The sequence below is a fragment of the Homo sapiens genome, chromosome 3, assembly GCF_000001405.40.
Source record: "Homo sapiens chromosome 3, GRCh38.p14 Primary Assembly".
Classification (NCBI taxonomy): Eukaryota; Metazoa; Chordata; class Mammalia; order Primates; family Hominidae; genus Homo; species Homo sapiens.
This window is the reverse complement of record NC_000003.12, coordinates 176,779,926-176,852,014: the sequence shown is the minus strand read 5'-3', so window position 1 is coordinate 176,852,014 and position 72,089 is coordinate 176,779,926. Positions and strand designations below refer to the sequence as shown.

At 38.1% G+C, this 72,089-nt stretch overlaps 1 long non-coding RNA gene across 1 annotated transcript, besides 2 other annotated features; it reads left to right on the top strand.

Annotated features, from left to right (window-relative positions):
- Positions 23,975-24,474: an enhancer, noted in NCBI's record as "H3K4me1 hESC enhancer chr3:176545329-176545828 (GRCh37/hg19 assembly coordinates)". NCBI's record gives its function as "activates a minimal SCP1, AML or CMV promoter by ChIP-STARR-seq in naive and primed H9 embryonic stem cells {active_cell/tissue: H9 hESC(naive and primed)}" and the evidence as "EXISTENCE:reporter gene assay evidence [ECO:0000049][PMID:30033119]".
- Positions 24,475-24,976: an enhancer, noted in NCBI's record as "H3K4me1 hESC enhancer chr3:176544827-176545328 (GRCh37/hg19 assembly coordinates)". NCBI's record gives its function as "activates a minimal SCP1, AML or CMV promoter by ChIP-STARR-seq in primed H9 embryonic stem cells {active_cell/tissue: H9 hESC(primed)}" and the evidence as "EXISTENCE:reporter gene assay evidence [ECO:0000049][PMID:30033119]".
- LINC01209 (long intergenic non-protein coding RNA 1209) lies at positions 35,014-37,860 on the top strand. The gene is made up of 2 exons (NR_110819.1): positions 35,014-35,841; positions 36,289-37,860. It is a non-coding gene; the product is annotated as a long intergenic non-protein coding RNA 1209 (long non-coding RNA).
- Positions 37,861-72,089: the final 34,229 nt, after the last annotated feature.

The window sequence follows — 72,089 nt, the reverse complement described above, 5'->3', positions numbered from 1 at the left end:
ATTCATATTCAGGTGGCCTCTGACTGCCACCCTGTCTCCCTAGAATATTACTTATTCTTTCAAACTCAAAGCTCCTTTTTTGGCACAAGTATCCAGATTACCTGTAGCTTTCTAAGTTCTGGTTGTGGCCTGATAGATAGGTTCTTTGACATTTAATTGGCAGGAGTTTGGTAACAGACCCTCAATAAACCCCAAAGAGTATTCCATTTCTTCCTTTTCTCAGTTATTCCATCTGACCAGCTATAGAATTTTCACTGAAAACCCATAGTCTTTATATATGTATAATCTTACAGTATAGTCATAATTTAACTTTAGACATCATAATCTTCACAGTTACATTAAACTTCCCTCACAAATACATTCATTTTGAAATCCATTTGGCTTGTGGAATGGTTTGAGGTATGGTGGCAAACATAAGTAGAGATGAGTAGGCATGTGAGAAGACAAAGCTAAAGACAAAGGTTTGGGAGAATTTGTGTAATGAATGGGTTGGTTAAAGAATATGTACAAAGAGAATTATGGGAATTTCAGCTCTAGGGGTGAGTGTCCTTTCCTGATATTACTCTAAATATGTTCTGATACTAGTCAAGAAACTTAAATTTATTCAACACTCAGACCAAACATTAATATTAATGGGAGAATAAAGGAAAATGGTGTTTATACTTTTTTGTACCACGGCCTTTGCTAGGTACTTTATATTATCTCATTCAATCCCCATAACAATTCTTGGAGGCAGATGAGATAAGATGCAGGTAAGAGAACAGTGTAGGAGGTTGAGTACTGAGCCAAGTTTACATATCTAGCAAGGTGTAGAGCAGCAATTCATGTTTACATATATTACCTTTTCTATAACACCACACTGCATACTCTGTTGTGTGGATAGACATGGGGGCCAGGGTGTGGTCTCAAGACATAACAAGTGGCAATGAGCCCGCAACTATCTTTTCATTGTTTTAAGTAACAAATGTTATTTGTTTCTAATAAAAAGTTTGCAAGATTAATACATTGGATTTCTAGAACCCCTGTGAGTTCAAAGCAGACAGTTCACTTTAAGAAGCCATATGACACATGCAAATTTTTCAGCCATCAAATACATTGAGCAGGTAGCTCAAGGCATTCTGTAACACACAAAAAAGCACAGATTCTTCTTCTATGATCCCTTAACTGCCCCCGGGAACCAGCGTGGTGAATTTGCTTGACCTCAGGTGTTTCAGGTGACAAGATTAAATCAATATGGGAAAAGATTTCTTGACCTCCAAGTACCGTGAGTTCAGCGGGATTTGCTTGAGAGGAGTGCAGCTCCAGGCTCAAGGCTGTGGGAAGCCTTTGGCATCTGGTGCCTCGGTTGGTGGAGGGCTGTGATAACGCAATACCCATCCAATTCTCTTATCTCCTGATTACACTGCTTTTTAGAAGATATCCCTAGGGTAAATCTCTTCAATTGATTTTGCTGTCAGGAGTCAGCTCAAGTTCACATAGGAAAGGAAGATTAGTACCTCACTGGTTAAGTGCTTTAGCAATTTGCTCTACGTGTTAAATTATGGACTTTATCAGTTCAGAGCTGCTTAATTTCCAGAGCAGGGCAAAAATGATACCATTCGGACCAACCGCTGATCTTCACATTTCAGTCATTGGAGAGTTTGGCAGTTTGAACTTGTCTGTAAGTTTAGTAAAATTCTCCAACTCCTGGGACTGTTTTCTCAGTATCTCTGGCAGTCCCTGTTTCTCAATAAATTGGTTGGTCACATTACTGTGAATCGTCATAGTCTGCCCCCATCATCTGTTCTAATTTCTTTAAATGGCTATATGGATTTGCTGAAAATGATAATAGTGTTAGTGTTGATTCTCAGTTTGTGTGGTTGTGTGACATGGCATGCAAATAAAGCAAAAACAGTCACGTTGCCGTGATGGGTGACAGAAAAAAACAGTCCAGATCAACGTCAAAGAGTTGGAAGAAATCACAGTGCCATTCCCAAAATGCCACTCTATCTATTAGAGGGGAGGCAATATTTTATTCCCTCCAGGCTTTGTTATCCTCAGTCAATCCTCATTGAAACTTCTAAAAACATAAATCCCTTTCTCTTCTTTGTAAATTATTTCACCCTCCCTTAAATCTCCTAAGAAATTCAGTTACATGATTAACTGGACTTCCATTTTGCAAATCAGTTAGTTGGAATGAATAAGATTTCTAGTGAATCTTCTTGTTGGCTGTTGGAAGAGGTTTGATGGTGACCTCCCACTGTGTTACTCTTACCTCTAAGTACTTTAAAAGAAGTAGATGAGGGTTATGAGGACAGAATAATCTCTTTTCATTTCTCTGAGCTACAGAGTAGTGGATTTCACTCCTGGACTTGTTTCTGATCTCCCTGGCTTCCAATCATTTTCTCTTTTCCTATAGAGACCTCTACTTGGCCCACAGACTTTTCTGTCTTCCCCATAGCTGCCAGTTGAATGACATCTGGAAGGGGACTTGGCATGCCTACAGAGACCAGCAATGTGTGCATGGATGTAGGAAGTATAGGGCATTCGTTTATGTCGGTGTTGAGGATTCAGAAAGAATTCTGGAAGAAGCATTTTTTAAACTCTAACCTGAAGGATGGTTACATAAGCATCACCCAGCTAGAAATAAAGGGCAGGGACAAAGATCCACAAACTGGGGAGACTAATGTGAGCAGGGAGCTCCAAGTGGGAGTATGGCTTCAGTGTAAGGTGAAGAGGGAAAGGAGGAAGAAGTGAAGTTGAGGTAGCCAGAGCCAGATTATGAAGGGCCTTAACCAGTTTTAGTTTACTTAGCTTGGGAGTTTGTATATATTTTGAAGAAGCAGGGGCATAAGTTCTTGGTTCTTCAGAACATTTTCAATTCTAATTCCAGTGACTTACATCCACATCTCAAACAGGTATTGCTCTTTGCCAAGCAAGGATCTATCCTGCCCTAGAGGGGTGGAGAATAATCCTTCATACTATCTTTCATTGAGCAAGAGTGAATCTGGAGCACATTTAGCATGAAACCTAAGATGAATCATTCTTAGGATTAGTCATCTTTGAAAAATTATATTTTTATATTTGTGGAGCCACCTACACTTACCTACTAAACCACTTGACTAGATCATTTCAAAATTTAAAATCTGACTCTGTCTCCTTCCCTAGCTAAAACCATTTAATGGCCTCTCCTTACCACTGGCTGCTGGGTCCTCCATGGTGTGGTTCCCTGACACCACTCCAGCTTCATATGCTTGCTCTTCCTTCAGGCTCGGAGCCCACACCTCGCTGTCCCCTTTCACGCCCTTGTTCCTTCTGCCCTTGAGAATTTGCACCTGGTGATCCCTGTTTTGTAATGTTGTTTCATTTCCTTCTCACTCAGCTAACTTTCATTTCCTGATCAAATCTCAGCCACATCATCACTTCCTCAGAGGATCTTTCCCCACCCCTCTCTCTGATTAGGTTGGAGTGCTCTATTACACTCACCTTAGTGCTTGTGGATAGGCCTGCATCCCAGGAGTTAGTACAGACCCTACAATCGGCTGGATCACTCCAGCACTCCACTTCTCCCTTTGGTATGTATTTCTGGAAATTACTGGGTAATGGAATAATCAACCATAAATATTTTCTCCACTGCTTCCTGGAACAGCCCTTCACTGCTCTTTTACGTTGTGGTCTGCTCTGCTCTCCTCCATTTAACACGACGACTCATAGGTCTACCTCAACATCTTCAATTACTGCTCTCATTCTCTTTTGCATTCTTCTCTTCCTTCTCTGTCTCTTCCATCTAGGTATTCCCCAGGCCCTGCCATTCTTCTTCTTTTCTTCCCATCTAACTTCTCCTAGGCTATTGCATCTACCTTCAGGACCTCTGCTGCTCCTTAGACACCAGTGAGCCTCAGATTTGTAACATCTCCCAACATCCACCTCTTACTTGGACTTCACTTGCATTTTTTCCAACAAATAACTAAACTTTTCAATTTGCTATGTTGAAGACACCTCACCTCACAGTCTATATGCCTGATGTTGATCTCAACATTTCTTCTCCCATCATCATTGCTCCTTCACCCCTATTCCCCAAGATACCTTGGAATTGTTTTGACATTTCCCTCTTTCTAATTCCCTCACTTTCACTTCTACCCTCATCTGGTCATGTGCTGTGGGGTCTACATCTTAAATGTCTCTGAAATCTATCTTCTCTCTCTATCTGTCTCCAAAAGAATATCTCCCTACTCTTCCTGCTTTAAACATCATCTCCAGTTTATTCACATCCAGTTCATCTATAATATTGTCTCCAGAGTTAGCATTTCAAAACAAACAGACATTTGATTATGCAACTCTGGTTAAAAACTTTGTTCATTGTGTATTTTCTATATGATAACATTTAAGAGCCTTGGTATTGCCATTCAACATCCAGGTCATCTCTTGGTGTCTTGCCCATCAGTCATTCACTCTGGTTAATCTGTTCTATCCCATTCTCTACACACTTGCTGGCCTCTGGTTTTACTTGTGTTGATTCTTCTGCCATAAGTTTCCTCTTTTTCCTTCTCTGCTCCAGTAACTTCTCCAATCTTCAAATGTTACCTTCGTTGCAAAATTTCCTTGGAACTCCCTAGCAAGAATTAGTGACTGCCCCCTCCTTGGCATTGCCACAGTATTTTGTATGGATATGCCTCTGTAGCACTTACAATAAACAAATAATATACATATGTGCATATATACAATTTTAGTTATTTTTATTCATTCTATGGTCCTCTCACTAAATAGAAACATCGTGAAAATAGAGGTAGTGTCTTATTTATCTTTGCATCTCTAGAGTTTAGTACAATGCTTGGATTTAGACCACATGGTAGAGATTATAAATATTTTCATAAAATTGAATTTAACAAATGACCCCGTGTGTTGGATGACTGTTTTGCTGTTTAGAACATGGGCAGAAATTGCTGAAAAAAGGGAAATACAAAGAAACAGTCAATGGGTTTTTTTTTTAAATAGTCAATGTTGAGTGAATAGCTTGCTAAAATATTAGAAGGTAATAACACGGCTGATATATATTTGAATTAATATGAACAACAGATATTTATATTAATAATCTCTCTTTTAGAAAAGAAGAAATACAGCCTCAGAGAGGTTGGATATAGAATCTAGTCCTTTGTTTTTTAGCCTTTCAAGTTGTCCACAGATAAGAGAGAAGGGGCAGAGCAGTGAATGCTGTATCATTAGGCTGAAGCAGAAGGAAACTGTCATGGTAATTGGGACAGGTGCATTGGGAGACATACCAGTTTTAGAGAAGATAAATTAATTCACAATAGCTCAGTTATGTCACAGCCTGGCAAAATGTCAGTACAAATCACTAATGGAGTCATTTCAGAAGTTACCTTGCAGTTTGAAATAAGGCATTTACTTATAATTTCAATTTATGATATTTTCTATTGAATGATGAAAATTAGTATTCAGTAATAATGCATTTTTGAGGGATAAACTCAGTATGTGCTTGGCTCATTGGCACGCTGATGGGATATTTTACTGCACTCTGTGTCAAGGGTTAGGCAATAAAAGCATTTCATTCTGAAGTTAAAATCCATTTCCGTCAAGTAGGTGGCAAATAATTATATTGGACGACCAACTCACAATTTTCCAGTTTTAGAAAATGCAGAATTGTGAATGAAATTTGAGTTAGAATCAAAGTTTAAAATAATGATGTGCATAAAATGCTACAGTTGAAAAAATACTTCACATGCATTTAATTTACCTGGAGAGAACTGGGGCCCTGAAAATCAAATGATTTGTTTAAAGCCAAGTGAATCAATGGCCAAGCCTTGGTCGAACCCAAGTGAACTGTTTACAAATTCAACACCCTTTCCAATCATAACAATCCTGACTCATTCAGAGGAATAAAAGTACACTTCTAAAATTTTCTTTTTTTTTAAACTGGAGAAAAAGTACACAAATTTATTTAACATTCTCCCAGAGAGGATCACAAAATGATTGTCCCCTAAAATGTTCTTATGTCACACAAATGGCTTTGATTTTCAGCTAGTCTGAAGGGTTTTTAAATAGTTTTTATCTAGTTATCATTCTTGGATTTAGGAGCATTTATTTAAATAGAGAGCCACATTTCTCTTTAATATTCGAGCATTCATAAAATAATCAGTTAATGTGGAGAAAAGTGTATTGTGTATTTTTTTTCCAGAAAGTGTATAGAAACATGCTTCATCAATTTAAGAAACACTTCAAACACTTTCTTGATTTTTCCAAAAGTAAACAGCATAAGATGATCCTTACAACCTGTCAGAACAAAGTATTTCCTAGTTCAAGCAGTTTAATTTGGTATATGTTTGTACTTCGTTTTAAAAAAAGTGATGTTTGATGTGGAAGAGTAGGTCCATGTCTCCTCTTACAACCTCTAGAACTTTCCTTGATGAAGTGCTGCTTATTTGAAAGTTAGCATGAGCTCTTCTACTTTGAGTGAAGGGAAGTAGGAACTGGTGAGAAAGTGAGAGGTAGAGGTCAAGGAGCAGGTGACTGGGAATCAACTCTCAAGATCTTCAACTCTCCTCACCTAATATACTCAGGATGCTGAACTGATTACAAAGGCTTTGGCATATTTAAGCTATTTTATTTTTATAACAATCATCAGAATTATTATAGAGAACATTTTGTAGTGAAAACTAAGGCTTAGAGATGTTGGCTGATTTTCCCCATTTGACACATACAGCATACTGTAGAGATGGGACCTGGCCAAGTTCCGAAGACTCCCAGCCCAGAATTCTTTCCTCCCTTTTCAGTTGTCTCATTTCTAGTGTGGGGATCTTCTCAAGGTAATAACATTTCAACTTCTCACGGTGTTTCTCTGCAGCATTTTAATCAGACACTTGGGTACTGGGACCAAAATGTCAATAATTTAGTCTTCTAAAGGAGATTTAATGTAACTCTTTTGTTTGGGTTATTCTAGGATTTTGGTAATCTTCCAATAGGATAATTTCAAAGATGTTTGTGGAAATGAAATAGTCTTTATAAAAACAATGTGTCAGACCTTTCCAATGAGAATTCGAGTTTCTTAAGAGCAGGGGTTATACTGTCTTGTTTCTTTAAATCTACTTGATTTCCAACCCCAGAATATTTACTAGCATAATATTCTACCCAAAGAGAGAGGTCTTTGGATGTTAATTCTCCAGTGATACAAATCTCCAAACTTTCACTTAGCTCCAAGACTTTATATTTCTATGGGTGTATACGATGGAAAAGACTTTATGATGTTATACTGTTATTCCATTTCAGACACTCAACTATAATTACATGCAAGAATACTGGATGGGTGCGGTGGCTCATGCCTGTAATCCCAACACTTTGGGAGGCTGAAATGGGTGGATCACCTGAGGTCAAGAGTTCGAGACCAGCCTGGCGAACATGGCGAAACCCCATCTCTACTAAAAATACAAAAATTAGCCGGGCATGGTGGCATGCACCTGCAATCCCAGCTACTCGGGAGGCTAAGGCAGGAGAATTGCTTTAACCCAGGAGGTGGAGGTTACAGTGAGCCAAGATCGTGCTACTGCACTCCAGCCTGGTAGACAGAGCAAGACCCTGTCTCCAAAAAAAAAAAAAAAAAAAAAGAAAAAAGAAAAAAAATGCAATTTCCCTTCCCACATTTTTTTCTACACTTAATCCAATCTTAATGTTATGAATAATTGAATTGCAAATGTAATTCAATACATGTAAATGACAGGTGTGTGTGTGTGTGTGTGAATATGGTTTGTGTATGTACTTGTGTCCTAATTCTACACACCAACTTCCCAACACACACAAAATAGCAACCTCAGCCACACAAACTATTGGTTCATCATCTGATGCATGCATATGAGAAAGCAGCATGACCTCCTCTCTATTTTCTTCTCCTCCTCCCTCTCCTCCCCCTCCTCCTCCTCATCCTCTTCCTCCTCCTCCTCCTTCTTCTTTTCTTCTTCTTCTTCCTCCTCTTCCTCCTCCTCCTCCTTCTTTTCTTCTTCTTCTTCCTCCTCTTCCTCTTCCTCTGCTGCTTCTTTTTTTAAAGAGAAAAAAACTATTTTAAAGATAAACATTTGAAAATTTTTACATCCACAGGAAAATGGAAAGGACAAGAAAAGCAAACCCCTTATCTGTTAACATATTGTCACGCCCACTTTTTCTCTCTCTCATTCTGTCTCCCAATCTTTTTCTCTCTCTCCAAACTTTGAGACTGTGTGAATATCTACATACCTTTCTCTCTTCATCTGTGGAAAAATCACACTCAATCTACTCTCCTCAAGTAACCTGTCTTTCATTGGTAATACCATTTACGTACATTTTTCTTTTGCTAAACAATTGAAAATAGATTACAGACATCACAGTTTACCTCTAAATACTTCAGCATGACATGCATCTTTCCAAACAGAGGTATTTGCTACAACTAAGAAAATCAACATTAATTCAATATTGTTCGTATCCAGATTGCCCCGATCATGCCCCAAATGTCCACAATAGTTTGTTATATTGTGTCATATTACATTATATCATTATTATTGTTGTTTTAGCTCCGAAATCAAAGGAGATGCATTATTTCATTCCCATTGTCTCTTTAGTCTCTCCTAAACCAGAACAGCTTTATCATCTCCTTCTATTTTTCATGACACTGAATGTTTTGAAAAGTGCAATAAAGCTGTCATGCAGAACATCTCATGGTCCATGTTTGTCTGTTTCCTGACTGGATGCAGGTCAAACATTTTCAGCAAGAATGCTGTGGAGATGTTGTTTGGCACTTCTCACTGCATTGCAGGAGGTCTTTGTATTCTTACTCTCTGGTGATTCTGAGCTCGATCCCTTGATCAGGACAGTGACCACCAGAGCTCTCCCTTTTAGATGCATGTTATCCTCTTTGTAATAAATCAGAAATCTATGGATGAGGTCACGTGACTTTCAAAATCATTTTCTTTCCCATCTGTGGAAAAATGCTATTCTTCTTTGTGATCTGTCTTCTATTAACTCTACTCTATGTAATATCCTTTTACTACATCTACCTTGTGCCATATTCTTAAATTTGCTGTCTTGGGAGTCTCTAGGACTACTCCAGTTTTGATAATTCTTACAGAACTTAGAATGATTTTATACTCATGGTTTAGGGAAAGGAGATAGATTAAAATTAGCAAGTGGAAAAGATGCATAGGGTAGAGTCCAGCAGAAACCAGCCTCAAACTTCTTGTTGTTCTCTCCTAGTGGAGTCATATGCAACTCTTAATTTTCCGAGGGACTATGTGAGATGACATGTATGATGTATGACCTACCGGGGAAGCTCACTGGAGCCTTGGTGTTCAGGGTGCCCATGACACCCTGCCCAGAGGCCAAACTATTATAGCATGACCCAAGACTCCAGGGGAACAAAAAGAGGCACTCTCCATAAATTGCATCATTAGCACAAATTGTCTGGTGTGGTCCAAGACCTCATATATACAAAGAATCTAATCAGGCAGGATATTCCAAGTGCTTATGGTTTATTTCCCAGGAACCAACTAAGGGCCACTCCTTTCTGTTGAATGTATAGGGTTTGAACACCACAGACATGCTGAGATAACCTTTTATTGCACATTTACACAACTATCTTCATTTTTTAAAAATGAATAGTTATCTCAGAAAAGGTTTCTTTCCTTATGTCTTTTGGCCTTCCCTTTTCTATTGTATTTATGAATCCTCAAAATATCACTAATTGAAACTGAAAAGCTGTGTGTGTAATATTAGTGGCACATTCATCTCTTGGAAATGGATGTAATAATTTTCTGAAAAAGAAATTGACATAAAAATGAATCAGTACCATGATTTCTAATATTCTGTTGAGAAGCTTAACAATGATTTCTAAATTTTCACCATCTGATTAAACTCATTTGTCCCCTCAAGAACCAGCATTCATAGTAAGTTAATTTTTTCTTATTTAATTTGTTTCTGTTTTGTATAATCACTATTTTCTTAATGTGATTTTTTAATTTCTTTTTTTAATGGTAATTTTGTGGCATTTCTGCTCTAGTACAACTTATGTAATGTTTTTGAGGTGACAGAAATTCAGTCACCATTTAGAACACTGATGTTCTGTACAAATACAATCAAGGCCACAACCAATCTACTGCAAGTATACTTTAGGAGAATAGTTTGCTTATAGTTTTAGGATTGTTCGTATTTTCTTGGTGTCTAAAGCAAAGTTCATCATTTTTGACCAATTTACAGATGCATATTTTTTTACATAGATATGCAAACCATTTGTTAAATAAGGCTTAGTTCTTAATCTACTTAATTTTTAGAGTGCTACAAGGTTATTTCATTCAATGATTGTTGTATTAGTCAGTGTTCTCTAGAGGGGCAGGCCTAGTAGAATAGATGTATATATGAAAGGGAATTTATTAAGGAGTATTGATGCACAGGGTCACAAGGTGAAGTCCCACAATAGGCCATCTGCAAGCTGGGGAGCAAGGAAGCCAGCCCGAGTCCCAAAATCTTAAAAGTAGGGAAGCCGACAGTGCAGCCTTCAGTCTGTGGCCGAAGGCCTGAGAACCCCTGCCTGGCAAGCCAGTAGTGTCAGTCTAAGAGTCCAAAAGCTGAAGACCCTGGAGTCCGATAGTCAAGGGCAGGAAGCATCCAGCAGGGGAGAAAGATGAAGGCTGGAAGAACGGTTTTCTGTTTAACTCTAGACTATTTTATAGATTTTTAAGTCATGTTAGTAGCCACAGTTCGTACACACAATAGACTTTACTATGGCTTGTTTAACTAGAAAAGCATTTATTGAGAGAAACGAATAGAGACCTCAAAGTTCCATTGAGAAGCCTCAAAGGTTCACTGAGAAGAGACACACTCAAGTAGGAGGAGCTATAACCAGAACCATAGTGCAGGGACAAGCAACCAACAGAGCTGCTGCCTTTGCCAGGAGGATGAAGTTGCTATTCAAGAAGTCACCACCATAGTTACTGACACCAGAACCCGCCGACTCTGCCAGGCTCTACGCCAGGAAAATAGGTGTCCTGCATCTCACCTTGCTTGCCTCATGTAAACCCATTTCAAGTCAAAGTCTGAATGAGTGCTTTTCTCTCCAAGTGACCCAGTTCCAAATCAAGGTCTTGCACCAATCCCTGATTGGTGGAAATTGAATAACACGTAGAATGCTAGCTGTAAGAGTTTGGGAAATATAATTATACAGCTTGCCTGCTTTGGCATGCTAGAAGGGGGTTGGAACAGGTGCTGAAACCGCAAACCCACCACCTGTCATAGAAGGGAGGGCTGTGAGGAGTGGCCAATGCACTTGTGTCTCTCCGTTTTCTCATGCATGAAATCAGATGCTATACTGAAAAGTTTATATATGACCAGCAGAGCACTTTACGTCTCACAGCAAATGCTGTCTTCCTTTTCTATCAGGACCTGAACAGAGCGTAGTTTCCTAAAATGTATATGACTCCTACTGTACTTTCCATTTCACTTCTACTAGTGTGGGATTTTCTGTTCTCTCTGAACAATAGTTAGAGACTTCTGGGATCATCACTAAAGCAGTTATGTTAGAGATGGGAGGAGGGGGCATAGGTGATGGAGATGCTGAAAAAAAAAATACACTGGAGGCTACAAAGTTAGGTTTAAAAAAATTATCCAAGGAGAATGAAGTGATTTATGCTGCACCACAAACCTTTGGAATTCTGAAGTCTTCAATTCTTCCTGCCAAAATTTTGCATACTTTCCTTCACTCTTTAAATGGAAATAAACGAATTATTTAGATTTTTATTCTTACATTTCTACCTCCTGGTAGGTGAAACCATGGTGGTGTTCTGCCTAATTTAGAGCTCACTAACTCCTGAACTATACCCTTCCCTTATATGTGTGAAAACACTAGAAGGAATTTCCTCTGTTTCCAACTGTGGTTAAGTCTTGATCCCTTGAGGAAAGCCCTTACTTGTTGTCTTTAATATTGAAGAGTTTTGGCAGCTTAGTTAAATTCCCTAGTTACCAATTTTACTCGGTAGTAGCTGAAATGCCCTGGAACTAAGTTGGTCATTGGGGGACAGTCCAGAGAAATGAGTATAATTTCTGTAGTACCAGGAGACCATTAGTAAATATATGTATTAAGCATTATAATGTATTCAATAAAATACCCAAGAAATTTTGGGGGCTAGAATAACATGCTTTTGTGGATTCCATTTCTGGGCCTAAAAGTTTTACATAACTAAAAATACAAATCAGCATGCCAGTTTTGGCAGATTTATCTCCAGCCGTTGTTTATATAAGAAACGTGTATCCAACTGAGTCTCACAAATAGACTTGAAGTAATTTAGTTTAGAGCACAACATTCCATTTAGCCAAAAGTGCTGCTGTGAAGGGAAGATGTTACCCATTTTCCAAGTGTTCCCCTGCTGACATTGACGCTCTTATAGCTGTGAGCCCAGCAATGCCTTTTCAGCCCAGCTGCAGACATTAGAACTGACTTCCCAAATGAGCTTGATTATTCAAGTAGAATTATGCACTCAACTATAATTCATTTTATTGTGTAACCTTTAGAAAAAAAATGTAGCATATGAATGAAGAGGCATATTACTTGAAAAAAAATTTTATACCAGAAAGACTCGGAGAGTGTGACATGCATATTAAACCATAACCTTATTCAAGGTTTTATTTATAAATATTATTGCACATATATTGCCATGTAAATGACGTAGTCAAAAGGAATTCACATGTGTTTGCATGTTTAACAACTGGGCCTGTGGGTATCCTTTGGCCTTTAAAAATTAAGACTACTTTTGAGATAAGTCAGTTATTTTTAAACATTTTCTCACCACCTATTGAACTTATCACTTCTTTAAGAAGGTAAATAAAGACTTTTGTTGTCTCCAGAGGTGGCATGCTTTATTTTGCTTTAGAGTCATTATTTGGGTAGTCTCTCATATAGGTGACTTAGATGTGCCTGGGTAATCTGGCATTTGCTTTTCTCTATGTATTGCATGGGTAACAAAAGCATTCTCAAAATATGAGCCCAGAATATCATTCAAATTTATTTCCAGTTATCCATAAGTGATTGAATATTTAAATTAGGTATTTTTGTTCATTCCGTCCCCCACCTATGAGAAAAGATAATATGTCATGTTTATTAGTAAGTGAATATTAATAAGTATCCAAACGGTGCATTTTGAACAATGGCATGTTTGGATATTTAATGGAGCTTTATAATATAGAGGTATTTGCTTGGGCAGATATAAAGACTTATTACAAAGCTATAGTGATTAAAATAGTGTGGCATTGGCAGAAATTTAAATAACTAGACCAGTGGAAGAGAATAAAGAATGCTTAAACAAATCCATGCAAATAGAGAAATGTGTAAGGCAGACATGGTGTTTTAGTCAGGGCTCTCCAGAGAAACAGAACCAATAGGATTATATATATAAATATATATATATGGAAATCTATTATGGAAGTTGGCTCACATGATTATGGAGGCCAAAGCTTTCTACAACATGCCATCTGCACACTGGAGAACCAGGAAAGCTGGTGGTGTAATTCCATTTGAGTCTGAAGGCCTGGGAACCAGGAGAGCTAATGGTGTAATGCCCTGTCTGAGGATGAAAGTCTGAGAACCCAGAAGTTCACTGGTGTAAGCCCAGGCCTGAGAACCAGGAGCTTTGATGTCCAATGCCAGGAGAAGAATAATGTCCCAGCTCAAGGAGAGAAAGAGAATTTGCCTTTCTTCCACCTGTTTGTTCTATCCAGGCTCTTGTATATCAAATTGACACATAAAATTAATCATCAGACATGGCTTTGCCAATCAGTGGCAGGTGGAGGGGAATGGAATATTCAGGAATTATGCAGGATAATTACTTGGAAAAATCAACATGAATACCCATCTCACACTACAACAAACATATATCAGGTGGACTTCACTGATATGAAAAGTATGTATGAAAAGTAAACTTCACTATTGTGAATAATGGTGTAATAGACATGAGGGAGTGTAGATATCTCTTTGACATACAGATTTTATTTTCTTTGAATATGTACTCAAAAGTGTGATTGCTAGATCACATGATAGTTCCATTTATAATATTTTTAGGAAACTCTCTACTGGTTTCCATAATGTCTAGAACAGATTACATTCCCATCAACAGTGTGCAAAGATTCTCTTTTCTCTACATCCTCACCAATACTTGTTATCTTTTGTCTTTTTGATAATAGCCATTCTAACAGGTATGAGATGATGTCTCATTATGGCTTTAATTTGCATTTCTCTCGTGACTAGATGATCATCTGTTGGCCGTTCTTATGTCTTCTTTGAGAAATGTCTATTCAGGTCCTTTGCCCACTTAAAAATCAAATTATTTGTTTTCTTGCTAGTTGTTTGAGTTCCTTATATATTTTTGAATATCAATTCCTTGTCAGATGTATGATTTGCAAATATTTTCTCCCATTCCCCAGGTTTGCTTTTTACTCTATTGATTGTTTCCTTTGCTGCGCAGAAGCTTTTGGGTTTAAAGCAATCTCATTTGTCTATTTTTGCCTATGTTGCTTGTGCTTTAGGGTTGCATCCACAAAGTCTTTGCCAAGGCCAATGTCAAGAAGCTTTCCCCTTGGTAACTTTGTGGTAGTTTTAGAGTTTCAGTTCTCATGTTTAAGTTTTTAATCCATTTTGAGGTGATTTTTGTATATTTAGTAAGAGACAAATTTCATTCTTCTGCACGTGGCTATCCAGTTTTTCCAACACTGTTGAAGAGGCCATCCTTTCCCCATTGTGTGTTCTTGGCAGCTTTGTTAAAGACCACTTGATCATAAATGTGTGTATTTATTTCTGGATTCTCTTTTCTGTTCCACTGGTCTGTATATCTGTCTTTATGTGTGTACCATGCTGTTTTGCTTACTATAGTTTTTAGCCAAAATAGAGAATTAACCTAGGTGTTCATCAGTGGATAAATAAAGAAAAAAGTGGTATATATATACATATATATATACACATTTCACAATGTATGCCCATATCAAAACATCACATTGTACACCATATGTATAATTTTTAAATTGTTAATTAAACCATAATAAAGTTGAAGAAAAAAATCATATTTAATTAATAATGACATTGGAAATGCTTATATAATAATATTAAATAAAAGTAGCAGACTAAGAAGCTGATTTCAATTTTATTAAAAATATACAAACATAGAAACAAACTGAAAGCAATATACTAAAAGGTTAATAGTTATTGCTTGTATTAGTCCATTTTCACACTGTGGATAAAGACATACCCAAGACTGGGTAATTTATAAAGCAAAAGAGGTTTAATGTACTCACAGTGTCATGTGGCTGGGGAGGCCTCACATTCATGGTGGAAGGTGAAAGGCATGTCTCACATGGCAATACGAGAGAATGAGAACCACGCGAAAGGGGTTTCCCTTATGAAACCATCAGATCTCATGAGACTTATTCACTACCACAATAACAATATGGGGGAAACTGCCCCCATGATTCAGTTATCTCCCACCAGGTCCCTCCTACAACATGTGGGAATTATGGAAGCTACAATTCAAGATGAAATTTTGGTGGGGACATAGCCAAACCATATCATTGCCTCTGTGTTATTTTCTAAATTCTTAAAAATTAGGATATATTATTTATACATTGATATATGTACATTATATATGAAGAAAAAATATGAAGGATAAAATTTAAAATTTAGTAGAAAACGTAGGAGAATGTCTTTATAACCCTGGAGAAGGAAAGAATTACTTAAGGAGACAAAAAGTACAAACCATAAAGGAAAGTATCGATAAATTTAACTTCATTAAAGCAAAGACTTTCTTTTCATTAGAAGACACCATAAAGAAAGTGACAATCCACAAACTAGGAGAAAAAATTTACAAAGAAAAATATTGAAAAGAACTGTGTATGTATTAATAGAATATACAAAGTATTATTTAAATCAGTTATGAAAGACAACACAATAAAGAAATGGACAAAAGGCATGAGCAGGCATTTCATAGAAGAAGATTCAAAATGACCTATAAATACACAAAATGATGCACAATCTCATTAGTAATCAGAGAAATGCAAATTAAGCCATAATGTGATCAGCCTTATACCCATCAGGACTTTTCAGATGAATAAAGATGCTACTGTAAGCAATAGAGTAGAAGTATGTTAAAAGCAATGTTAAATTCATAATAGCCTTTTTATTCTATATTTCATAGTCAATGTCTTTTTTAAATGTTATGATGTATTATTTAAAAAGTACAATTATTATCATTCAAATAATGTAATTTTTTTACTTTATAAAGTGGTTTTTATATTTAGCAAGACTGGGAAATGCCCTAGGTCAATTTCTAGCTCAATTTTACCTACTACATATAAGAAAAATGAATTGGTTCGAGTTCTATATCTAGTTAGTTAATGAACAAGGACTTGAACCCAGGTCTCCTTTAGTGTGGCTGATAGTTCTACTGTTGCAGAACAGAAAAACGTCTTAACTCTTTTGTGTGGTTGAAGACACTTTTTACAATCTTTTCCCAATTAGTCCTTCTAGTCTTAGCAACCATTAATTTTACACTCCATTTCTGGCTTGGCCCAGTTAATCTCTCCTTCATTGGTTGAATGCAACTTTTATTTTTCTCCTGGGTATCACTATTTCTACTTGCCCTTCAGGATCCAGTTTTGACCTTCCCTTCCTGGTGTCACCTGCTTGAAACTCCCCAACCAGAGTAATTTCTCTCACCTTCTGAACTCTTGTAGACATTTTTTTCTTTCTCTCTCTCTCTCTTTTTTTTGTTTTTGAGACAAAGTCTTGCTCTGTTGCCCAGGCTGGAGTGCAGTGGCACAATCTAAGCTCACTGCAACCTCCGTCTCCTGGGTTCAGGCAATTCTCCTACCTCAGACTCCTGAGTAGCTGGGATTACAGGCACCCGCCACCATGCCCAGCTAATTTTTGCATTTTTAGTAGAGACAGGGTTTCACCACATTGGCCAGGCTGGTCTCAAACTTCTGACCTCAGGTGATCCGCCACCTCGGCTTCCCAAAGTGCTGGGATTACAGGCATGAGCCACCGCGCGACCTCTTATAGACATTTCTAAGTCTTTCTAAAGGTAACTATTCATGTGACATTATGCATGATGTACTACTTGATTTTTTTATTTTGGAAACTGTTTATTGAGTCTTTATTATGTTTTAAGGACTTAGGATTCATTAGTACATAAGAAACACATAGTCTTCTGTTTTGGATTTGACAACCTAAAAAATTTTATTTTTTTCTGTTTGTTTCCTCTAAGTGTTTGCAAATGCCTAATGGAGAGAGACTTTATCTCTGTCCTAGAATAGTGTCTGGTGTTGAGTAGGCTCAAGAAATGTATGTCAAATTGTCTTCTCAAGAAAAGAGGCAGTTCGTTTTCTTTTACACAGCACCTGCCCTATTTTTCCTTGAAGATTCCCTGATTTTGTAAGATTAACGTGGCTTCCTTTGAGTGAAAATTCTGGGTTGTTCAGCTAAAAATGCGGCACTGACTTAGTACTTTGACATTATGTTGAATTATCCAACAATCCTAACCTTTGTTATTGCAAAGGGAAGGAATGGGAGAAAACAAAAAGATGGTTATGAATGGTGCTTTATATCAAAGAAATGCAAAGTCTGATAGGAGGAAGAGGGAAGTGGCATCTCCTGCCATGCAATGTTCCTAGAAATAAAACCATTAAGAGCAGTGCAGTCATAGTGGGAAGGTTTTATTGGAATGGCTCTTTGCATTATAGGCCACCATATTAGTGACCAGCCAAATAGTAATGTTCAGTGGCATAGATTATTGTGTTGGTAAGGAAAATATTCAGTAGATTTAGTGTTAAAATCTCTGGTAATGTAGATAAAAACTTTCTTTTGATTTATGTATATTCTGAGATTCTTATATTTTTCATGGTGCAAATATATTGGAAGTTACTCCAGAGAGTGTCATTTGTTCGTTTGTGCCTCCAAAGGTACTGGAACTTGCTTGTTGGTAATGGTTTCTGGTACCCAATACTTGAATTATTGTAAAAGTAAGCAATGTGGTGCAGAAGAGTTTCTGTTATCTTTTATGTCACAGTCACTGAAAGTAAAGTTACTGGATTTGCATGTAGTCTAATGAAGGTAACGTTAACTTAGCTAGTGAAAAGGCAGACGCCTGGTTGATACCGTTTCATGAAAAATTGAAAAGTCTTTCTGTCATTATATATTTTCTCCTCACTTATTTGCTGACATCTGGAAGATATATTTATTATTTGCTTACTTATTAAACAGAAATTCAAGTATGTCATTTAACAGTTATATAGGAAAGGCTTAAACTGTGGGTATATTCAAGGAAGGCACCATATGTTTAAAAATGGAAGAGGCAAGGAAACTTGACTCTTGAATTTTGTCCTGTGTCTTATAAATGGCTGTTTGATGGCAAAGCACTGAAACTCATACTGGTTTTATAAAAACAAATGAGATGTGTAATGATCATATCAGGTTAAATGGGGGTATCCATCACCTCTAGCATTCATCATTTCTTTGTTATGAACATTCTAATTGTACTCCCTCAGTTATTTTAAAATATACAACAAATTATTGCTGGCTGTAGTTACTGTGTGGTACTATCAAATAATAGATCTTATTAATTGTATATAATTATATTTTATACCCATGAATCATCCCCATACACCTGTATCAAAATATATCATGTACCCCATAAATATATATACCTACTATGTATTCATAAACATTAAAAAAAATTTCAAAAAGCCAATTAAGATCTTTTTTTTTTTCTTAAGAACATTTTATTTCATCGCTTATCACATAAATGTATTTGTCAGGTTATCTCTTTCCAGCCATCTTGTATCTACTATAAAGTGAAATGAAGAGTTGAATAAGTTGTCTGGCTATGTCAAACCAAAAATTTAAAAAGAATTTTACTCATTTATTAAGTATTACTCTAATTATTATTATTATTTTTTTATTATTGTACTTTAAGTTTTAGGGTACATGTGCACATTGTGCAGGTTAGTTACATATGTATACATGTGCCATACTGGTGCGCTGCACCCACTAACTCGTCATCTAGCATTAGGTATATCTCCCAATGCTATCCCTCCCCCCTCCCCCCACCCCACAACAGTCCCCAGAGTGTGATGTTCCCCTTCCTGTGTCCATGTGATCTCATTTTTCAATTCCCACCTATGAGTGAGAATATGCGGAGTTTGGTTTTTTGTTCTTGCAGTAGTTTACTGACAATGATGATTTCTAGCTTCATCCATGTCCCTACAAAGGACATGAACTCATCATTTTTTTATGGCTGCATAGTATTCCATGGTGTATATGTGCCACATTTTCTTAATCCAGTCTATCATTGTTGGACATTTGGGTTGTTTCCAAGTCTTTGCTATTGTGAATAATGCCGTAATAAACATACGTGTGCATGTGTCTTTATAGCAGCATGATTTATAGTCCTTTGGGTATATACCCAGTAATGTGATGGCTGGGTCAAATGGTATTTCTAGTTCTAGATCCCCGAGGAATCACCACACTGACTTCCACAATGGTTGAACCAGTTTACAGTCCCACCAACAGTGTAAAAGTGTTCCTATTTCTCCACATCTTCTCCAGCACCTGTTGTTTCCTGACTTTTTAATGATCGCCATTCTAACTGGTGTGAGATGGTATCTCATTGTGGTTTTGATTTGCATTTCTCTGATGGCCAGTGATGGTGAGCATTTTTTCATGTGTTATTTGGCTGCATAAATGTCTTCTTTTGAGAAGTGTCTGTTCATGTCCTTTGCCCACTTTTTGATGGGGTTGTTTGTTTTTTTCTTGTAAATTTGTTTGAGTTCATTGTAGATTCTGGATATTAGCCCTTTATCAGATGAGTAGGTTGCGAAAATTTTCTCCCATTTTGTAGGTTGCCTGTTGACTCTGATGGTAGTTTCTTTTGCTGTGCAGAAGCTCTTTAGTTTAATTAGATCCCATTTGTCAATTTTGTCTTCTGTTGCCATTGCTTTTGGTGTTTTAGACATGAAGTCCTTGCCCATGCCTATGTCCTGAATGGCATTTTTATGGTTTATGTCCTGAATGGCATCTAGGGTTTTTATGGTTTTAGGTCTAACGTTTAAGTCTTTAATCCATCTTGAATTGATTTTTGTATAAGGTGTAAGGAAGGGATCCAGTTTCAGCTTTCTACATATGGCTAGCCAGTTTTCCCAGCACCATTTATTAAATAGGGAATCCTTTCCCCATTGCTTGTTTTTCTGAGGTTTGTCAAAGATCAGATAGTTGTAGATATGCGGCATTATTTCTGAGGGCTTTGTTCTGTTCCATTGATCTATATCTCTGTTTTGGTACCAGTACCATGCTGTTTTGGTTACTGTAGCCTTGTAGTATAGTTTGAAGTCAGGTAGTGTGATGCCTCCAGCTTTGTTCTTTTGGCTTAGGATTGACTTGGCGATGCGGGCTCTTTTTTGGTTCCATATGAACTTTAAAGTAGTTTTTTCCAATTCTGTGAAGAAAGTCATTGGTAGCTTGATGGGGATGGCATTGAATCTGTAAATTACCTTGGGCAGTATGGCCATTTTCACGATATTGATTCTTCCTACCCATGAGCATGGAATGTTCTTCCATTTGTTTGTATCCTCTTTTATTTCCTTGAGCAGTGGTTTGTAGTTCTCCTTGAAGAGGTCCTTCCCATCCCTTGTAAGTTGGATTCCTAGGTATTTTATTCTCTTTGAAGCAATTGTGAATGGGAGTTCACTCATGATTTGGCTCTTTGTTTGTCTGTTATTAGTGTATAAGAATGCTTGTGATTTTTGTACATTGATTTTGTATCCTGAGACTTTGCTGAAGTTGCTTATCAGCTTAAGGAGATTTTGGGCTGAGACAATGGGGTTTTCTAGATATACAATCATGTCGTCTGCAAACAGGGACAATTTGACTTCCTCTTTTCCTAATTGAATACCCTTTATTTCCTTCTCCTGCCTAATTGCCCTGGCCAGAACTTCCAACACTATGTTGAATAGGAGTGGTGAGAGAGGGCATCCCTGTCTTGTGCCAGTTTTCAAAGGGAATGCTTCCAGTTTTTGCCCATTCAGTATGATATTGGCTGTGGGTTTGTCATAGCTAGCTCTTATTATTTTGAAATACATCCCATCAATACCTAATTTATTGAGAATTTTTAGCATGAAGGTTGTTGAATTTTGTCAAAGGCCTTTTCTGCATCTATTGAGATAATCATGTGGTTTTTGTCTTTGGCTCTGTTTATATGCTGGATTACATTTATTGATTTGCGTATATTGAACCAGCCTTGCATCCCAGGGATGAAGCTCACTTGATCATGGTGGATAAGCTTTTTGATGTGCTGCTGGATTCATTTTGCCAGTATTTTATTGAGGATTTTTGCATCGATGTTCATCAAGGATATTGGTCTAAAATTCTCTTTTTTGGTTGTGTCTCCGCCCGGCTTTGGTATCAGAATGACGCTGGCCTCATAAAATAAGTTAGGGAGGATTCCCTCTTTTTCTATTGATTGGAATAGTTTCAGAAGGAATGGTACAAGTTCCTCCTTGTCCCTCTGGTAGAATTCGGCTGTGAATCCATCTGGTTCTGGACTCTTTTTGGTTGGTAAGCTATTGATTATTGCCACAATTTCAGAGCCTGTTATTGGTCTATTCAGAGATTCAACTTCTTCCTGGTTTAGTCTTGGGAGAGTGTATGCGTCGAGGAATTTATCCATTTCTTCTAGATTTTCTAGTTTATTTGCATAGAGGTGTTTGTAGTATTCTCTTATGGTAGTTTGTATTTCTGTGGGATCAGTGGTGATATCCCCTTTATCATTCTTTATTGAGTCTATTTGATTCTTCTCTCTTTTTTTCTTTATTAGTCTTGCTAGCGGTCTATTTTGTTGATCCTTTCAAAAAACCAGCTCCTGGATTCATTAATTTTTTGAAGGGTTTTTTGTGTCTCTATTTCCTTCAGTTCTGCTCTGACTTTAGTTATTTCTTGCCTTCTGCTAGTTCTTTTTGAATGTGTTTGCTCTTGCTTTTCTAGTTCTTTTAATTGTGATGTTAGGGTGTCAATTTTGGATCTTTCCTGCTTTCTCTTGTGGGCATTTAGTGCTATAAATTTCCCTCTACACACTGCTTTGAATGCGTCCCAGAGATTCTGATATGTTGTGTCTTTGTTCTCATTGGTTTCAAAGAACATCTTTATTTCTGCCTTCATTTTGTTATGTATCCAGTAGTCATTCAGGAGCAGGTTGTTCAGTTTCCATGTAGTTGAGCAGTTTTGAGTGAGATTCTTAATCCTGAGTTCTAGTTTGATTGCACTGTGGTCTGAGAGATAGTTTGTTATAATTTCTGTTCTTTTACATTTGCTTAGGAGAGCTTTACTTCCAAGTATGTGGTCAATTTTGGAATAGGTGTGGTGTGGTGCTGAAAAAAATGTATATTCTGTTGATTTGGGGTGGAGAGTTCTGTAGATGTCTCTTAGGTCCGCTTGGTGCAGAGCTGAGTTCAATTCCTGGGTATCCTTGTTGACTTTCTGTCGCATTGATCTGTCTAATGTTGACAGTTGGGTGTTAAAGTCTCCCATTATTAATGTGTGGGAGTCTAAGTCTCTTTGTAGGTCACTCAGGACTTGCTTTATGAATCTGGGTGCTCCTGTATTGGGTGCATATATATTTAGGATAGTTAGCTCCTCTTGTTGAATTGATCCCTTTACCATTATGTAATGGCCTTCTTTGTCTCTTTTGATCTTTGTTGGTTTAAAGTCTGTTTTATCAGAGACTAGGATTGCAACCCCTGCCTTTTTTTGTTTTCCATTTGCTTGGTAGATCTTCCTCCATCCTTTTATTTTGAGCCTATGTGTGTCTCTGCACGTGAGATGGGTTTCCTGAATACAGCACACTGATGGGTCTTGACTCTTTATCCAATTTGCCAGTCTGTGTCTTTTAAATGGAGCATTTAGTCCATTTACGTTTAAAGTTAATATTGTTATGTGTGAATTTGATCCTGTCATTATGACGTTAGCTGGTTATTTTGCTCGTTAGTTGATGCAGTTTCTTCCTAGTCTCGATGGTCTTTACATTTTGGCATGATTTTGCAGCAGCTGGTACCGGTTGTTCCTTTCCATGTTTAGCGCTTCCTTCAGGAGCTCTTTTAGGGCAGGCCTGGTGGTGACAAAATCTCTCAGCATTTGCTTGTCTGTAAAGTGCTTTATTTCTCCTTCACTTATGAAGCTTAGTTTGGCTGGATATGAAATTCTGGGTTGAAAATTCTTTTCTTTAAGAATGTTGAATATTGGCCCCCACTCTCTTCTGGCTTGTAGGGTTTCTGCTGAGAGATCCACTGTTAGTCTGATGGGCTTCCCTTTGAGGGTAACCCGACCTTTCTCTCTGGCTGCCCTTAACATTTTTTCCTTCATTTCAACTTTGGTGAATCTGACAATTATGTGTCTTGGAGTTGCTCTTCTCGAGGAGTATCTTTGTGGCGTTCTCTGTATTTCCTGAATTTGAATGTTTGCCTGCCTTGCTAGGTTGGGGAAGTTCTCCTGGATAATATCCTGCAGAGTGTTTTCCAACTTGGTTCCATTCTCCCCATCACTTTCAGGTACACCAATTAGACGTAGATTTGGTCTTTTCACATAGTCCCATATTTCTTGGAGGCTTTGCTCGTTTCTTTTTATTCTTTTTTCTCTAAACTTCCCTTCTCGCTTCATTTCATTCATTTCATCTTCCATCACTGATACCCTTTCTTCCAGTTGATCACATCGGTTCCTGAGGCTTCTGCATTCTTCACGTAGTTCTCGAGCCTTGGTTTTCAGCTCCTTCAGCTCCTTTAAACACTTCTCTGTATTGGTTATGCTAGTTACACATTCTTCTAAATTTTTTTCAAAGGTTTCAACTTCTTTGCCTTTGGTTTGAATGTCCTCCCGTAGCTCAGAGTAATTTGATCGTCTGAAGCCTTCTTCTCTCAGCTCGTCAAAGTCATTCTCCATCCAGCTTTGTTCCGTTGCTGGTGAGGAACTGCATTCCTTTGGAGGAGGAGAGGCACTCTGCTTTTTAGAGTTTCCAGTTTTTCTGTTCTGTTTTTTCCCCATCTTTGTGGTTTTATCTACTTTTGGTCTTTGATGATGGTGATGTACAGATGGGTTTTTGGTGTGGATGTCCTTTCTGTTTGTTAGTTTTCCTTCTAACAGACAGGACCCTCAGCTGCAGGTCTGTTGGAATACCCTGCCGTGTGAGGTGTCAGTGTGCCCCTGCTGGGGGGTGCCTCCCAGTTAGGCTGCTCGGGGGTCAGGGGTCAGGGACCCACTTGAGGAGGCAGTCTGCCCGTTCTCAGATCTCCAGCTGTGTGCTGGGAGAACCACTGCTCTCTTCAAAGCTTTCAGACAGGGACATTTAAGTCTGCAGAGGTTACTGCTGTCTTTTGGTTTGTCTGTGCCCTGCTCCCAGAGGTGGAGCCTACAGAGGCAGGCAGGCCTCCTTGAGCTGTGGTGGGCTCCACCCAGTTGGAGCTTCCAGGCTGCTTTGTTTACCTAAGCAAGCCTGGGCAATGGCGGGCGTCCCTCCCCCAGCCTCGCTGCCGCCTTGCAGTTTGATGTCAGACTGCTGTGCTAGCAATCAGCGAGACTCCGTGGGCGTAGGACCCTCCGAGCCAGGTGCGGAATATAATCTCGTGGTGCGCCGTTTTTTAAGCCCTTTGGAAAAACACCCGTCGGAAAAATTCTCTTTTTTTAAAAAGAGAATGCATCAGAAAGATATGGCGACCTCTTTTAAAATTCAGGGGCAGAAAGTGAATTTGGCATCAGTTCGCTATGGTAGCTTCAGGGAGAACATTGATAATCATTGCAGGGGTGAGATAACTGATTTTGTTATGGCCCAGGGTCTAGAAGTTCATTTAGGACTCCAGGGAGACCATATATCCAGATTGCCTGGGTCAGACCTAGATTTTTTTAAATTTTATTTTTCTATAGGTTATTGGAGTACAGGTGGTATTTGGTTACATGAATAAATTCTTTAGTGGTGATTTGTGAGATTTTGGTGTACCCATCACCCAAGCAGTGTACACTGCACCCTATTTGTAGTCTTTTTTCCCTCGCCACCCCCGCACCCTTCCCAAGTCCCCAAAGTCCATTGTATCATTCTTATGCCTTTGCCAGACCTAGATTTTGTCTTTTATCCTTGAAGTGTTACAAATTAGCCCTTCTTTTTTACTTTCAAAGATGTCCTGGTGTAGATGATAGAAAGTCTCCAAAAGATATCTGATCCTAATTCCTGTAACCTGTAAATGTTAACTTATAGGGAAAAAAGGTCTTTGTAGATGCGATTATTAAAAATTTTGATATGGAGAGGTTATCCTGGATTCTCCCACTGGGCTCTAAAGGCAATTATATATCTCCTTGTAAGAGAGAGGCAGAGGAGGGCTTGGTACGCAGAAATGGGAGCCGTATGGCCACAAGATAAGGAATGCTGGCAGCTACCAAAAACTTTCAGAGAGGTAAGAGGCTGATTTTCTCCTAGAGCTTCCAGATGGAGGGTGGCCCTGCTGCCGCCATGATTTTTTTTTTTTGAGATGGAGTCTCGCTCTGTCGCCCAGCCTGGAGTGCAGTGGCGCGATCTCGGCTCACTGCAAGCTCCGCCTCCCGGGTTCACGCCATTTTCCTGCCTCAGCCTCCCGAGCAGCTGGGACTGCAGGCGCCTGCCACCACGCCCAGCTAATTGCTGCCGCCATGATTTTGGCCCAGTGGTCACGTCTGGAAATGTGAGAGAAAGAGTTTTTGCTGTTTTAAGTCACTAAGTTTGTGTAATTTGTTATGGCAGCCCTAGGCAACTAACACACCAAGCTTAGAAGACAAATTGTGTGGTTACTCTTCTTATAAAGGGCTAGTCCCAGAACCTGGACAGTTATCGAATTGGATGCAGCACCGTTACCATATCTTATTCCTTGCAGGCTGGCAGAGACCGTTTTTCTCTCTGGACCTCTTAAATTTTTCTCTACCTAATTTGCCAGATCTCCCTGACAAGGCTCCAAATACACATGAATCTGGAAAGTTCAGTGTCTCAATCTAATTGACCCATTTTCTCAGTCAATTCTAATTCCCTAGGAAGGCGTATGGTGCCTTCTTTGAATGTACTCACAGTTTAAACCTTTCTTACATAACTGTTAAATGGGATTGGCACAGAGCTGTCTGTAGACTAGTTCTTCATGTGTTAGTTGAGTTTTCTTTATCTAATCAGGTGTGATATGCGGTGGAGAGGCTCACATACTAGAAAAATGCTTGAGTGGCCCATTTATTTGATGGTGTGTATGAGTGGTGAGTAGCTCAAGAGAACAAAATTGGGCCTAAGAAGACCTCTCTAAAAGTGTTCACTTGTTAAAAAAGCAATTAACCCAGTAAATATTGGGCTTTCTAATGCTCATAAATATTTACTGCTGCAGTGAAGAGAAAATTTTTAGATCAAAAAGAAAGGTTTTAATTAGAAATTCCTTGGTGGTATTTTTTCCTTACATATTTCATGTCTGAAGTTTTCTGAAAATACCAATTGCCTTGATATCTTCTTTGAATGTCATACCAATCACATAATCTTCCTCTTGTAAAATTGAAAAGGATTTCTTTGAAGTTTTTATTGTTGTTTGCTTTCCATTATCTCATCATCATTCAATCTGAATCTTATCTGAATATTATAATGTACTGAGAAATATATTGAATATATAATGTATTGAGAAATATATTGACTATAATCTGTTGAGAAATATGTTGAATAAGTGAATTTCAGAAGTTCCTAAACTAAACAATATTGTTCAGAAGTTCCTGAACAATATAGCCTTTGAGACAATATTGATATTAACTTCTTTTCTTAGTAAGTGGTTAATAAATAAAACCTATTCTCGTTCAGGTCTTCCTTGCAACCTTCTCCATGTGCTGAATAAATATGCATACATGTCTCTTTTCATTACAGTTGTGAAATGTAGCCAGCAAAGTCACACATTGCATATCTTTGCATCTTATCTTCCCTTGCCTTCCTTCCCTCTTTTCTTTACTCTCACCATTTTGGGTTTCTGCTTTCCAAATAAAGTGTTAGCATTTTAATTCTTGCTTCAGAGGTCCCGGAATTTCCAGAGGAGCCAGGCCAAGAAAATACCTAATATGTTTCCTGTGATTAAGAGAAGTTACTGCCTTGGATTCTATCTTTTAACGTTAAGTTACACTTTCTTTATATATGTTTTTCTGATATATCAGAATCCAGTGGCAGATTTTTATATTGTGTATCAGTGACTGGGAAAATCAAACAAATAATCGAAATCATCTACATATAGTTAATCAGAATCTATGCCATCTGCTATCAGACCAAAAAAAAAAAAAAAAAGAAAAAGAAAGAAAGAAAATAATAACAATAGTAACAGCAAAAAAAAAAAAAAAAAAAAAAGCCTCGATTAACAGACGCTTGAATTTTAATAGAAAATAAATGGTCTTATGAGCTAAGAAGACATACATCCAAAAAGGTGTCTAGGCTGCTCTGTCTATGGAGTAGCCATTCTTTTATTCCTTTACTTTCTTTTTTTTTTTTTTTTTTTTTTTTGAGACGGAGTCTCACTCTTTCGCCCAAGCTGGACTGCAGTGGCGCTATCCCGGCTCACTGCAAGCTCCGCCTCTTGGGTTCATGCCATTCTCCTGCCTCAGCCTCCCGAGTAGCTGGGACTACAGGCGCCCACCACCACGCCCGGCTAATTTTTTGTATTTTTAGTAGAGACGGGGTTTCACCGTGTTAGCCAGGATGGTCTCGATCTCCTGACCTCGTGATCCGCCCGCCTCGGCCTCCCAAAGTGCTGGGATTACAGGCGTGAGCCACCGCGCCCGGCCTATTCCTTTACTTTCTTAATAAACTTGCTTTCACTTTGCACTTCGGACTCACCCTGAATTATTTCTTGCGAGAGATCCAAGAACCCTCTCTTGGGGTCTGGATCGGGTCCCCTTTCCTGTAACATATTTCTGGCAACCACAGAATGGCCTATAGTGCAGAAACCCTGACCTAACGGCTACCTTAGAATAAGTGTTGGGGTCCTGTAATGTATTTCTGGCGGCCACAGAAGTGACTATACTGCGGAAACCCTGACCCAAAGGCTAACTTTGGGTAAGTGTTGGGGTCCAGTAACATCTTTCTCGCAAACCACAAAAGAGACAATACTGAGGAGGCCCCCCGACCCAAAGGAAATAGACTGGAGCACTGATTGGGTGACTTTGCGTAAGTGATAGGATACCTGGGTACAGAATGGGATTGCATTAAAGGCCCAACTTAGGGGAGTTAGAGTCTCTCCTAAGACAGAGTGGGTTAGAGACCCCTCTTAATAAAAGGCAAGGACGCTTGACCGACCTCAGGTTAGAGGCCTGACTTAGGAGGGTTAGAGTCCCTTATAAGATTTAGGGGGTTAGAGGTCCCTCTCAGTAAAGTCCCTTTAAGAACAGGTTCGGCACTATGGGATGTTAATTCTCTTTGGATTAATCTGCCTTGCACTCTTCGCTGATGGCTGTGGGTGACAGGGTTAGGCATGTACAGGATTGTGGGACATGGGGAGCTTTTTCCTTTCTAAAAAGGGAAACCTGACAGCTGACTGGACTGCTGGAAAAAATCCCTTCATGACAACAGCCGCAGCCGCCTGAACTTTCCAGTGTCGCTGCAATGGGGGGGCTTCCTCTGGCCTCCCTGATCATTTCGACTTCCCCACCCTGCCACAGGCGATACTTTCGTTCTGTGCTTTTCCTTTCTCTTTCTTATCTTTTCTATTACTCAGGATGACCATCTTGCCCAGGGACGACATGTTGAAACTCCAAGTGGAAGGTTGGATTAAAGAAGGGGCCTATCTGGGGGCAAATTTAAGCCTTGCCGGTTTGATGTTGGGTGCTAAGCAGAGTGGCTAATGTCTATGTTTTATCACACATATTTTGCTCTAGCCAGAACAAAAAATAATAATTTTTCTTTATGATGAGGCTTGGCCCCCAGGGCGATGGTGCTGCAGGCAGGATCACTAGGGCCGGTCAGGGAAAGGGAACCCAGAAGCCTGGCATGCCGGCGAAAGGGTAAGAATTTCTTACCAGTCAGATTTCTGGCTTCTCTCTCTCTCTCTCTCTCTCTCTTTGCAAATGGTTGAATGAATGGTGAAAAAGAAAAAAAAAAAACCCAGTGTTTATTTCCTCTGTAAAGTTTTGATTAATGCGAAAAAGAATTCTAAGGCTAGCCTTAAGCTGGTGTATTTTGTGCTATGAATTTGTTTTTCTGTGTTGAGGGGTACTTTAGGATAAAACACGGGCTTAGAACACCTGTAAGCCCGCTTTTCAAGACCACCCAGCAAGCTGGTCAGTAACAAGCTTGGCTGCAGGTCCCTGAAACAAACAGAAAAGCTGGATGAAGTCTCCACCTTGTTTTAGGTCCTTGGGAACTTGACCTTTTAATCACATGGCAGTACTGTCTCTTCGTCTCCACCTTCCAGGGAATAGGAATTTTAGGGTTCATGTCATAGTCAGCTCTACAAATTATATTAAATAGTTAAAAGCCTTTGCAAGCTCAAAATTAACTACTCTAGACTCTTTCTCCGAAAGGAACTGAAGATTGTTCTATGCTGTAACTCAGTAGTTAGGGCTTTTGCACTTTCACAGTGGTGGTCTGGGTTTGATTCCCCACCTAGGAAGTAAGTCGTTTCTGGTTTAGTATCTGCGTGACTTTGTCTATTCTGTTCTCCTCCACGGACTGTCTTAAATTTTCCTTTCTCTAAGCACCTAAGAGGTTACCTCTGGTAAATCTCAGAAACTAGAAATATTGGCTGCTTGGCATGGCTAAAGTCGGGTAATAAGAGATCTGAAAGGATTTCTTTCTTTTTTTTTTTTTTAAAGAGCACTATGGTTAGAAGTCAACTTAATTAAAAGTGGATAAACAAGCTATAGATATATTTAAAAGGCCTTTATGTTTTTCTCTTCTTGGAACTTGTTTTTCTGGAAAAGGCTTTTTCTTCTCAGTTGACTGAATTATTTTTCTCCGTTTTTATTGTCTTGCCACTTTTTTTTTTTTTTTGAGACAGAGTCTTGCTCTGTCGCCCAGGCTGGAGTGCAGTGGTGCGATCTCGGCTCACTGCAAGCTCCGCCTTCCGTGTTCACGCCATTCTCCTGCCTCAGTCTCCCGAGTAGCTGGGACTACAGGCGCCCACCACCACGCCTGGCTAATTTTTTTGTATTTTTAGTAGAGACGGGGTTTCACCGTGTTAGCCAGGGTGGTCTCGATCTCCTGACCTCGTGATCCGCCCGCCTCGGCCTCCCAAAGTGCTGGGATTACATGTCTTGCCACTCTTAATGCACACATGAGAGGCCCTGAGATAATTTCTGGTAGCCTGGGACTCCTTGGGAAAAACAGAAGAGGCGCCACAGACCCCATTTTGGAAAAAAACTTCTGTTTTCCTTATGAAACCCCAGGAATTAAAAGCAGATAGATTCCTCTCAAAATCAAAGGCTCTGTTCTGTTTTGCATTGCATTATCTGACGGTTTTGAGTTTTGGGGGTATCAGAAATTACTTCACATTATGAGAGAGCTTTGGTGTGTAATAACTAGGTAGGAAATATATATATATATATTCATTGGCCATCCCTTGAAGATGGCTAATAGTAGTTACGGAGGGATACTTGACTCTTTGCACACTCGGATCAGAGAAGCATGCTCTTGGCCACCTGGAAGATAAGGAAACATACTCACCCCTCACTGAGAGATGAGACTCCCATTAGGGATGGGCTGATTACAAAATGGGCTGATTGACTTTGGGCTGCCTTGCAATGAAATGCAGAGTAGAAGCACTGCACTGTCTGCTCCTGAGTATTTCCCTCCTTTTGGGGATCCAGGATCCAGTATAAAATGGCACCCTTAATTTTATACTTTATTTATTTTCAAATAAAGTTCATTTGAATCCTTTCATCATGAGAACTGTGGCTATTTTCCTGGTCTGGTAATGACGTGTAGGGCTCTGTATGCTCAGTTAAAGCCTAAGATGTCAGTGTGCATGCCAAGGAAATGTAATGTTTTGAGTGGTTGACCCCAAAACACTAAATTATTATCTGGGGCTGCCAGGCAGTCTACTCAGAGATTCTGTTTTCCTTGAGCACGGCCAGTCTTTTGTGCTTGAAACTCTTATAGATTGTACTGGGTATAAATTTACTTCTACAGAAAATCATTCACATTGATCTTCTGGGGTGGGGTGGGGGAGGCTAGAATTTGAGGATAGCCTTCAGCTTTGCTTGCTGCTGAGTTTGCTTTAAATGACTTATACAAACCTGTGGAGAATGTGATATATATCATTTTATGTATGAGAAAATTTATTAGTAATGTATCATTGAATGTTTGTTTTATGCACTGCTCATTTTAAAATGACTGCTGTATCACTTTCTCCTTATAAATATTTTGCCATTATTAGTTTTTTAATATGCTTTGATTAGCTTTGGAAAATACGCCTGTAAAGTTTATTTAATCAGAACATAGTCAATAAATTGTTAAGAAGAAAGTAATATAATTGTTGATGTCATAGAATGAGTGGTAGAATAAAAATTTGACCATTTATTGTCTAATGCTCATTTTGACACAATTTATTGCATGATTTTGGAAAAGCTTTATTTAACTCTTTGGACAGTAATTTTTTTTATCTGAAAATAGGCATCATAGGACCCGATCTGTTTTCTTCACAGATTGGTGTGAAGATCAATGGGATAATGGATATGGATGATCTTTGAAATTTAAAACGTACTTGTCACATGCAATAATGTGGAAGCACAGAGTATTGGAGATGAGAGAAAACACACAGTTCTTTCATCTCAACTGCATCAGTAATTACATTAAATATAAATGGTTTAAATACTCCATTTTAAAGCTAAATTGACAGACTACATAAAAAAACAAGACCCAAATATATATGCACTCTAAAGAAGCTAAACTAAAATGTAAACACACAGAGCAATTAAAGGTAAAGGACTAAAAAAGCATGTAAATTCTAAGAAAGCCAAGATGATAATATTAATATCAAAGTAAAATTCTAAACAGGAATATTATCAGGGATAAGGAAGAACAGTTTATAATGATAAAAATTTTATTCATGAAGACATAGCAATCCTAAATAATAACAGAGCTGCAAAATATATGAAACAAAAACTTACAGAACTCAAAAACGGTGACAAAGTAAGAATTACAGTTAGTAATTTCAACACTCTTATCCCAGTAATTGATAAAATGAAAAGACTTAAACTCAATAAGATATATAAGATTTAGACAATACTGTCAGCTAACTTAATCTATTTGACATTTATATTCCACACCACAACAGAAGAATACACATTTTTAAAAAGCATATGTGGGCATTCAGATAGATTATATGTTAGGCCATTAAAACATGTCTCAATAAATTTTAAAGGATTGGAGTCATGCAATATAGGCTCTCAGATCTCAGTGGAATTGTGTTAGAAATAGTAATACATTTGTGAAATCCCCAAATATTTGGAAATTAACATACTTCTAAACAACCCATGGCTAAAGTAAAAAAATAGAGAAAATTTGAAAATATTTTGAACTGAATAAAAATAAAGCATAATATAGCAAAATTTAAAAAATGTAGCTAAAGCAGTACATAGTTACTGTTTATCGCAGGAAGTTATACATGAAAAAAATCAATGTATTCACCATATTAACATTAGTAATGAGGAAATTCACATGATCAACGTAAAAGATGCAGAAAAAAGACATTTGAAAAAATTAAACAACCATTTGATAGGTCATGGCAAATTAAGAACTGAAGAGAATTTTCTCAACCTAATAAAGGGCTGGCATCATATTTAATGGTGAAAGACTGAATGCTTTCCTCCTACCATCAGGAACAAGACAAGAACGTCTGTTCTGATCACTCTGTTCAGTATTGCACTAGAGGTCCTAGTCATATAATAAGGCAAGGCAAAGACATAAAATATCTTCATATTGGAAAGAAGGCAGTAAATCTGCCTTTACTAAATGATGACATTGCATACATAGATAATCCTAAGTGATTTACAAAACAGCAAGGTCAGAAAATACAAGGGAGGTATACTCAGATAATTATATTTCTATATGCTAGACATGATCTATTTAAAAATAAAAAACCAAAACCTTTAGCAAAAGCATTCAGAAACATGAAATTATTAGGGGAAAATTTAACAAAATATGTAAAAACATGTGTACCGTAGACCATAAAACATTGTTGAAATAATTTAAGAAAATAGGCTGAGCACAGTGGCTTACACCTGTAATCCCAGCACATGGGGAGGCCAAAGCAGGAGGATTGCTGGGTTGCTTGAGGTTGGGAGTTTGAGACCAGCCTGGGCAATGTAGCAAGACCTCGTCTCTCCAAAAAAAAAAAAAAAAAAAAAAAAAAGACAGAAAATACAAATAGATGAAGATTTGTATCTTGTCCATGGATTAAAACATTCATATTGTTAAGATGTCAATTTTCTCCAAATTGATATACAGCATAGATTCAATGCAATTCCCACTAGTATCCCAGCAAGGTGTTTTTAGCTCAATTTAGTCATGCTGCATGTATACATATTTTAAAACCATATATTGTACATGATAAATATATACAATTTTTATTTGTTAATTAAAAATAAAGTTTAAAAATAAAAATGTTTTTAGAATTGGACAAGCTGATTCTAAAATTTATACAGCAATTCAAAAGATTTATAATAGCCAAAATGATTTTGAAAAAGAACAAAGTTGTAGAACTTACCGTACCTGTTTTCAAGGATTTCTGTATTTCCACAATAATCACTGCCATATAGTATTGGCATAAGGTGAGACACAAATTAGTGGAACACAATAGAGTTGAGAAATAGACCACAAATACATGGCCAATTAATTTTCAACAAAGGTGCTAAATCAATCCAACAAGAAAGGAAAGTATGTTCAATAAATGTTGCTGGAGCAACTGGATATCAATATTACCAAAAATAAATTGTCAATTCTTGTTTCACAGTATGCACAAATGTAACTTGAAATTAATTGTAGAACTAAATGTAAAAGCCACAACTCTAAAACTAGGAAAAATATAGAAATCTTTGTGACTTTAGGATCGATTATTTAACTAGAATATAGAAAGCACAAACCATGGAAAAGTAGTCAAATTGAAATTCATCAAAATGAAAAATTTATGTAAGGACCAAATAGTAAATATTTTAGGTTTTGTGGGCCTAATCATCTTTGTTGCAACTACTTAACTTTGCCAATGCAGTGCAATAGACGCTGTAGACAATGCGTAATGAGTGGATGTGGTTGTGTTTCAATAAACCTTTATTTACAAAAACAGGCAGCACGCAGGGTTTGGCTCATGGGGCTAGTGGGCCAACACCTGCACTAGCTGGACAGAAGCTCTAGCATGAGATTCAGCAATGTTAACAAAAGGCCATGAGATTTGTGGAGGAAAAAGGAAGAACTTTATTTTCTACGAAACGCAATCTGCAGATTGGGGAGGCATGGTCTTCAATACAAGTGAAGGTGTGCTCTCCAAAGAATAAAGGAAGAGTTTGGCTTAAGCAGGAAAATTTCCTGCCCCATGTCTCAATCATATTCTTTTTTTTTTTTTTTTGAGACAGAGTCTTGCTCTGTTGCCCAGGCTGGAGTGCAGTGGTGGGATCTCGGCTCACTGCAACCTCCGCCTTCCGGGTTCACGCCATTCTCCTGCCTAAGCCTCCCGAGTAGGGGGGACTACAGGGGCCCGACACCACGTCCGGCTAATTTTTTGTATTTTTAGTAGAGACAGGGTTTCGCCATGTTGGCCAAGATGTTGGCCAAGATGGTCTTGATCTCTCGCCCTCGTCCTCTGCCGGCCTTGGCCCACCAAACTGCGGGGATTACAGGCATGAGCCTCCGCGCCCCGCCAATCATGTTCTTTTACGTAGACAAAAGAGTCAAGCTTATATTTCGTTCTGATTGGTCCAGATAGTCGAACTCTGATTGGGTGGCTTCCCAATCCCAAAACCAGAAGTCTGTCAGATGTTCCTTCCAAAAGGCTGAGCTGGAGTTGGGGGTTCTCTCATGGCTTCTCTTGGCTCCCGTCACAAGAACTATTCTAGCTTAAGGGTATAAAACAGGATGTTTGTCGCCAGGCGCGGTGGCTCACGCCTGTAATCCCAGCACTTTGGGAGGCCGAGGCGGGCGGATCATGAGGTCAGGAGATTGAGACCATCCTGGCTAACATGGTGAAACCCCGTCTCTACTAAAAATACAAAAAGAAATTAGCCGGGCGTAGTGGCGGGCGCCTGTAGTCCCAGCTACTCGGGAGGCTGAGGCAGAAGAATGGCGTGAACCCAGAAGGCAGAGCTTGCAGTGAGCGGAGATCGCGCCACTGCACTCCAGCCTGGGCCACAGAGCGAGACTCCGTCTCAACAAAAACAAAAACAAAAAACAACGGGATGTTTGTCAAAAGCTGCCTTTTCTAAGAACAGAGAGCGTGTGACTCTTCTCTCACCCCACCATGGCTACTTGTTACTGTGATCTAAATTTAATTGTCTCCATTAGCCACAGGGAGCTATTGTCTCAAGAGCTGGGGGAGCTTATTTACAGTTTTATTTCAGAGCAAGATAAATGGTGTCCCCTAAATAATAATGTGACTTAATGGTAGAGGCAGGACTAAATCCCAATTTCTTTCCAGTTTATGTTTTACTACTAAAGTTGAAAACAAGATTCTCTTTTTAGAGTGTAACTATGCTGTTATGAAATTATGAATACTCAAGAATTAGCTCATAATGTTGTCTTTTTTTATTTTTTTTTATATTTTGATTACTGCCTTTCTCTTGTTAGAAGAAGGAACGAATTAAAAGTGAGTGATTTTGTTTTCATTTTCTCCATGTGTTATTTGAAAGCTTATTCTCGTAGCATCATCCACAGGAAGATATGAAAAATGACTTTATATTCATGTGGCGTTTTATTTAAATCTGTCAAAAACAGAATTATGGCAGTTATTCATTTATATTTCGATATGATTATTGTTGAGAAAATCACCAATCTAAGTTATTACATGAAAGGAAACATGATAGGCATGCATTACAGGATCTTTTTCATAAAGCGAAGATTTCAAAGAGAGAAAACAGAAAAAGAGAATCTATGTTTGCTTTGTGTTGCCTTATTTTAAAAACCTGCCATGTTAAAACAATGTAAAAAAGCAGGAACTATAGTTTTAGGTAGGGCAAATTCTATTTATTGAGACTAGACTATACCAGATACTATGTGAGGTATTTTACTTATATATCTCATTTTATCTTCACAGCATCACTTGCGGATAGGTCTAATTGTCCTCATTATATGGAAGAAGAAACTGATATTCTAGGAAGTTTAGTAACGATATAGATATAATGCAGCTGGGAAGGGTGTGGACTTATGAAGTCAAAACTAGGTCTGTTAGACTGTAAAATCTGTGCTTTGAAGATTGTGCATCTGGGAAAGAAAATGAAAAACTCTAGGAAATTCTTAGATCCAATTAGTAATTGTGGTCACAACACTTAAGAATGAATTCAGAATATACAATTATACCCAAAACACTTGCAATGCCTTTTTTTTCATGTTATAGAGAATTACAGAGAGACTCTAGAATTCTTTATGTCTGTATTCAAGAAGAAGGAAGATAAAATAATGAAGAAACCAAGTGCAATTCTAAGACATATGTGCCCTGAACCATTCTTTATTTGAATAAAACATAGATCCAGACCATCATTAGCCCCCTGCAAAAGTTGAGATAGATGCTTTGAAGTAACACCTTCTCCCTATTTGTTTTCATTATTTTAACCTAGACTTCGGGATAGCCTTGTAGCGTTGGTAACAAGTAAACTGTTTCACTAGAGGCAGACGGATTTCTAAGATATTTTGTTAGTTTTTATTAAGTTAGAAAAGCTCATGAAATCTTTGCTGGGGCTGAGAGAATGGAATTATCTGATTATTAGTATTAGGTCAACCCTGACTTAAAGTCCCTACTGATGTCTTTGCAAAAAACTTGGAAAAAGCAGTTTTCTCTCCAGGCCTCAATATCTCTTGGGAGCTGTTATAAAATGGCATAACTCATCTGAAAAAGAAAAAAAGAAACGGAAGGAAACACCTTTCCATTTGAAAATACGGTGTGTACGTTTGTAAGTGAAGATGGTCTAAGAACAGAATTTTTAATTATGCTTCCACAGGAAGTTTGACAGCAACGTTTCTTTCTTTCTTTTTTTTTCTGGGAAGTTTAGGGCAAGGAGGACATGAAATTGATAATGCCTTGAGCCCGGCAATGGGTTTTCCCAGAAGAAATAATGCAAAGCCGTTAGATGAATGACAGTTTCTAAAGTCTTCAAAACCAACTCTTGACAGATGGAGCACTGCAGAGGCCATGTGGCACGGGAATTTCCAAATTTCCACTCTAATTTCATTTGCTTTTTAAAAAACTTTGGCAGCTGAAGTTGCAGCAGCTGACCTCTAACTGCTACCCCGGGGAAACAGGAGGCCGTGTAACGGGCTCTTTATGAACAAGGGCTGTAGATGGCGCTGGAGAACACAGGCTTCGCTAGGGGCCGTGGAGAAGGCCCTGTCCGGATGTCTACCCGCCAGCACAGAGGGGCTGCCGGCCCTTGCTTTGCATCTTTAAGGAGGCAGCCTGGTGTAGTCAGATATCCCCGCATCCGAGTCTTAGTTTTACCACTGACAGCTGTGTGACTTTGGTCAGCTTTTCAACTTCAAGCTTTTTTCCTCATCTGTAAAAATCCTAATTTGTGGTGGTGTCATGAAAATTAAGGCTAATATATATTAAAATATTTAGTACAGTACTCAGCACAGATTAGATCCCAATAAAGTCCCTAATTACGTAACCAAATGAAATTCTTGTCATATTTTTTATTTCTAGAAATTCAGTTTCCTGATTGTTTACCAGAGGCACATGGCATGGTGCTAGCACGGTGCTGGGAATTAGAAGAAGGGAAGGTGGGCTGGGCGCGGTGGCTCACGCCTGTAATCCCAGCACTTTGGGAGGCTGAGGGGCCAGATCACCTGAGGTCAGGAGTTTGAGACCAGCCTGACCAGCATGGAGAAACCCCGTCTCTACTAAAAATACAAAATTAGCCGGGCATGGTGGCTCATGCCTGTAATCCCAGCTACTCGGGAGGCTGAGGCAGGAGAATCGCTTGAACCCGGGAGGCAGAGGTTGAGGTGAGCTGAGGTCACGCCATTGCATTCCAGCCTGGGCAACAAAAGCGAAACTCCATCTAATAATAATAATAATAATAATAATAATAATAATAAATAAATTAAAAAAAGAAGATAGGAAGGGGAGTGAGACTTCAGCTCAGCTCTCAGTGCATAGTCTAGAAGAGGAAAGAGTAAATGTAGGACTTCCGGTAAAGTAAAATAAATATCAGAATGAGGGGAACCTTTCAATATTTAAAATGATGGAAGTTAATGTGTAAATAATTTAAGCTTAAGCTCATAGGAATTCTGACACTATTTCCGTGTATTTGGTGGGCAGGATGTATTCCCTCCCTTCTCATTTGAATACCTCTCATCATTTTGGGTTCTCTTAAAGTCCTACTAATAAATGACCCATGAGTGCTACAATAGTTCAGAAAATGGTGAGGCTTCTGTGGACTGGAGAAATCAAGGAAAGCTAGGACTTGACCAAGCACTGAGGGTGGGTTTTGATGTTTGAAGTGGAGAAGACTTGCATGAAGAAAGGCCAGATGCTGGGATAAGGCTGGGTGTGGCTGTAGCCTGTAGGGTAATGAGCCACCATCCAGGTAGGGTCGGGGGAAGAAGGTTAATTGGAGCAGCTGATGAGGAGGTGGACTAGGGAGATTTCGTCTGAGTTTTGGAAGTTCCTGAGAACTGGACAGAGGAATCCAGATTTGTTTCATGAGCATTCAAAAGCTATTACGATTAGCCGGTCATGATGGTGTGTGCCTGTAATCCCAGCTACTCAGGAGGCTGAGGCAGGAGAATTGCTTGAATCTGGGAGGCCGAGGTTGCAGTGAGCCAAGATTGAGCCACTGCACTACAGCCTGGGCGACAGAGCAAGACTCCGTCTTTAAAAAAAAAAAAAAAAAAAAAAAGCTATTACGGTTTTCCAAGCACAGGGCTGGCATGAAGATAGTAGATTTATACAAACTGGTTCAATAGCAATGAGCCCAGCAGATTAGCTCAAGAGTGACTCTGGAGCTGGGAATGCCAGATCAGATGCTAAAGCACATTACTGAACATCTTGAATTTAAAGAGCTCTTTAGAACATTAACTTTGATATTTTTTCTTAATTTAATCTTCATTTTGAACTATAAATCTAGCACTAATAAAGAGAACTGAACAGTTTTGCTCTCTCAGGGCATTATATGGAATCCCAGCAAATGCAATCTAATTTCTACCTAACCTGCTGCCTAATACCAATAGAGACTCCCAAGTCATATTTCTGCTCCTCTCCACTTGATCTGACACAGTGACAACAATATTTTTTAAAGCTGCTTTAGCCACCTGGGGAAGAGTGTATTTGACCTGGCACTCAAATGCTCTCAAGTATGAGAGACTGGGGAAGACAAAGGTTGCCAGAATGTCCATCTCAGTAAACACAAAGAAAGAGTCTGCACCATTTAAATGTTCACTCATGTATGACTCTGTGATTATCAAAACTAACTTGGATTATACATTTGGAGAGTTCTCTTGAAATTTACAGACTCAGAGAATTTGTAAGCTCTTTGATTGTTTTTCTTATTAAAAGTTGAGCTGATACTACCAATCTAAGTGCTAGATTGGACCACAGAGAAGTGGTTGATCCCCAGTGCTTAAGGGTAGGAAATTATAAATCCAATTATAAATGTCCAGTAATCCTGGGTGGAGCCTGGCCAGAATCTTTGTCTTCATTGCTGCTGATTTGAAACCCATTCTCTTGATCTAGTTCCATGACCAGAGGCTAAGGCAGAGCAAAGCCATAATGGCTCCTTGCAAAAAGCAACACCAATGAATTAAAAAAATTTTTTCTTTGGTTTCAATAGTGAAATAGCCTAGAAAGTCCATGTGCGATGCAGCCACAAAAGAGCTGTTGAGACAAGGAAGTCTATGTGGCAGGCCTGGGTTCACAGTGTGTCTGTGAAGCGGGGAAACCTGTGTATGGGACTTGGGGTGGGTGGTTGACTTGCCTTCAGACTTCTCTCCTTCCCTCAGCCTCCTCTTTACTCCCAACAGCTTAGTACATTTTTTTTTCTGACAAATCTTTTCTGGCTTAACCACATGCTAATTGTTGGTGATAAAAATGAGGAGAATTATAAAAAAGAAAGACAGGACTCGTGACCCATAGCTTCCTGGTACCTACGGTACAATCTACCCTCTAGTGACCTATGTCTAACCCTTTACTAAACCTTTTAACCATTTAATTTTATAGTTATAAAATAATATGTATTTGATAAAATATCTAGAAACTATAGAAAGTATATAGTGAAAGAAATAAAATATCATAATTCTGACATCCACATATACCTATTGGTGTATTTTCAGCATATGGCATGTTTGGAATTGTGCTATGTAAATTCTTCACCTGCCCTTTTACTTAACTTTTTTTGTGTGTGTGAGCATTGCTGCGTATCATTCGATTATTTTAAAAAGTAAGATTTTAATGGCTGCAAAGTAGTTCGTTGAAATACTATGAAGTTATATAAGTATCATTAGGCTTTAATAGATTATTTCATCTCTATTCTTCTAGAGAGTCAGGAATTCTTCACTGTGTTTCATCATTGAATATGTCTGCAGGAATTTATGATCATCATATCCAGTGGGGGTGACTGAAACTACCTTATGCCTGGGTAAAGACATTTTGGAGTTTTGTTTCATGGTACAATGTGACAGATAAGGAACAACAAAAAGGGCCTTCTGTTGGAGGTATGAGAAGTACCTAAGGCCAAATATGCGCATGAAACATTTCATTATCCTGCTTAGATTCTCTCTTCCCTTTTTCTGATTTATCTTTGCAATGTGACCTTATCCTCTGGCTACAGTCTGTAGTTCCAGATTTGGGTACCCGGCCCAAACTGGGCCAATTAGCATTTTGTCCTAAGACTTTGGACTAAAACTGAGAAATATCTTAAGTTACTGATAATTAAAGCTGGAAGATGTGCTGCCTGAGAGTTGTTGGTGGCTAAGTTAACGGCCATCTGGAAAGAGAAGTAAGAAGGCAATTGAGAGAGAGTGAGGGTGAGTGAGTGAGCAAGCAGGAAAGAGAGAGAAATGAAACAGGTATGCTAGAGGTAGCAATGATGAGCTGTGAGAAATGGAGAGAGAACTGCTGGCACTTTAACTGATTTGAGCTGCTCCACAGATTTTGGATTTCATGAGTACTAAGAATCCTTATTATTAAATGTTCCTTTCCTCTCTTTATTTTGGCTCAAGCTGGTTTTCTATCACTTGAAATCAAAGTCATCCTAATCCTTACCCTGATGGTAATTTAAAAACTGCCAGGCTCCAAATTCTGTTTCTGCCTGCCCTTTTCCTTGGAAAAATCCTCATCTGGATTCTTCTGTTATTTCTTGGTATAATTTATAAAAACTTCTTTTTAATTTCTCTGTTTTAGAGAAGCAGCTAAGGAAATAAACAGAAACATAGGGGAAATAAAAATGCCTTTAGAGGAGGGATGCTAGATTTGTGAAATTTTAAAATAATTAAAAATTTTTATGGTGTTTTCATGATGTTGACTATGAACTTGCCAACCTTTTACAGATGCAGAGAATGTTGTTTGCTAGTTTAGCTGAGCAAATTGCCCAAGTCTCTGAAGCACACTGAGGCCTCAGAATCATACCTCCTTGGTAAATGTGGTACTGTATTGTATAATGAAGTCCTTTAAGTATACTGCAAAGAGTATACTTAACCTATTTAAGAAACTCTGCTTTTTAAAAAATGTTCTGAAGTTGTGAGTACCTACTATGTGCAAATCAATGTCCTAGTTGAGCTGAAGGATACAAAGGAACTGAAAGCAAAAATGTATTGTGTTCTTAAACAAATTTACAAGAAAAAAACAACCCCATTGAAAAGTGGGCAAAGGACATGAACAGATACTTTTCTAAAGAAACCGTAAATGTGGCCAATAAGCATATGAGAAAAAGCTCAACATCACTGATCATTAGAGAAATGCAAATCAAAACTACAGTAAGAAACCATCTCACACCAGTCAGAATGGCCATTATTGAAAACTCAAAATAACAGTCGCTGGTAAGATTGTAGAGAAAAATAATTGCTTGTACACTGTTGGTGGGAGTGTAAATTAGTTCAACCATTGTGGAAAGCATTGTGGCAATTTCTCAAAGAGCTAAACATAGAACTACCATTTGATTCAGCAATCCCATTACTGGGTATATACCCAAAGGAATATAAATCATTCCATCATAAAGACACATGCATGTGTGTGTTCATTGCAGCACTATTCACAATAGCAAAGACATGGAATCAACGTAAATATCCATCAGTGGTAGACTGGATAAAGAAAATGTGGAACATATACACCATGGAATACTATGCAGTCATAAAAAAGAATGAGATCATGTGCTTTGCAGGAATGTGGATGGAGCTGGAGGCCATCATCCTTAGCAAACTAACGCAGGAACAGAAAACTAAATACCACACATTCTCACTTATAAGTAGGAGCCAAATGATGAGAACCACATGGACACATAGAGGGAAACAATAGACACTGGGGCCTATCAGAGGGTGGAAGGTGGTGGAAGGAGGGAGAGGATCAGGAAAAATAATTAATGGGTACTAGGCTTAATACCTGAGTGATGAAATAATCTGTACAGGCCGGGCAAGGTGGCTCACGCCTGTAATCCCAGCACTTTGGGAGGCTGAGGCCGGTGGATCACAAGGTCAGGAGATCGAGACCATCCTGGCTAACACGGTGAAACCCCGTCTCTACTAAAAAATACAAAAAATTAGCTGGGCATGGTGGCGGGCGCCTGTAGTCCCAGCTACTTGGGAAGCTGAGGCAGGAGAATGGCGTGAACCCGGGAGGTGGAGCTTGCAGTGAGCCAAGATCACGCCATTGCACTCCAGCCCGGGCGAGAGAGTGAGACTCCGTCTCAAAAAAAAAAATAAATAAATAAATAAATAATCTGTACAACAAACTCCCATGACACAAGTTTTCCTATATAACAAACCTGCCCATGTACCCCTGAACTTAAAAGTTAAAAAAAGAAAAAAGAGAAAAATTTGTTGTGCTTAGGAAAGGTATACTCTTTTGTTAATGATGTGTTTGTTCATGCATGCACCCCTGCTTGTGCTACTTTACGTTTATTTCTTATTTTTTCCTTGCAGCAACCCTTCATGGCCTATTTGTAGAATAGAAAACCTATGCTTATCTAGGTTAAGAAATGTACACAGTTGCAGCTATATACCCTGTTTCAGCTCAGCTCTGTGTGTCTTCAAAGACCATGGTTTTCACACAATTGTAGACTTTCACTACCTTGTGCTATGCCCTGTGTCTAGTTAGGAAGTAAAACATATGCACGTACAAATGTAGCCAGCACAAGAAGACAGGTACGCCATGCTCAGAACCAAGGTAAAAAAATGTGGAAAACAAATATCACAGAGATCCAGAGTAGAGTAAGTCCTCTCATGGGGGGCAGCCATGGATGCCTACATGTGCAAAGTGGGGCTTGAATTGGTCTGTAATGTAGGAAGTGGGCTTAGACACTAGAGAAAAGTGTGTGGAATTCTCTTAAGTAATAGAGGCTGCTGGAAATGTTAAGAGGAGATAGTGGCTACCAGGAATTGTGTCAATCTCACCATTAGTTATTTACTGGGCTAGCCAGGGAAAGGCCACCAGTTTTGCAGGGCTAGCAAAGCCAACTGCTGATTGACTTATTTAATCATCTGCTTGAGTACCCTGGGAGATTAGGACAGACTGGTGAAACGCACACAGACCTTTAGTTCTTATCTACAAAGTGAATTTGGCTCTTCACAGTGAATTACGTTTTCCATTTTCCTGTACACCCTATTTCAAATGGGAAAAATGAAGATATTTAAGTATAATAATTGCAATTTCATTGTCTTGGGTGTACTTCAGGACCAAAGCTCATCACATATTTTTCCTCCTTGCTTTGCCCCTAAAGACAATGTAAAGATTCAATTTCATGAGACCTTAATCAGGCCAAATACTTGGCTTTGAATACATGGTAAATTTACATTGAAAATAACAGAAGAAAATAACATAAAGAGGATTTGCTGTTTTGATTGTAGATCTCAATGGGTATATATAGCGTAGACTTCTCTTTGATAACTGTTCTAGAATGAACTGTTATATAGATAATTCAAGGTGGATCCAAACAGGGAATTTGTGCTTTGCATAGGCTCTTTTTTTCCCACTTCTGAGATCCAGAAGGCTTTAAGATAATATTTTTGATGAAATCTCCAATGTGTTAATGAGCAATGACCTAAATTTTAGGTCCCTGGTAATTGACACACATGGGGTTTATTTTATGCAATAGCACATTGAGGCTCTGTGTAAAGTAGATAATCAAACATTAAACCACTGGTGTAAAACCCACAGCATAAAGCATGAATATTCAGCTTCTTGGTTCTGCATTGCCCAAAGCCTGGCATGTAGCAGGGGCTCATGAAGTGTTAGATTCTCCTCAAGTATATATTATTTGCACCACTCATTTGCCAGTTTATTATTGGCTGCATTCTGCCCTCATTTATCCTTGTTTTCTTTTCTTGTATTGAGGCAGTATGGTATAATAGTTAACATATGCTGGCTTAGAATCCTGACTCTGACCCTTATGTGCTGTATGTGATTTACCTAATCTCTCTATACCTCATTTACCTTATTTATAAGATGAATTTAATAATAGCATTTACCTTGCAGGGTTTTTGTGTCAATTTAATAACTCCACACATGTAATGTGCAAAAGTGGCTGGTATCTAGTGGATAATCAATAATTGTTAAGTATTATTTTTTTTAATACTTTACGTAGAAAAGTGATCCTATAATCTTGTCTCTTTCACCAGTTTGTGGGTTCCTTGACCGTGGAAATTAATGCCTCATTTTACTCAGTATTCGTTACAGTTTGGGGCATAATAATTAGAATTTTTGGTATAATAATAATTTATGAAATATGCCTAATATATATGTACATTTATATATATGTATGTACTATGTCTATGTATAATATTATTTTAAATTATACATGGTAAGTTGAAAACAGATATTTGGAGATTTGTCATCTGCATGAAAAATTTGTCATTGACTATGAGCTCCTATTGGAGGAGAATGTGATAGGTCTACTTCAAACTTATCTGGTGGCATTTCAGGGCAAGTTGGCACCCAGCCTGAGGCTAACAAAATAAAGTTAGACTTGAAAGCTCTTTAATATCTATATTAGTGCTTGCTTATTTGGGGAATAAAAGAATGCCTGTGTTAGTCTGTACATGGTTCAATAGCATTGTGTTCAGAGATAGCACGAACACTATCGAAGTTTTAAACAGAGATGCATTTTATTGCTTTCTGAGCAACTGGGAATTTTCTCATAGAGAAGACGTAAGTGTGTAGTGATGTACCACTTTGGTGAATAAAATGAGACCTGCTGGTAACAGGGGGTAACTTTTATGCACATAGGACCAAATGTAGCTGGGAGATATAGCCCCGATAAAGAAAGATTAGAAGAAAATAATGCAGCTTTTGTGAAAATTGCTAGACAACATGTCACAGGAATACCACATAGAAGGATTAAACTTTTTTGGAGATAAGATGTCCACGTCTATAAAAAATGCCTGGGTTTTTCTCTACTCCACCATCTCATTTTGTCAATAAGAGTTGAGTTACAAGGCATTGGATTTTTTTTTTTTTTTTTTGAGACAGAGTTTCACTCTGTCACCCAGGCTGGAGTGTAGTGGCACAATCTTGGCTCACTGCAACCTCTGCCTCTGAATCAAGTGATTCTCTCGTGCCTCAGCCACCTGAGTAGCTTCGATTACAGGTGTGTGCCACCACACTGGGCTAATTTTTGTATTTTTGGTAGAGATGGGGTTTCGCCATGTTGGCTAGGCTGGTCTCGAACTCCTGGCCTCAAGTGATCTGACTGCCTTGGCCTCCTAAAGTGGTGGGATTACAGACATGAGCCACCATGCCCAGCCTGGGCTTGGGTCTTAATGAGATCAAGAATACATCATGGGTTAAGAAAGTATAGCAAACTGCCTGTTACTACTAAAATATTTATATAGATAACACATGTCCACTTTAAAAAAAATAGAAGGAAATTTTCTATTTTTTAAAAACTTTTATTGCAGATTTGTTTTATAGGTAAACTTGTGTCATGGGGTTTTGTTGTACCGATTAATTCTTCACCCAAGTACTAACCCTAGTACCCAATAGTTATTTTTCCTGATCCTCTCCCTCCTCCTATCCTCCCCCCTCAAGTAGGCTCTAGTGTTCATTGCTCCCCTCTTTGTGTCCATGTGTTCTCATCTTTTAGCTCCCACTTGTAAGTGAGAACATGCAATATTTGGTTTTCTATTCTTATATTAGTTTGCTATGGATAATGGCCTCCAGCTCCATCCATGTTCCCACAAAAGACATGAGCTCCTTCTTTTATATGGCTGCCTAGAATTTCATGGTGTATACGTACCACATTTTATGTATCCAATCTGTCATTGCTGGGCATTTAGGTTGATTCCATGTCTTTGCTATATTGTGAATAGTGCTACAATGAGCATACGCATGCATGTCTTTATGATAGAATGATTTCTATTCCTCTGAGTATATACCCAGTAATGGGATTGCTCAGTCAAATGGAGTTATATTTTTAGCTCTTTGAGGACACACCACAATGGTTTCCACCATGGTTGAACGAATGTACACTCCCACCAACAGTGTATAAGCATTCCCTTTTCTCTGCAACCTCACCAGCATCTGTTATGTTTTGACCTTTGAATAATGACCGTTCTGACTGGTGTGAGATGGTATATCTTTGTGGTTTTGATTTTCATTCCTCTAATGATCAGTGATTTTGACCTTTTTTCATATGCTTGTTGGCTGCATGTAGATCTTCTCTGGAAAGGTGTCTGTTCATGTCCTTTGCCCACTTTTTAATCATTGTTTTTCTCTTGTAAATTTGTTTATGTTCTTATAGATGCTGGATGTTAGACCTTTGTCAGATGAATAGTTTGTAAATATTTTCTCCCATTTTGTAGATTGTGTACTCTATTAATAGTTTCTTTTGCTGTGCAGAAGCTCTTAAGTTTAATTAGTTCCCATTTGTCAATGTTTGCTTTTGTTGTGATTGCTTCGGGCATCTTTGTCGGGAAATCTTTACCTGCTCCTATGTCCAGGATGGTATTGTCTAGTCTGTCTTCCAGGGTTATTACAGCTTTGGGTTTTACATTTAAGTCTTTAATCCTTTGTATATGGTGCAAGGAAGGGGTCCAGTTTTAATCTTCTGCATATGGCTAGCCAGTTATCACAGCGTCATTTATTGAATAAGCAGTCCTTTTTCCATTGCTTGTTTTTGTCAGCTTTGTCGAAGATCAGATTGTCATAGGTGTGTGGCCTTATTTTTGTGCTTTTTACTCTGTTCCATTAGTCTATGTGTCTGTTTTTGTACCAGTACCATGCTATTTTTGTTACTATAGCCCTGTAATATAGTTTGAAGTTGGGTAATGTGATGTCTCTGTCTTTGTTCTTTCTGCTTAGGTTTGCCTTGGCTGTTTGGAATATTTTTTTGGTTCCATTTGAATTTTAAAATAGCTTTTTTTCTTGTTTTGTGAAGAACGTCATTGGTAATTTGATAAGAATAGCATTGAATCTGTAATTTGCTTTGGGCAGTATGGCCATTTTAATTATATTGATTCTTCCTATCTATGAGCATGGAATGTTTTTTCATTTGTTTGTGTCATCTCTGATTTCTTTGAGCAGTGTTTATAATTCCCATTATAAAGATCTTTCACCTCCCTGGTTAGCTGTATTCCTGGATATTTTATTCTTTTTGTGGCTATTGTGAATGGGATTGTGTTTCTGATTTGGCTCTTGGCTTGGCTGTTGTGTAAGAATGCTAGTGATTTTTGTACATTGATTTTGCATCTTGAAACTTTGCTAATGTTATCAGCTGAAGGAGCTTTTGGGCTAAGAGTGTGGGGTTTTCTAGGTATAGAATCATGTCATCTGCAAACAGGAATAGTTAGACTTTCTCTCCTCCTATTTGGATGCCCTTTATTTCTTTCTTTTGCCTGATTGCTCTGACCAGGACTTCCAAATACTATGTTGAATAGGAGTGGTGAGAGAGGGCATCCTTATCTTGTGCCAGTTTTCAAGGGGAATGCTTTGAGCTTTTGACCATTCAGTATGATGTTGGCTTTGGGTTTATCATAGATGGCTCTTATTATTTTGAGGCATGTTCCTTCAATACCTAGTTTATTGAGAGTTTTTAACATGGAGCAATGTTGAATTTTATCAAAATCCTTTTTTGCATCTATTGAGATAATCATGTGGTTTTTGTCTTTAGTTCTGTTTATTTGATTAATCACATTTATTGATTTGTGTATGTTGAAACCCGCTTACATCCCAGGGATGAAGCATACTTGATCATGGTGGATTCACTTTTTGATGTGCTGTTGGATTTGGTTTGCAAGTATTTTGTTGAGGATTTTTGCATCAATGTTCATTGAGGATATTGGCCCAAAGTCCTCTTTTTTGTTGTGTCTCTGCCAGGCTTTGGTGTCAGGATGATGCTGGCCTCATAGAATGAGTTGGGAAGGAGTCCCTCCTCTTCAATTTTTTGGAGTTATTTTAGTAGTAATTGTACTAGTTCTTCTTTGTACATCTGGTAGAATTTGGCTGTGAATCCATCTGGTCCTGGGCTTTTTTTTAGTTGGTAGGCATTTATTATGGTTTCAATTTTGGAACTCATTATTGGTCTGTTTAGGGAATCAATTTCTTCCTGGTTCAGTCTTGGGAGAGTGTATGTGTCCAGGAATTTATCCATCTCTTCTAAATTTTCTAGCTTGTGTGTATAGAGGTATTCATAGTAGTTACTGATGGTTATTTTTATTTTTGTGGGGTCAGTGATAACATCTCCTTTGTTATTTCTAATTGTATTTATTTGAATCTTCTCTCTTTTATTAGTCTAGCTATCAGCCCATCTATCTTATTAATTGTTTCAAAAACCAACTCCTGGATTTATTGATCTTTTGAATAGCTTTTTGTGTTTCAGTTTCTTTCAGTGCATCTCTGATTTTGGTTATTTATTATCTTCTGCTAGTTTTGGGGTTGCTTTGCTCTTGTTTCTTTAATTCTTTCAATTGTGATATTAGATTGTAAATTTGAGATCTTTGTAATGTTTTGGTATGGGAATTTAGTGCTATAAATTTCCCTTCTAATACTGTCTTAGCTGTGTAAAAGATACTCTGTTATGTTGTATCTTTGTTCTCATTAGCTTCAAAAAACTTCTTGATTTCTGCCTTAATTTCATTATTTACCCAAAAGTCATTCAGAGAATGTTGTTTAATTTCCATGTAATTGCATGGTCTTGAGTGATTTTTTAAGTCTTAACATCTATTTTTATTGCAGTGTAGTCCAAGTGTATATTTGGTATGATTTCGATTCTTGTGCATTTTGCTGAGGATTGTTTTATGTCCAATTATGTGGTTGAGTTTAGAGTCTGTGTTATGTAGTGATGAGAAGAATGTATATTCTGCTCTTTCTGGGTGGAGAGTTCTGTAGAGGTCTATCAGATCTATTTGGTCCAATGTATAGTTCAGGTCCTAACTATCTTTGTTAATTTTCTGCTTTGATGATCTGTCTGATAATGTAAGTGGAATGTTGAAATCTCCCACTATTACTGTGCGGGAATCTGAGTCTCTTCATAGGTCTCTAAGAACTTGCTTTATGAATATGGATGCTCCTGTGTAGAGTACATATATATTTAGAATCATGAGGTCTTCTTGTTGAATTCAAACCTTTACCATCATGTAATGCCCTTTGTTGTCTTTTTTTGATCTTTGCTGGATTAAAGTCTATTTTGTCTGAACATAGGTTTGCAACTCTTACTTTTTTGTGATTTCCATTTGCTTGGTAGATTTTCCTCCATCCCTTTATTTTGAGCCTATGGGTGTTTTTGCATGTGAGATGGTCCCTTGAAGACAGCACACTCTTAGGTCTTGCTTTTTTATCCAGCTTGCCACTCTGTGCCTTTTAAATGGGACATTTAGCTCATTTACATTCAAGGTTAATATTGATATGGGTGGATTTGATCCTGTCATTATGTTGTTAGCTGGTTATTATGCTGGCTTGTTTGCGTGGTTGTTTCATAGTATCAGTGATCAGTGTACTTAAGTATGTTTTTATATTGACTGGTAATGGTCTTTCCTTTCCATATTTAGTGCTGCTTTCAATAACTCTTGTAAGGCAAATCTGGTGGTGACAAACTCCCTCAGAATTTGCTCATATGGAAAGAATCTTACCTTTGCTGAGGACGCTTAGTTTGTCTGGATATTAAATTCTTGGTTGAAGATTTTTTTTCTTTAAGAGTGTTGAACATAGGCCCCCACTCTCTTCTTTCTTGTATGGTTCTGCTGAAAGAGCCACTGTTAGCCTGATGAGGTTTCCTTTGTAGGTGACCTGCCCTTTCTCTATAGCTGCCTTTAACATTTTTTCTTTCACTTCTACCTTGGAAAAAATCTTAGGGATGATCTTTATGTCTTAGGGATGTTCTGTGTCTTAGAGATGATCTTCTTGTGTAGAATCTTGCAGGAGTTCTCTGTATTTTCTAAATTTGACTGCTGGCCTCTCTAGCAAGGTTGGGGAAGTTTTCATGGATGATATTCTGAACCGTTTTCCAAGTTGTTTGCTTTTTCTCTGTTCCTTTCAGAGAAGCCTATGATTTGGCCTCTTTAATAAAACCACTTTTCTTGGAGGTTTTGTTCATTTCTTTTTGTTCTTTTATCTTTACCTTTATCTAAGTGTCTTATGTCAGAGAGCCAGTCTTCAAGTTCTGATATTCTTTCCTCAGTTTGGTCTATTTTTCTTTCTTTCTCTTTCTTTCCTTCCTTCCTTCCTTCTTTTTTCTGACAAAGTCTGGCTCTGTTGTCTAGGCTAGAGTGCAGTGGCACAAACTTGGCTCACTGTAACCTCTGCTTCCCAGGCTCAAGCCATCCTCCCACATCAGCCTCCCAAGTAGCTGGGACCACAGAGGTGTGCCACCATTCCTGGCTAATTTTTGAAATTTGTGTAGAGAAACTTTGTTTCTCTTACTTTGTTGCCCAGGGTGGTCATGAACTCCTGAACTCAAGCAATCCACCTGCTTCAGCCTCCCAGAGTGCTGGAATTACAGGTGTGAGCCACCACACCTGGCCTATTCTGCTGTTAATACTTGCAATTGCATTGTGAAATTCGTGTAGTATGTTTTTCAGCTCTATGAGGTCAGCTTTTTTTTTTAATACTTGGTATTTCATCTATCAGCTTCTGTATTGTTTTTATCATGATTCTTAGTTTATTTCAATTGGGTTTTGCCCTTTTCCTGAATCTTGATGATCTTCATTCTTATATGTATTCTGAATTCTGTTTCTGGGGTCATTTCAGCCAACTTGGGCTGATTAAGAACCCTTGTTGTAGAACTAGTTCAGTCATTTGGAGGACATAAGACACTCTGGCCATATAACTTGCCAGAGTTCTTGCACTGGTTCTTTCTCATTTCTGTGTATGGATGCTCCTAGAAGGAAGTTTTCTGTCCCTCTCCTTTTTCACCCATTTCCTCCTTCATCTCTTTCCACCTCCTCTTCTAGATTTTTTTTAAGGTTTTTTTTGTGTTTACTCTTTTCAATTGTATTGGGATTTGAATTTCCACAGCAGAAAAGCACCTTGAAAATCATCCAGTTAATTTTCCTCTGATCAACAAGGAAACAGAGACTCAGAAAATCAGAATCACTTGTTCATGATTTTGTATTTAGCTTGTCTCAGAATATAGCTGATAAGTTTTATCTTTTGTCTCCTCTTTCTCATTTATTTTGGTGGGCAAGTGATCCAGAGAATCAATTAACATAACACGACTTTGAGAACACATTCAACTGGTTAGGCTGGTCTGTTTTCTTCCTGGTTTCTGTTCTTATGATTAATGCCATGTGGATTCAGTGAGCCTGTGTTCAGGAGTTCCTCTGGTTTATTCCTAACTTGGTCTCTGTCCTGCACTGTGTCCTTTGCATAGCGTCTTTGCCTGCCTGCCTGCTGGGCCTGTTTCAAGTGCTAGGAACTGCCATGGTGGCAAGAATGTGACAATCTCTTAGTTACTTCTGTTGTAGTTAAAAGGAAGAAAATAATGAAAGTTGAGGTGAAAGCATTAAAGCTTATATGTATATTTGCTTGTTAGTGCTACTACTTTCAGTTCAAATCCTCTGACTCTAAGTGCCATTTCTTATGCTTGTGCTTCATTATGTAAATGCCCAAAACTGCTTTCATAGCAGCTTCAAGCTAGCAAGTGGGTGACAGTGCTGGAGAAAAAGCAAAATTCAATTAACAGATTATGTTTCAGCCACATGTTTGTACAAATCTAATTCCTGTAAATTCAAATGTTTTACTACATTCTCAAAGGAGCACCCAGAATGTTGGAATTTCATCTCTGTTTCCTTAAAATCCAATTTCCTTCCATAAAACTTCCCAGAATATACCATATCAAAATAATTTCTTCCCTTTCCTGAACACTTTCAGAGTTTGTGGATACTCTTCCTAAGCTGCTTCACATTGAGAGAATCACTGTATGTGATCACATAATTTGTACAAACTAGACTCATTTAAGGATGGTGTTTGACTCAGCATTGTATCCCACAAACACCTAGCACAGTGATTTGCATATAGTAAATACTCAATACACATATAAAAGGTATGAATTTTATAAACCACTTGCTCAGTTATATCAAAATACCTTCTTTCTTTGTTTTCATATAACTGAAGTTAATTTCTGTGTTAAGGATCACTTAGCTCCATGGCAGAAATTTAATTGTACATAACTCAGGTTAACGTCAGTCACTTCTAGGTTTTCTTGGTCAATTCAGTTTTCTCTACTCATCTTCCTCTAAGAAGCTAGAAACTTGATGGAGCAGGTTATGTAGTGCTATCCTGTTAATGGGAAATGGACTTTGTCCTCTGTGTTTTGCATAGTTATAAAAATCCAACCACCTTGTTTGCTAAGATTGACCATGCTCCCATAGCAGTTATAGTTTTAGCCTTTCCTCTGGTCTGAATATTTGTGTCCCCTAGAATTCATATGTAGCTTCCTAATCCCTGATGTGATGGTATTAGAAGGTGGAGCATATGAGAGGTGATTAGGTTATGAAGGTAGAGCCCCTGTGAATGGTATTATGCCCTTATAAGGAATTGAAGAGACTAATTCTCCCTTTCACCTTGTGAGGAGAAGTTAGAGGACACCATCTATGAATCAGAAAATGGGTCCTTAGCAGATACCAAATCTGTGCATACCTTGATCTTGGACTTCCGAGCCTACACAAATTTTGAGAAATAAATTTGTGTCATTTGTAAAGTACCCAGTTCATGGTGTTTTGTCATAGCAGTCTGAATAGATGAGATAATTACTATATAGTAATTCTGCCCCATTGTCACCAAGTCTACTTTTCTAATATTTTTTCCCAGCAGTACAATGATGAAAATCAACGAATGTATTTTTTTCAGAAAGAAATAAGAAATCTCAATAATCATTCAGTCATGTCAAATTATAAATTATAGCCAGAATTCACTGAGACACTAAGTTGAGTCACAAAATTATACTTTTTACCTTAAAGTATATTTATAAAAAATTATAGGTAGGTTTATGTTCTCATTTGTCACACAGATGTTGGCTGTTCATCTATATGAGCTATATCTCTTTCACTTTCAGCCCTATTCTAGACTGGGTACAACCCCAGCTTTTTTTTTTTTTTTTTTTTAATCATCTTTAACAAGGAACTCAATTACACAAAACCACATACAATTTTTGGAAATTTACTGAAGATTTTTGGAGTTAAGATCAGGGATAAAATTCGCAGTTCATGTCATTTTATTCCTTGTCTCACATCTGCAGATAGACTGAGATTTTGTTGATCAAAGCTGGAATCAACAGGGGTTGACTCCAAACTGCTGATTAGGGCAAGGGCAACTCTGTGTATTTGTCATCTTTTTTGGTCCAACAGGAAAATCAGTGAAGGCTCTTCTCATGTTGGTGGCAGAAGTGAGAAGAAGGGCAAGTAGAAATATGGAATGTCTCTTAAAGTCTGGATTCGCAACAGGGACCTAGTCATTTCTGTTCACATTCTCTGGACAAAGAAAAGGCCAACATCAGAAGACCAGGAAAACGTACTGTCCGAAATCCTATTGTTAAAAAGTGAGAATAGAAAGACGGGTAAATAATTTTGAGAATATAATGCAATCTCTTAGAGAGGAATTCATTAGATTAAGTACAAAGCAAAGACTTTTAAAAGGTGCTCTTTAATTGAAATTCATACTTAATTTTTGCATTTGTTCTATATATTATACTCTACTAATTTCTACCTTGTTAGGTTCTAATTTATTGCCTCAAATATCAAGTTATAATAATGAGGTGATACCTAGTAACTGATAGATGTGAGTTTTAAAAATTCTTCCCTAGTTATCTGGAGCTTCATTTGTTTCAGGTTGCTTACATAGTCCCCATTTTTCTCTTTCAATTGCTATCTGCTCCGCACTTCCGTCAATTATAGAAATATGTATCTGTGTGTGTGTGTGTCTGTTTGTGTACATACATACATATAAACTAAAATATCCTGTTCTCTCCTTTTTCTGTTGCTTAAGGAAAACACTACTGGTACTAGATCCATGAAAGAGCCGTACAGGTTGAGTAGGAATTTTGCTTTATTTTCTTGTTTGATTTGTGGCCTGAAAGAGTGAGGAGAAATTTTGATGTTATGGGACTTTGCCTCTTAATACCAAACAAATTTTTGTCCTGCTAATAAACCCAGTAAGTCCCTGAGACCTCACAGACTATGAGATCACTTTTATCGTTTATAATTGACACAGATTTTTAAATGTATACACACACATATACATACATACACCCACACACACACCTTATTGTACAATCTGGGAAGACAGGAGTACATAGGACAGTAGTCCTATGTGCTGAATTATATATAGATCAAGTTTTTTATATTTTAAAAATCACATTGAAAAAGCAAACTTTATTGTATAAATGTGTGGGGTAAAGTGTGTAATTTTATAGCATGCATAGTGGTGAAGTTAGGACTTTTAGGATCTCACCCAAATAATGTACATTGTACCCATTAAGTCATCTTTCATCAACCACCCTCCTCTCATTTCCTTACCCTTCCATGTCTCTGTTGTCTATCATTCCACACTCTATATCCATGTGTACACACACAGTATTTAGCTCCTACTTATAAGTGAAATCATGTGGCATTTGTTGAGAAAGCAAACATTTCTTAACAGTAGCATCATCAGCTTTCTCTTTATCTCCTTCCAGAAAAATGCCTAACATTCAAAGAAATCAAGCATAAGTAATGCTGGAAACAACACAATAATTCCCATTTTAAGTGTGTCATGCCCATCTTCGAATTTGTTCAAAGATGAACATATTTAGATGTAGAGTCGATTACTCTGAGAATTGACTCCAGGTCAGTTCTTCTAGTGTGAGAGGCTCCAGAACTTAACAATTTGCCTGCATATAAATTTAGTTTATTCATTCATTAAATTTTTCAACACATACCTATTGAGCGCCTCCTTTTTTAAAAAAACATAGTTATGCACTGGGTGTTAGAATATTAAAGAAAGCATTGTGGGGCTCTTATGTCCCAGTGGAAAAGCTGACTCAAAAGTAAACACATGCATACTTACAATGAAACAATAGATCCTACTTCACAGTCTACATCCAGTATCTTGAGGCAACAACTCTAGAAGAGTTGAAGTCTTCCCTGCCTCCCTGTTTAGCATTCTATACTGCCTAGCAGGAGAAGATAAAAGAGATTTATTGCAGCTGTGGTTCAGTGAGGAGGGGCATCTGAAAGCTGGTCGTGGGATTTTTTTTTTTTTTTTTTTTGTAGTGAATTCTGAGGAGCAGTTTCATCTGGTCAGAATGTATTGAGTATAAAAGGTAAGGCAATTTATTCATTCAATAATTATTTATTTAGTGACTATGGTGAGCTAGGTATCATTAACACTCCTAAGATACACGGTGAACAGAACAAAAGCCCCTGACTTTACAGAATTTACATGCTTATGGGAGAAGACAGACTATAAGCAATACATATAAATAAGGATATAACAAAGCATGTTGGAAGATAATCTTCAAGGAATTATTTATCACACACCCCTTTGGAATTACATAATATCTCAAGGGATCATGTAAAAACTGGAATTATTTTCAATTGTCTAGTTTTGCTAGATTGCAGTTTCTTTTAATCATTGTGACACAGAGAATGGACCCTGAGGTGCTCCAGTCATATTCAGGTTACACATTTTATAATGCTTCCTATTTTATGTATCTTCTTCTCCTAACTATATCACAAGCTCCTTGATGGCAGAAATGATTTCAGTTTTTGTATCCAGAACCTGTCACAATAGATGTTAAGTAAAAACTGGTGTTATTTATAATGAGCCTGGAAGGATGAGTGGGCTTATGGGTATAATGGACACAGATGGACCAGGATGTGAAAAGGGAGGAAAAGAGATAATATGGAGTACTTGAGAGACAGCAGGAAACTTAGTGGAAGTTGAACTGTAGCTTGAAAAGCTCACGACTTTTTTTGCAGTTTAGGAAGAAGAACAAGTGAAGTAACTATTTGATAGATGGGAGAAGTTAAGAAGGAACTAGAAAACTATCTACTTAATGTCACAATGACCCCATGATTCGGTTCACCCTTCTTTCTATGAATGGGCCAGTCACATCAGTATATCTATCACTGTGCAAAGTTGATCATGAACAACCCATCTGCAAGGCTTAGAGTTTGTTTACAAGTCATGTCTTACAGAATAGGTTTTATACAAACGAGCTTGTGCCATTGAAGCCCTTGAAACAAAATCTAAGACACTGCTTGCAGCCAGTGTCACTCAGGCTCGGGTTTAGTAAAGCCCATCTCCCAGGAATTACTCTTGCCAAATAGTGGTCTCCTGAGGCCTTAATCAAATAAATTCTTCTCACTTCTGGCTCTTCAACTGTTTAACTTTGCTAGGGATTTCTTAGCGTGAGGAATGTTTAACTAATAGTAGGGGAGGTAGGAAACAATTCCTGTTTTTCTTGAGCACTCTGGGGTCCTGCAGCATGGAGACACTGTAGAAAGGGAACGAGACATTATTATTGTAATGAGTGAGGGTGTGGAGGGATACAAGTGGGTTTGCATATCGTTATGATGAAAAGATAATTAGTGAAACATCTGTAGCCTGGGCAATTCATCTAGCAGTGATTACACAGAAGCTGGCTGGAAGGCAATATGGTGAATTATACAGGATCCTGCAGGACCACTAAACAGAGACTGTAGCACTTCTGTGGGAGAAGAAGGAAGTGAGACAACTTGCTATGCAAGACAAATAGTGAAAGGAGCCTAAGAAAATGGCATTACAAAAGCATTGCTCTTCTCTTGAATGGAAGTATTAAAAATGCAAAAAGTTTGGAGCACATATTTTGCTTCATTTTAGTTTCAGTTTGAATACATTTAGGACTATTCCTCAAGCACCTGGTCCTTCCTGCCCTTCCCACTGCCCTCCCTACTGGGGAAAGAAAAAGGCTAAAACAAAGCATGGAACACATTGATTGAAAACACTTCCAACAATCAGATCAGAATAAATGAAGGCATAGCAAAGTGAAGTCATCTCTCAACATGTAATGGAACAAAATTGATAATTTGGGAACAGCAGGAAAGATTGAATTTGTGAGTAGAATAAAGAGAAGGTAGAATTCATAAGGAGAGTACACAGAACTTATTTCAAAGTAAGTATTTTCCTGGTAAAATAATTTTGGAAGATACAGCAGAGATAACCCAGACATTCCCAAGTTCTTCTGCCTTTGTGAAGTAAAGATGAAATGGGGTGAAGGGCCAGGTTGCTTTTCTCTTAAGTACCAGCTCATAGAGCCCAGGCTTTGTCTTCCATGATCACAGGAGCTCTACTCTTGCCTTAAGTATTTCTGAAAATCACTGGGGAGCACTGACATGTTCCACAAATCTACATTGGATGTGCTGGTTTCTCTCTCCAGGGTCTTGCTCTGGGCTTCTCCACTGATAACTTCTGGCCCATTCTCTTTTGCTACAGCTCTTTTCATGCATTTTGTATCCTAAGAGGCCCCATTTTGTTTTTAATAGTGTTTTACTGAAGGCTTGAGGACACCATGAGGAGATTACAGTGTCACCACGCTGGGTATCATTTTTCTTAGCCTTTTAGCTGGTCCCGTTCATAGGAGGTCCCCCTGTTGGCTGTCTGGCTCCTTAGACAGTTCTGACACCATCCTATCTCCTTACTCTTCATGTTTCTGTTACTAGAAAGGGGTTCTGATCCTTGTATCTAGACTGGTTTTTTTCCTCTAACCTATCCAGAAGGAGAAACACTCAAATCACAATAATCTCTCGAGCAATGTACTTTGCCTACAGTAAAGTCAAACATTTTCTGCATTAAATATATTTTTTAACATCTTGTTATGAATCTCCTACATTTGGAATAAATTTGCTAGTTCAAGAATTCCCTCAAACTGTAGGTAGGTTGTTGCCTTTCTTTGGCTGACCATAAGGGCTCATCAGTGTTGTCAAACTTTTTAAGAAGAAAATATATTTCAGCATCCACCCTAGAATGCAAAAATTGTTTTCTCTCACTCTGAAAACTCCAGGTCCAACAGTGCTGAGATCCGGATAGGATTTCCTGGGATTGGAAGACATGGTTGCATTTTTAAAGCCAATTTATTTAAACAACAATTTTAATAGTTCTGTTCTCCAGGAGAACAGAATAGTTCTATTCTCCACCGAGTGGTGATGGTTACTAGAACTTAAAATGCTACTGTGCAGGCAATTCTTGTCTTCAACACACTCCACTGCAACAGACACTAAAGCCACAAAACTGAAAGGTACCTGCTCTTGGAGTTCAGAAGCTGGATTCTGCCACTTATTAGCTGTGTGACTATGAAGGGCAGCTCACTAAATGTTACCTGTGCAACTATGCTGTGATTGGGTGACTATGAACACGTCTTTAAATCTTGTTTCAGGAATTTTCCAATATCTACATTGTATGACTGTGTTGTTAAATTTCACTTGCCCTATTCATTTGGAAATTTCTATACAGAGGAAGACCATAGATGATGGGTGACAAGGTTCTTATGTTTTGCCATCTTAAGCAATTTTATAGTAAGAGAAACTTGGGAAACTTATAGAAAACTTCAGCTGATAAACAGGTAATCAATTTCTGGCTTCCCAGTGAAGTTAAAAGTCTTCTGATGGCATCTATCCATGAAATGCTGTGTGAGATACTGTATTTGTGAGTATATCTTTAGATACCTGGAATCATTTGGGGGTATTGTAGAAAGAATTTTGATTATCATCTGAAAGGCATATTGGATTATCCCACTACAATGCATACTATTGCATAATATATATGTAACTAACATCTGTTATAAAATTAACCATGTCACAAAGGAGACAGTTTTTGCTCAGTAAGATATAAGAATTGGTTTTCTTAAAGAAAACAGATAAACAAAATACATGTGAGATATACAAGCTGATTTAAGTTTTATCTGCTAAGATTGACGAAAATAATGTAAATAACAATAAGAATGGCAATTCCATTTTCTGAACATGTTGCAGGTACTTGGCAAGGTGCAAAGTAATTTACCTGTGATATCTTATGTAATCCTAACAATGATTTTGGAGATGTGGGAGGAAACTTGGTAACCTCTTGCTTCTTGTGGGAACACTCCCTACCTTTCTCTTTCTTAGCTTTCAGAACCAGTTTCTGTGTCTAACACATAATAACTATCTAATGAATGGTTGGCATTTATTGAATAAATAAGTGCTTGGATGAGCGAGGCCTGATTATTTCAGTGTGAATGGAGGGGCAGTGTTATTGTGCCAAAGTGTATTTAAAATTTATATTTGCTTGGGTTTTGTTTTTAATTTTTAATTGTTATTTTTTCTATTTTAAGATGGGGTCTTACTCTGTCACCCAGGCTGGAGTGCAGTGGTGCGATCTCAGCTCAGTGCAATCTCTGCCTCCCATGCTCAAGCCATCTTCCCGCCTCAGCCTCTGGAGTAGCTGGGACCACAGGCACAGGCCACCATGCCTGGCTAATTTGTTTTTGGTATTTTTGGTAGGGATGGGGTTTCACCATGGTTTTACCACCATCCCAGGCTGGTCTTAAACTCCTGAGCTCAAGCTATCCACCTGCCTCAGCTTCCCAAAGTGCTGGGATTACAGGCATGAGCCACTGTGCTTGCCCTAAAATGTATATTTGAACCCAGCTCTGTGCCTGCCGGCAGCCCAGACTAAAAGAGAGGCAGAGCCAATGGTGAATTTCTATCAGTGCTTCTTATTTACTGAGCAGTCAGTGTGTGCTAAGCCCTGTGTTCATGAATTTAAATACCAGCTCACATATTGATTACTCAGGATGCACGTTTTCTTTTTCTTTTCCTTTTCCCCTTCCCTCCTTCCTTCCTTCCTTCTTTCCTTCCTTCCTTCCTTCCTTCCTTCCTTCCTTCCTTCCTTCCTTCCTTCCTTTCTCTATCTCTCTCTTTCTTTCTTTTTAATTTTTTTTGAGACAGAGTCTTGCTTTGTCACCCTGGCTGGAGTGCAGTGGCACAGTCTCGACTCAGTACAACCTGCACCTCCTGAGCTCAAGCAATGCTCCCACTTCAGCCTCCTAAGTACCTGGGACCACAGGTGTACACCACCCCACCTAATTTTTGTATTTTTTGTAGAGCCAGGGTCTTGCTATGTTGCCCTGGCTGATCTTGAACTCTTGGGCTCAAGCAATCCACCCACCTTGACCTCCCAAAGTGCTAGGATTACAGGTGCATGAGCCACCTTGCCAGGCCTAACATTTACTTACGTACATTATATATAAAATAGATGAAAGAGAGGATGGCTAGTTACATTTGAGTTTCTGATAAAAACAAATAATTTTGGTATAATTGTGAGACAAGAAACTGTTTGTTTTTCACCTGAAATTCAAATTTGAGTGTCCTGTAGTTTTATTTGCTAAATCTGGCAACCTTACTTATATGCATTATCTTACTTAATAATTCATCAATTCCAGGAGGCTCATTTTAAAAATGGCAGGATTGAAGTATAGAAAGGTTGTGTAACTTGTCTGAGGTTACACAGCTAGTAAGTGGTGAACCAGGATAGAAATCCAGATAGACCGGCTTCAGAATCCATACCTTTAACCACAATGCTATTCTTCCAACACCCTTAGGAGGTGGGCATATCATCCCCACTTGTATTTATACAACAGGTATCAGAATTAGAGAACCCAATGAACTTGTGCCATGTTCTGTAGCTAATAAGAGAAGAGGAGTTGTGATTTGAATTGAGGGATGCCTGTCTCCAGAGTCAGGGCTTTTAATCCCTATCTTTAAAGATAAAATCATGTAACTGGAATTTTTTAAGGTCAGAGACCAATGAAGCTTTTCAGTTGTTAATATTTTCTTCCAGGGTAATATAGGACAAAGGATGATGAAAAATAAATGCCTAGGGAAGGCCCATTGCCATTTGGTGTCAACAAATTATATAGGGTGTCGCCAAGATTCCTTTTAGAGTAGGAATTTATTTCACTATTTTTAATAGCTTAAGTGTTGGCATTAGAATATTTCTGTAGCTAGAGGATGTGAGCTGTGGAGAAGCTGATTCATCTTTCAGCATTTTACCTTATGCACATGTCAGCTCAGAGGATTTATTAAACATTTATTAAACAGCCTAGAGACCTTCCGCATGATTGTGGTGAAAGTATTTCCTAAATATTGCCCTCGTCTACTCTACTTGATCCTTAGAATTAGCAATGACATGTTTCAATCCTAAAGAAACATATGCAAGGCTGTCCTTTAAATTTATTCATTCTCATTATATCTGGCCTGATTTTATTTTAACAAAGTGGCTCAGAACAAATCTAAGATACAATACAAATATCGGCTTGTCAGTAAAGAGAATTTCTTAAATAAGCAAATCAGACTTATTTTAACTTTTAAAAATGTGTTTGTTTGAATCAAACAAGAATAAATGAAATGGATATGTTTTCAGTGACAGGCATTGAAATTGTGCTCTCAGAATTAAATTAGCCTCACCTCCCTGTTATTTGAGACAGTTGGCCATTTGTGTGAAAATCAAGTAATTATGTGCTCCAGTGCTTTTTGGAAGGAAGGATGCAGAGAGAGAAAAATACCAGTTTGGGCCACCTATAGACAATAACCCAACTTGGGTCTGATCATTCAGAAGGAACTAAAAATGCTGTTACCATCACATACCTCATGGGTGACTTGTTGACCTTTGAATCTACTTTGGGTTCTATATTATGATCTTGATAATGATTCATTTCTAGGGCTTGGGAAATGTCTGTTTAAATGCTTTTGAAGGGTAACCACATAAGGCCAAGGCTTTTCTTAGGAGGCTCATGATAGTCTTTAGTTACACAGAATGTAAGTGGATGCTTCACCTCTCTATCATGGTTCATTTGACATAACAACCACAATACTTCACATGTTTTCACATGTCATAGACGAATAAGATGTTTACATTTGTTGACTCATTTCATTTTCATAAATGAGATGGAGCAGGTAGCATTATACTTGTTTATAGTTGCTAATGCTGGTGTAGCACAGTTTCTAAGACTACACAATCGGCATACTATGGACTGAAGGCTGAAACTCAGCTCTTAGGTGTATTCTGTGTTATGTAATGTTATTGCTATAACATTTTGCCAGGTATAGTTTGTTATAGGATCAGCCCAATTTGTTGTTGGGACCTTCAGAGGTAAATGTGGCATATGATAATTTTCTAAAAATTTCTAATAGCAGCAAATAGAAATTTGAAGCCAAATTTGAGGTAGAATAATGTGTTATCATCCCCCTTGCCTTGTCTTCCCTTGTTCTCTGTGTTTCCTTCTCCTTCTCAGCATCAAGTGCTCTTATTCTGTCTGTGCTCTTTTATATCCAAGGCCTTTACTGCAAGTCACTCAAAACTGGCTTTCAGAGTGAATGCTCATGTCCCCAAATGACCCTCCATCCACTAAAACCCCAGAACCCTCTCATCCAGGTGATGTGGGTAGAAACCAACCAACCAATTAATTATTCCTAGCTATGCATAAATGACTGAATATGGTTACTTTCAAGGGTGTATACATTTGAAAAGAGGATACTTGGAGGATAAGGTACAATAAAAAAAAAATCAAACTTTTTGTCTTGTGTTTTCAGTACAATTTGTCCAAGAGTGAATTTTGTTTTTGTTTTTGTTTTTGAGACGGAGTCTCGCTCTGTCACCCAGGCTGGAGTGCGGTGGCGCGATCTCGGCTCACTGCAAGCTCCGCCTCCCGGGTTCACACCATTCTCCTGCCTCAGCCTCCTGAGTAGCTGGGACTACAGGCGCCTGCCACCACGCCCGGCTAATTTTTTGTATTTTTAGTAGAGACGGGGTTTCACCGTGGTCGCTATCTCCTGACTTCGTGATCTGCCCGCCTCGGCCTTCCAAAGTGCTGCAATTACAGGCGTGAGCCACCGCGCCCGGCTAATTTTTTGTATTTTTAGCAGAGATGGAGTTTCACCGTGTTAGCTAGGATGGTCTCAATCTCCTGACCTCGTGATTCACCCGCCTCGGCCTTCCAAAGTGCTGCAATTACAGGCGTGAGCCACCGCGCCCGGCCAAGTGAATTCTTTTTTATTTAGTCTGCTTAGACTTGTGCTAAGGCTTGTATGTGAGAGTTAGTTCATATCTTTAAATAGTTCTAAGATATTGTGAGTTACTATCTCTGAATATTATCATTTCCCCATTCTCTCTGGTCTTTCCTTTGTGAACTCATATTCGACACTTTTGGGATCATCTCAAGGTATTAATACATATTTGGCACATGCTAAGCGCTAGATTGTTGGTAACAATGATAACGATGATTAATTTAGAAATGGCTATATGGCATAGGTAAAAAATCAAAGGCTTTGGAATTATAGTTGAGAGACACAGGAGACAGCAAAATCCACCCAGGGAATTGTGCACAGGGAGCTTGCCTAAACATGCCCACAGTGAAAAATTCTGTCCCTTAACACATGCCCAGTAAGAGAAATAAATCAAAGTGGAGTGGCTCAGACTAAGGGCCCATCTGCACACTGGGAGGGTGGGGTGGAGCCACGGGAAATTTGTGCCTTATGCAGGGGGAAGGGGCTTGGCCTCTTCAGCTCGTGTGTGGTATTTTATCTGAGAGGTGGCAGCCTGTTGGCAGGACCCCCTTTATTCGCTGAGAGCTTTCTTTTAATAAATTCTGCTCTCCTCACCTTTCAGTGTGCCCATGTGCCTAATTTTTCCTGGTCTTAAAACAAGAATCTGGATTTAGCTGAAGCAAGAAACAAAAAAATCCTGCATGATAGTGACCTGCGTTCAAATACATTAGCTGTGTGGTCGTGGCCAAGTTACTTAGCCTCTTTTAACTTCAGTTTGCCTTATTTTTAATATAACACTTAACGCACAGAGTTTTAAATAACTTGGTATTTATAGATTCTCAATAAACATTCACTTTCCTTTCTTTACTAAACTTGTTCTTAAAGCATTAAAATATCCTGGTTCTTAGGATGGAGAAAGAACCAAGGTTTGGTCTGATAAGGCTGCATGAAAGGAATGAGTGAGGTAGTTTAAGAATATGCAGGATTCAATTGGGAATTTTAAAATGTGGTCTATGGTGGAAACAAGGAATTTAGGGTAGGAAAAATATAATGAGGGAGCAGACCCATTTGACTGAAGGGAAGGGTCTGTAGAAGCATAACAAGAGCTCTGATTAGAAAAGCAGTAGGGGTTGGGTTAAGGATCACTTGCCTGTTTGGCCAGGAGAATGGGCTTTATCTTATACAGCATTAAAGAGTTTTGAGGAGAGAGCAATGTGATCGAGATCAAGAAATTCAGCCTAATGGCAGTTAGTGGAATGTGTTGGGGGAATAGAAAGAGAAGATAGCAATTGCCAAAGTCTGGGAATAAGGTCTAAGGCTTGGACTAGTATATTGGTAATGAGATTAAAAAGGAAGAGATTAAGACCAAACATGATATGGTATTGGAAGAGATAGAATTTGGTGATTAAATGGGAGAGTGAGGCAAAATAAAAAATTAAAAGAGAACCCAAGGTATTGAACTTGGTATAAATTCAAGAAGAATGGAAAGTTTGAGGTTTAGGAAGGGCAATAAATTTACTTTTAAATATGTGAACAATGTGATGGTAGGACATCTGGGTGGCTCCATGTAGTTTTGTTGGTTATCCTGAAACATTTGTAGTTTCCCAAACACCACACTATCTCTTTTTCTCTGTGCTGCTGCCTGTGTCCTTTCCTCCACTCATTGCTAGCTAATTTCCGCATGTCTTTCCTTTTTTTTTTTTTTTTTTTTGAGATGGAGTCTCGCTCCGTCTCCAAGGCTGGAATGCAGTGGCATGATCTCAGCTCACTGCAACCTCTGCCTCCCAGGTTCAAGCGATTCTCTTGCCACAGCCTCCCTAGTAGCTGGGATTACAGGCATGTGCCACCACACCCGGCTAATTTTTGTGTTTTTAGTAGAGATGGGGTTTTGCCGTGTTGGCCAGGTTGGTCTCGAACTCCTGACCTCAGGTGATCTGCCCACCTCAGCCTCCCAAAGTGCTGGGATTATAGGTGTGAGCCACCGTACCCTCTGCATGTCTTTCAAGACTCAATTTAGGATGCATAAGAAAATCTTCCATGCCCCTACTCCCCAGCTAGGTTTAAATGTGCCTCCTGTGGGATCCAATAAAGTTCTAATTAAACCTCCACCAGAATATTCATCACCCTGTGTTACAATGATTTGTTTACTTGCCTTCCTCCTTCAGAGGACTGGGAACTTCCTAGTCTACTACTCCCAAGCAGAGTTAATATTACATAGAAGACAATTAATGAATTAGATATGGAATGATTGAACTCAAGTAGAAAACCTAGTAAGTTGTTAAAAATGTGAGCAGTAAGGGAATTGTTCTTCTTTTTCCCTCTGTATTCATAGCAGGTACAAATATAGGTCTCTGCATTTGAATATTTGGTCTTAAGTACCAATTTGTCTGACTGCTTCCTTGACTTAAAACCAGGCCTATTATTTTAGCAACCCTTTGGAAAAGATTCCTTGCTTAATCAAAACCTGTTTGAACAATTCTGTGGATGGAGGGCATTTTAATTCTTATCCATTTCTTTCTACAACCAAGAATCAATGCAGCAGCCAGAGAGCAGATTTTCTTGCATTCTCACTGCTCCTTGAGGTACAAACCAATTTTCCAGCTTCCACATATTCTAACAAATAATTGTTTGGTTCTGGAAATAAAACTTTTTATTACAGCAACAGTGATAGGATACCAGTAGGACGATAAAAATAAAGTCTCAACGCATGGAATGTGAGTGCATCAGGCTGGCAAGATTCCTGGAAGTGGTGAATGGAGCCAGGGCAGAACTGACTGCTTGAAGATCCAAGTGCAATCATAAATGATTTCCATAAATAGTGCTACCGAGGGTTTGCTGTCTTGTGTGCTTTATTGAATAAAAGAAAAGAGGCTCCTATCCTTGGAGAGAAATGGACTTCTTTTGATGTTGCTAACAAAGAGGAGCCCACTGGCAGTGCACACTGTGACATTTGCTTTGGGTTTTAAAAACACATAGCACAAGCCGGTTGAAAAATTGTAATTCTGTTTGGTAACTGCCTGTGACACATGTAAGGCAAGTTATCCTAGCTCATTAATGATGTGACAAAGAAAAAAGAAAAGCTCATCACTACCACCTAGGCAAAACAATATATTGGCCGATGAGCAATATCACAAATGGAAGAAATTGATTAGGAAGCAAAAGATTGAGGTGAAACAGAGTATGGGCTTTGAAGATAGACCTGAATTATGATATTCTGTGTTCTGGTTTTTAAACTTTACAATAGGAATGATACAGATCTTTCTATGGGTTCATAAGGATTAAGCCAGAAAATATGCCCAACAGAGAATATATTTCTGGCAAAGACAGGGTGTATTTCTTAACAATTATTGACGGTCTATATTAAATAGGATACTTGCTTGATTATGGAGTTCATCTGTTAAAAACAAAGGGTTAAGACTAGTGTATACTCTATTTTTGGTGTCAATTTTATCACTACAATTATTAACATAAACCCCCCAGCCATGGCCTTTGTTTTTATGGATATAAGCAGTGTAACCAATGCACTCATACACAAATGACCTATGAAGACGGTGGTGGAAAGACAGAGAAAATGGATCTTTTCATTGCCTGTGCCATGCAGGGAGGAAAACAACTTTAAAACTGCAGCCATGGTAGTCTGAGTCTTTTCAACTCTGCTTAGCCCCACCTCAGACTCTGTGTATGTGTGTGTGTGCACGTGCATGTGTGCACACGCATGCACCATACTCTATAGAGAAAGAGTCTACTGGAAAGCAAAAGAGGAATTTGAAAGTTTGGAAACTTCTCAACCTAAACATGTTAAGAAAGCAGCAAATTTCTCTATTATTTGTGCCAATATCCTGTTTGTCTAGATTTTAGGGAAGCTTTTGAAAGACATGGAATAAGACAGAATCTGACAACCACAAAGAATACCTATGCATTTGCTAGGTAGCTTCAAGGACAGTCATAATTTTCAGTTCATTTTAGAGTTTAGGTCAAATAGATTGTATTTGTTTGATTGAACATACTAGTCAATGTAATATGGGGGTGTGCAGAACTAGCTAGATTAGTTGCTTATATAAGTCTAGATATAGTGTTAAGGAATGAGAGACAAGGTGTTTCTGGAAACTACCAGGAACCGGGTGTTCATGAGAATCCTCCTTATCCTTGCAGAAATGACTCAGTCATGGCCAGGAGATCCAGGTAGCAGATGGAATTAGAGTTTTATATGAGGTATCAGAATGTGGAAATGGCAAAGAGCAGTATGGGGTGGGAAACAGGAGAAAAAGGTCGTTGAGATATTAGGACCAAACATCCACCTTTATGCCATCAAAAGATTCCAGGACCAATAGGATGTAAATAGAAACCTGTTAGCAGTAAGAATCATGAGGTATTTCTAGGCATATAGGCAGAGAATAAAGAAATAAAAAGTTTTGGAAATGAATGGAAGGGGGCCTCATGGTAGTGGGAAGACAGTATTTAAAAGACAAACAGATCTCAGTCCAAATGTAGCTTCTACCCCTTAGTAGCTGATAATTTATTTACATATTTAAGCCTCACTATCCTCATTTATGAAGTGGTAAATATTAACAACTACTCTGCAGGGCTTTTGTAAAGATAAAATAAGTAAAAGGGTGCAAACCATGTATGAATGTCTATGGCACACAATCGGGCTTAAAATAGTAGCTATTGCTATTATATTTTACAGTACTAATTAAAAAGAATTTTAAATTCTGGATAAGATAGCGGGCACCTTGTGTTTAATTCTCACTTGAATTTAAAGTAACTTTCCCTACATAAGCCCCTGTGAGATGATGGGGTTAAAATTTCATAGCGTATCCTCTGAAAGGATGCTTTACTGACGCAGGTGAATGCACTTCTGAGGAGCCTTCTATTTTCTGAGATGAAAGAAGCATTGAATTCAGATAACGCAGTTGGACATGTCTGTTTTTGATTGTTGATAAATATTTCATTTTACATTTTAAATTCATATGGGCCACAAAATCATTGAAGATGAAAAAGAATGCAATACTAGGCCATCCTTTTGCAGGATTGTTTCTTAGAACGTACTTGTTCTCGTTTTGTTCAATTGAGATTGAAGTACCTTGGCAGCTGGACCCTGACAGCTACTTCACAGCTGTAGAGAGCACACTATGTGGATGAGTTTCTTTTTCCCCAGTTAGTCTAAAATATCCTCCTTCTAGGATGAGCTAAAAAGCAATCATTACTTACCTAGCTACAGGCTTGATTTTTTATCTAAAAAATATCATATTTGGGTTACCAATGTTATGTGTCTACATGTCTTGCATTAGAATGAAGAGATGTCTAACTGTTTCATTATATTTTACATTTTATGGCAAAGTACTATCTCATCTTGGAGCTAATTACAGGGTGGGATTTTAATATATACATGAAAAAGACATTCGATTAGGAGAATTCGGAAAGCAAGTGAAAATGGCTAAAAGCACAAATGTTTATATGATTGTATTACTGTCCCTGATGTAGTCAGTTTCTGGAGGGTTGAGCCTTCCTCTCTCTAAATTTCAATTATATTATTAGCAGTAGGCCATCTTCACAGTAATTGGTACACTCACTTTATCTAATGGAGTATTTTTCATCTAATTGACTCCAAATTTATCATACAAATGTCAAAGCCAACTTTTCCTATAATAACCTATTACCTCTGCAGTTCTGGCTCAGTGCACCCACAAGAAATGGCATAACGATCACTTCTGGGCAAGTGAAGGACAGCAACTTAATTTTCTTACCTCTGATGGAAAAGGACAGCTACTTTGGTAAAAGAAGAAACTTTTAATATGTTCACTTAATTTTGCAACATTTCTAGTTCACAAGAGTTCACTTTGTCCTACACTGTACATAGGAATGAATATTCTTGTTAAGAGAGGTGGGAGCATTAAGGAGGCAGTAGGATAGACAGGAACAAGGAATAGGACTAGGAGCAGGAGGTCTGGATGCAGCTCTGAAGTTGGATGATTTTGAACAAATCACCTCATCTCCCTGGTTCTCATATATCAAATGAGGAGCCTAGAATCATTGTTTCACAAACTTTGGTCATTTATGTACCCCCTTCAAGGCCTTTACACTTTTATATACTAACTGTCCACTTTTTAACCTACCATATTTCATTGTCTCAACTAACTCATAAAAATATATATATTTGAAAAGGAAACTTAAAATAACAAACACAAAAGCAGTTCACTTGTAATAAATGTAACCCTGAAATGAATAAATAAAAACCAAATTAAAGGAGATACACTTGAGGACTAACAGTGAAAATCATATCAAGAATGATGTTTCCATAATTGCATTATCATCACTTATGCAGTTTGCAATTTATACCACTAGCAGAATGCATAACACACTTTGAGAAACATTGGACTAGATAAATTTTGGGGTCCTTTTCTGCACTAAAAGTCCGTGATTAAGTTAAAGAAAGGCCCTTCTGGTGTACATTTCAAAAGTACATTTCATCCTGCCTCAGAAATCCTTCTGAATCATTTATATGGAAAATGGGATATTCCCAGTCAAAGGGTGAATTATAACATACTATCTTATTCTCTAGAGGAACCATAGAAAACAGGGAGACTCATGGAAATGTAAGAGTGAGAGATTAAATAGAAAAATAATATTATTTTTATCTACAGAATATTGAATTTAAGAAACAATAGAATACTAATTAAGACAAAAGTATAAAGTACAATATTATTTAGGTTATGCTTTTAAAATTGGCAATACCTTTGTCTATCTTGGTTCTGTGTACCAAGTTATACAGCTATGCTCATATACAGAATGCACTTTTGTGCACGGTCTAAGAAGATTTAGGTGAGTGTTGGATTAGAGGAAGGGGTATGAAGAATCAGTGAAGGAAGGAATTCCACATTTAAAGATGGAAGTGGGAAGTTCAAAATTCCTGGGTGATTTTGGCATAATTCCTCTGTAATTTTTCTATCTTGTCAATTTAGTTGTAAACAGAGTCACCGTACATCTAGTACTTGATTAGGTCCCTGGCTTCTAGCTGTTACTCTGAGTATTGTTTATAAAACACAGAGGAAAAAAACCCTGTTAAATCTATTGCTCTGCACCACTGGAAATAAAGGAACTTATGAAGAAAAGAACAAAAGAATTATCTTCAGGGGCCAAATGAGGAATTTCCCATTTCCTTCTGTTTTGTCTGCAACTGCAACCTGATGCTACAGAGAAAAGAACAAAGAAAGGAAACAGAGAAACAAAGGAACAAAGAAAGGAAAAGAGGGAAATGCCTATTTGCAGCTTTATCCACTGAAGTTCCTGGCTAGAGACTTTTAGAAAAAAATACAGTGGAATTTTCTGAGTAATACAAAAGTGATAAATTTACTAATAATAGGTTTTTTACAGAAAAGAAAAAAGAGATTGAAAGGCTTTTCAAGTATAAGAAATACATTTAGAATGGAAACAAGTGAAGAAGAACTTGAGTATATTCAAGTTAGCATTTTATAGCACTTATTACTGAAACCACATACTTTGACACATAAACACATACTTGCATTGTTCATTTAACATTTTATGCACATTTATTTTGTTTAATACCACACTATTTAAAGTTCCTTGAAGACTTAGATTGGATTTAGAGCAAGGCTTCATTGTAAATTCATGCTTTGAAACTTCTCTTAGCTAAAAACGCATAGCAGTAACATATTAAAATTTAAAAAGAAAAAATTTTAAAAGACATAAATACATCTGTCTGGGTGGTCTAGGTTAGGCTGCTATAGAAAACAACACCAAAATCTCAGTGGCTTAAAACAGAAAGATTTATTTCTTGTTCACACTATATTCCCATTGTGTGTTGATTCAGGGCTTTGCTCCATGATATCCTCACCTTGACATCCAGGAGGATGGTAGGACTACTACTTGGGGCATTGCTAGTTGCTATGGCAGAGGAAAGAGGGCATGATGAATCATGTACTAGCTCTTTACAGCTTCTACCTAAAGGAGACACATGCCACATCTGCTCATATTTTATTTACCAAAGCAAATCACAAGGCCATGTCTAAGGTAGAGAGGTAATATCTTACCAGTGCCTGGAAGGAAAAGTGGAAATATTTGTTAGATGGAAATTATTATTATTATTATTATTATTATTATTATTATTATTATTATTATAGCCATGTTGAAATCAACACCACCTTGGCCCCAAAATTGAACAGAGATAAAAGGTGGTGTGCAGAGAATAGTTCTGAACCCCAGGGC